We start from the raw sequence: 72,089 nt of genomic DNA, 5'->3' as shown, positions 1-72,089 counted from the left end.
AAAACAGACATTTGTAACACTAAAAAAACTAATCATCCATTTTCATCCAGAAACATCTAAACCCACTCTTAAACACGAGGTGCAAATATTTTCTTTAATCATCAAACCAAAAACTGAAAGTCACAAGTAAAAGAGGAAAAAGTTATAACCGGATGCTGTACAAATAGGAAGTATGTCACAATTCTTCAACGGGCATCCTGCCTATACCACCAATTGGTTTAAAGGTTTATTCAGATTGCCATTGCCCTCAAGTCCCATTTAGTGATGACATTTGCTCATGTCTACCCAAAAATACTGCATGTTTCAATATTTTATATACTTGCCTCTGTTTTCTTAAGCTTCTCTACACTACTTTCCTGTGAATGCTATTTTTCAAATTTTATTGGCCGGGCTAAACATGCTACCAATCTCCCGTTGGACAAGAAGGATGCTGCTTTGTTAGGTGAAATGATTTTTAAGCTTGCTTTAAAATCATCCTTCTTGGCAGCACCTTGTCCTGTGTAAACAGTGCTGCCAAAACAATGGTATTCTATGTGCACAAAACAATCGCATTAACGTTCGTTCTGTGCGCTAGTGGCTCAAATATGGCTGATTGGTAGTTATTAAAGCTGTGATCAGGTTGTGTAAATACAGCTCTTCTCTTCCAAGGAATTGTGGTAACTCCGTACCCTGGAGATCGTATTTGGCTAAAACTCATGTTTTATTGTAGCCATTCTAAAATCATCTAAAAAAAGAATTAAGGTGGGCTTAGATTACCCAATGTGACATCACTAAATGATCCACTGATCAGAATTATCAACTTGACTTTTTATTTTTTCTGGGCAGCTTATCTGAAAATCATGGACAGACAATCATTTTTACAGACACATTGGAAAACCATAATAAATATTATGATTATGAGTGATATACAGTGTTCCAAATTATTATGCAAATTGGATTTAAGTGTCCTAAAGATGTAATTTTTTGTTTTTCAAATAAACTCATAGATGGTATTGTGTATCAGGGCTCTTTGTATCACTGAAATCAATCTCAAACGCCTGTGATAATTAGTTTACAAGATGAGCTCAATTAAAGGAAAACTACTTAAGAATGATGTTCCACATTATTAAGCAGGGCACAGGTTTCAAGGAATTTAGGAAAGAAAAAGGATCTCTCTGCTGCTGAAAAGCATCAAATAGTGCAATGCCTTGGTCAAGAGATGAAAACATTAGATATTTCCCAAAAACTTAAACGTGATCATTGTACTGTTAAGAGATTTGTGGTTGATTCTGAGCACAGACATGTTTGTGCTGATAAAGGCAGAATGAGGAAGGTTTCTGCCAGGCAAGTTCATCGGATTAAGAGAGTGGCTGCTAAAAAGCCATTACAAACCAGCAAACAGATATTTAAAGCTGCTGGTGCCTCTGGAGTCCCTCGAGCCTCAAGGTGTAGGATCCTTCAAAGGCTTGCTGTGGTGCATAATCCTACTATTCGGCCACCCCTAAACAGTGTTCACAAGCAGAAATGGTTGCAGTGGGCCCAGACATACATGAAGACTAATTTTCAAACAGTCTTGTTTACTGATGAGTGTCGAGCAACCCTGGATGGTCCAGATGGATGGAGTTGTGGATGGTTGGTGGATGGCCACTATGTCCCAACAAGGCTGCGACGTCAGCAAGGAGGTGGAGGAGTCATGTTTTGGGCCGGAATCATGGGGAAACAGCTGGTAGGGCTCTTTAAGGTTCCTGAAGGTGTGAAAATGACCTCTGCAAAGTATATAGAGTTTCTGACTGACAGCTGTCTTCCATGGTATAAAAAGCAGAATCATGCCTTCAGGAACAAAATCATCTTCATGCATGACAATGCACCATCTCATGCTGCATGGTGCACCATCTCATGCACCATCTCATGCTACCTCTGAGTCTTTGACTGCTATGGGCATAAAAGGAGATAAACTCATGGTGTGGCCACCATCTTCCCCTGATCTCAACCCTATGGAGAACCTTTGGAGTATCATCAAGCAAAAGATCTATGAGGGTGGGAGGCAGTTCACATCAAGGCAGCAGCTCTGGGAGGCTATTCTGACTTCATGCAAAGAAATACAAGCAGAAACTCTCCAAAAACTCACAATTTCAATGGATGCAAGAATTGTGAAGGTGATATCAAAGAAGGGTTCCTATGTTAACATGTAACTTGGCCTGTTAGGAATGTTTTGAAGTTAAATAGCTTTTTTGTTCAGTGAATGTGACCTCCTAATGCTGCAAATTCCACAAATAAGCATTTTCAGTTCTTTAAAACAGATCAAATGTTTAGAAATTCTAATGTGCCTAATAATTTGGAACAGTGCAATTTGAGTTTTTATTCATTTTGGAGATTATACTGTTATCATTGAGAGGTTTCTTCAATAAAATTTGATGTATACTCTAACGAGTGATGACTTTTATTAGACTGACTGTCATTTGTACCGACTATTTAGGAAAATCAGAGAAAAATATCATTTGCTTAATAATTTGGAACACAGTGTACAAGGTGCTTCTCACTAAATTAGAATATCATTAGAGTTGAGCGACTTTTGGTTTTTTATGGTCGAGTTTCGTTTCGTGAAAGTCGGGTCGAGCAAGATCGGCCGATTATAGGGAAAAGTCGGGGTCGTCCCGAAACACGAAACCCAATGTAAGTCAATGGGGAATAAAAGTCGGCAGTGAGAGGAGGACAGGAAACACACCTACAATGCTCATTTGAATGCCAAAAGCATCAATTCTTCTTACTTAAGCTGGTCAACCTTAATTAACTTCTTAATACAAGTTACGCACTGAAAAATGGGGGTTATTTGGCTAAAGTTGTGGGGGGGTAGGGCTGGCTCCAGGTTTTCATGTGCCCTGGGCGAAAGAGCGCCCCTTTAACACATGCCACAACTCATCATGCTCCGATACGGCAGAGAAATAGCGGTATAGTACACTGAAAAATACTTCACTTTTTACATCTCATGACGAGGCCCATCTATTTCTCCATACAGAATCATTGGTCCCATATAATGTTTGAAACAGCATATGATGCGCTCCACATAATGCTACAGTATATGTTGGTCCCCATGGATGAAGCTCCACTGTCTTATGGGCCCAAATAATGCTCCAAACATAATGGGCCCCATTTCTAATGCTCTAGTGTATAATGGGCCCTGTAAATGCTGCTCCAGTGTCTGATGTCCACCTTTGGAATGTTCCAGTGTATGGTGGGCCCCATCTATCATTCTCCAGAGTATAGTGCTCCCCAAAAATTGCTGTCCCAACATTGAAAACAATCAAATAAGTCTCCTCGCTAGGGAATCCCTGTACTAGTCTGGACTCCTCGTCGTCCCCATCTTCCATCTCACTGCACAGTATTTCAACCTTGCAAGTGCTGTGATCCTGAGCAAGCAGGGGGGGCCCACTCGTTGGCGACGGCACTGGCACAGGGCCCCTGATAGTACGGTGGTGTGTCTGATGGCGGGTGGGCCGAACCTGCACTTTCATCTGCAGCTTCCTCTTTGTCACCGTGTAAGATGGAACTGTATATGGGAAGGGTAACCTGAGTTTCATCAGGGTCAGATTCAGGCCGGGTAGCGTGCGAGGGGAATGTAGTGGTCTGGGTCAATGTACCAGCAGATTCATCGAGCAGTGGCTGGACATCAGTGCACTTGTGTCGCCCCCAGGAGTACGGTCGCCACAGTGGCATTACCTTCCTCCTAGGGAGTGTGATGTCATGTTTGGGAGCAATGAAGGATCTCTCTAGCAGGTTAACTGATTGGGCGGCGTTATTCCCACGAGTCATGACCCTCCAAACAGCGTTCATGAAGGCAAAGTGTTTGTTTTACGTGGGCAGTATGGTTGCAAAGCTGAACCTTAAAGGAATGTCCAGAAGGGCACCACCAGGAGTGGAGCCTACGGCGTAATTTGACTCAACACGGGCAACCTCAACCATGCCAGCTACAGAACAGATGCACACATTGCAAGCTTAATTCCGTTAACGAACGAGACTCCGACATGCCCCGCGGTCCGAGTCAGGCTTACTAGAGGGACACGTGAGGCTCTGGCACATGAGATTGGCCAATAACTGGTGTGTCATGCCCTTACATGTCCGTGGCTGCATGTGCGCTACACTGAAAAGGCCAGCGTTTGTCGCTTACAGGTGCAGATAACCCGCTGAACAACATTAGTGATGGGGATCACTGATTACAATTATTACTCGCGAACGATGATTTCCCAGTAAGTGCAGGTCAACCGCAGTTCCGGAATTAGGCCTAACCGTCATTCCTGAAAAAATGAAAAACTTACGTGTGCAAACCACAGGTGCTGTAGCTTGCTTAACAGCTCGCCAGCCGTTCTCACGCCCAGTATGGATAACACGTGATTGCACAAAGGTGAGAAAGGGTACCGTATCCCCGGATAACATGTATCGATAGCGTACACATTCAAAAGATATGTCTATACATCAGGAGGCAGGCTCAGACAGTGTTAGGCCCAGTATGGCTTGCAAGTGATTGCACAAAGGTGAGAAAGGGTACCGTATCCCCGGATAACATGTATGGATAGCGTACACATTCAAAAGATATGTCTATACATCAGGAGGCAGGCTCAGACGGTGTTAGGCCCAGTATGGCTTGCACGTGATTGCACAAAGGTGAGAAAGGGTACCGTATCCCCGGATAACATCTATGGATAGTGTACATATTCAAAAGATATGTCTATACATCAGGAGGCAGGCTCAGACGGTGTTAGGCCCAGTATGGCTTGCACGTGATTGCACAAAGGTGAGAAAGGGTACCGTATCCCCGGATAACATCTATGGATAGTGTACATATTCAAAAGATATGTCTATACATCAGGAGGCAGGCTCAGACGGTGTTAGGCCCAGTATGGCTTGCAAGTGATTGCACAAAGGTGAGAAAGGGTACCGTATCCCCGGATAACATGTATGGATAGCGTACACATTCAAAAGATATGTCTATACATCAGGAGGCAGGCTCAGACGGTGTTAGGCCCAGTATGGCTTGCACGTGATTGCACAAAGGTGAGAAAGGGTACCGTATCCCCAGATAACATGTATGGATAGCGTACACATTCAAAAGATATGTCTATACATCAGGAGGCAGGCTCAGACGGTGTCAGGCACAGTATGGATTTGACGGCCCAGACTACACAGTGGAGGAGCAGGGAGAGGTAAAGATTACAAATGCTGGGGCCCTGCACAAGCAAGGGGGGCCCACTCGTGGGCGTCGGTACTGGCACTGGGCCCCTCATAGTACGGCGGTGTGTCTGACGGCGGGTGTGCACCACCACCGTCAGAGACACTTGATTGCACTATGAGGGACCCTGTGCCAGTGCCCGCACCCAAGAGTCGGCCTACCCACCTGTCCAGGGCAACGGCACTCACACGGTGTCGTGCGCTAGGTGGTGACCCCGGCCATGGGGGGGGAGGCAGCACAGTTAGGGAGTTTTAGAAAGTGGCATATGTTGATGTTGGACATTCAGCTGATGCAAAAGGTGAAATAGGTAAGTCCCAGGAAGAGGTGGACCAAAGCAAGCCATTTTTCTGTCACCCTATGTGTCATCAGGGGAAGGTGGGACAAAATCCTTGGAAACCCATGCATGGTTCATTTTAATGAAGGTTAGATCATCCACATTTTGGGTTGACAGACGGATCCTTTTTTCTGTCAGGATTGATCCAGCTGCACTGAAGACTCTTTCCGATAGCACACTTGCAGCTGGGCAAGCGAGCTCCTGTAAGGCATATTGTGCCAATTCAGGCCAGGTGTCCAGTTTAGCGGCCCAATAGTCAAAGGGGAATGACCTGTGTGGGAGAACATCGATATGGGAGGAAAAGTAGTTTGTAACCATAGTTTCGTACATGTCAAATGTGGACACATAGAACACAATACAGATGTGAAAAACAGACATTTGTAACACTAAAAAAACTAATCATCCATTTTCATCCAGAAACATCTAAACCCACTCTTAAACACGAGGTGCAAATATTTTCTTTAATCATCAAACCAAAAACTGAAAGTCACAAGTAAAAGAGGAAAAAGTTATAACCGGATGCTGTACAAATAGGAAGTATGTCACAATTCTTCAGCGGGCATCCTGCCTATACCACCAATTGGTTTAAAGGTTTATTCAGATTGCCATTGCCCTCAAGTCCCATTTAGTGATGACATTTGCTCATGTCTACCCAAAAATACTGCATGTTTCAATATTTTATATACTTGCCTCTGTTTTCTTAAGCTTCTCTACACTACTTTCCTGTGAATGCTATTTTTCAAATTTTATTGGCCGGGCTAAACATGCTACCAATCTCCCGTTGGACAAGAAGGATGCTGCTTTGTTAGGTGAAATGATTTTTAAGCTTGCTTTAAAATCATCCTTCTTGGCAGCACCTTGTCCTGTGTAAACAGTGCTGCCAAAACAATGGTATTCTATGTGCACAAAACAATCGCATTAACGTTCGTTCTGTGCGCTAGTGGCTCAAATATGGCTGATTGGTAGTTATTAAAGCTGTGATCAGGTTGTGTAAATACAGCTCTTCTCTTCCAAGGAATTGTGGTAACTCCGTACCCTGGAGATCGTATTTGGCTAAAACTCATGTTTTATTGTAGCCATTCTAAAATCATCTAAAAAAAGAATTAAGGTGGGCTTAGATTACCCAATGTGACATCACTAAATGATCCACTGATCAGAATTATCAACTTGACTTTTTATTTTTTCTGGGCAGCTTATCTGAAAATCATGGACAGACAATCATTTTTACAGACACATTGGAAAACCATAATAAATATTATGATTATGAGTGATATACAGTGTTCCAAATTATTATGCAAATTGGATTTAAGTGTCCTAAAGATGTAATTTTTTGTTTTTCAAATAAACTCATAGATGGTATTGTGTATCAGGGCTCTTTGTATCACTGAAATCAATCTCAAACGCCTGTGATAATTAGTTTACAAGATGAGCTCAATTAAAGGAAAACTACTTAAGAATGATGTTCCACATTATTAAGCAGGGCACAGGTTTCAAGGAATTTAGGAAAGAAAAAGGATCTCTCTGCTGCTGAAAAGCATCAAATAGTGCAATGCCTTGGTCAAGAGATGAAAACATTAGATATTTCCCAAAAACTTAAACGTGATCATTGTACTGTTAAGAGATTTGTGGTTGATTCTGAGCACAGACATGTTTGTGCTGATAAAGGCAGAATGAGGAAGGTTTCTGCCAGGCAAGTTCATCGGATTAAGAGAGTGGCTGCTAAAAAGCCATTACAAACCAGCAAACAGATATTTAAAGCTGCTGGTGCCTCTGGAGTCCCTCGAGCCTCAAGGTGTAGGATCCTTCAAAGGCTTGCTGTGGTGCATAATCCTACTATTCGGCCACCCCTAAACAGTGTTCACAAGCAGAAATGGTTGCAGTGGGCCCAGACATACATGAAGACTAATTTTCAAACAGTCTTGTTTACTGATGAGTGTCGAGCAACCCTGGATGGTCCAGATGGATGGAGTTGTGGATGGTTGGTGGATGGCCACTATGTCCCAACAAGGCTGCGACGTCAGCAAGGAGGTGGAGGAGTCATGTTTTGGGCCGGAATCATGGGGAAACAGCTGGTAGGGCTCTTTAAGGTTCCTGAAGGTGTGAAAATGACCTCTGCAAAGTATATAGAGTTTCTGACTGACAGCTGTCTTCCATGGTATAAAAAGCAGAATCATGCCTTCAGGAACAAAATCATCTTCATGCATGACAATGCACCATCTCATGCTGCATGGTGCACCATCTCATGCACCATCTCATGCTACCTCTGAGTCTTTGACTGCTATGGGCATAAAAGGAGATAAACTCATGGTGTGGCCACCATCTTCCCCTGATCTCAACCCTATGGAGAACCTTTGGAGTATCATCAAGCAAAAGATCTATGAGGGTGGGAGGCAGTTCACATCAAGGCAGCAGCTCTGGGAGGCTATTCTGACTTCATGCAAAGAAATACAAGCAGAAACTCTCCAAAAACTCACAATTTCAATGGATGCAAGAATTGTGAAGGTGATATCAAAGAAGGGTTCCTATGTTAACATGTAACTTGGCCTGTTAGGAATGTTTTGAAGTTAAATAGCTTTTTTGTTCAGTGAATGTGACCTCCTAATGCTGCAAATTCCACAAATAAGCATTTTCAGTTCTTTAAAACAGATCAAATGTTTAGAAATTCTAATGTGCCTAATAATTTGGAACAGTGCAATTTGAGTTTTTATTCATTTTGGAGATTATACTGTTATCATTGAGAGGTTTCTTCAATAAAATTTGATGTATACTCTAACGAGTGATGACTTTTATTAGACTGACTGTCATTTGTACCGACTATTTAGGAAAATCAGAGAAAAATATCATTTGCTTAATAATTTGGAACACAGTGTACAAGGTGCTTCTCACTAAATTAGAATATCATTAGAGTTGAGCGACTTTTGGTTTTTTATGGTCGAGTTTCGTTTCGTGAAAGTCGGGTCGAGCAAGATCGGCCGATTATAGGGAAAAGTCGGGGTCGTCCCGAAACACGAAACCCAATGTAAGTCAATGGGGAATAAAAGTCGGCAGTGAGAGGAGGACAGGAAACACACCTACAATGCTCATTTGAATGCCAAAAGCATCAATTCTTCTTACTTAAGCTGGTCAACCTTAATTAACTTCTTAATACAAGTTACGCACTGAAAAATGGGGGTTATTTGGCTAAAGTTGTGGGGGGGTAGGGCTGGCTCCAGGTTTTCATGTGCCCTGGGCGAAAGAGCGCCCCTTTAACACATGCCACAACTCATCATGCTCCGATACGGCAGAGAAATAGCGGTATAGTACACTGAAAAATACTTCACTTTTTACATCTCATGACGAGGCCCATCTATTTCTCCATACAGAATCATTGGTCCCATATAATGTTTGAAACAGCATATGATGCGCTCCACATAATGCTACAGTATATGTTGGTCCCCATGGATGAAGCTCCACTGTCTTATGGGCCCAAATAATGCTCCAAACATAATGGGCCCCATTTCTAATGCTCTAGTGTATAATGGGCCCTGTAAATGCTGCTCCAGTGTCTGATGTCCACCTTTGGAATGTTCCAGTGTATGGTGGGCCCCATCTATCATTCTCCAGAGTATAGTGCTCCCCAAAAATTGCTGTCCCAACATTGAAAACAATCAAATAAGTCTCCTCGCTAGGGAATCCCTGTACTAGTCTGGACTCCTCGTCGTCCCCATCTTCCATCTCACTGCACAGTATTTCAACCTTGCAAGTGCTGTGATCCTGAGCAAGCAGGGGGGGCCCACTCGTTGGCGACGGCACTGGCACAGGGCCCCTGATAGTACGGTGGTGTGTCTGATGGCGGGTGGGCCGAACCTGCACTTTCATCTGCAGCTTCCTCTTTGTCACCGTGTAAGATGGAACTGTATATGGGAAGGGTAACCTGAGTTTCATCAGGGTCAGATTCAGGCCGGGTAGCGTGCGAGGGGAATGTAGTGGTCTGGGTCAATGTACCAGCAGATTCATCGAGCAGTGGCTGGACATCAGTGCACTTGTGTCGCCCCCAGGAGTACGGTCGCCACAGTGGCATTACCTTCCTCCTAGGGAGTGTGATGTCATGTTTGGGAGCAATGAAGGATCTCTCTAGCAGGTTAACTGATTGGGCGGCGTTATTCCCACGAGTCATGACCCTCCAAACAGCATTCATGAAGGCAAAGTGTTTGTTTTACGTGGGCAGTATGGTTGCAAAGCTGAACCTTAAAGGAATGTCCAGAAGGGCACCACCAGGAGTGGAGCCTACGGCGTAATTTGACTCAACACGGGCAACCTCAACCATGCCAGCTACAGAACAGATGCACACATTGCAAGCTTAATTCCGTTAACGAACGAGACTCCGACATGCCCCGCGGTCCGAGTCCGGCTTACTAGAGGGACACGTGAGGCTCTGGCACATGAGATTGGCCAATAACTGGTGTGTCATGCCCTTACATGTCCGTGGCTGCATGTGCGCTACACTGAAAAGGCCAGCGTTTGTCGCTTACAGGTGCAGATAACCCGCTGAACAACATTAGTGATGGGGATCACTGATTACAATTATTACTCGCGAACGATGATTTCCCAGTAAGTGCAGGTCAACCGCAGTTCCGGAATTAGGCCTAACCGTCATTCCTGAAAAAATGAAAAACTTACGTGTGCAAACCACAGGTGCTGTAGCTTGCTTAACAGCTCGCCAGCCGTTCTCACGCCCAGTATGGATAACACGTGATTGCACAAAGGTGAGAAAGGGTACCGTATCCCCGGATAACATGTATCGATAGCGTACACATTCAAAAGATATGTCTATACATCAGGAGGCAGGCTCAGACAGTGTTAGGCCCAGTATGGCTTGCAAGTGATTGCACAAAGGTGAGAAAGGGTACCGTATCCCCGGATAACATGTATGGATAGCGTACACATTCAAAAGATATGTCTATACATCAGGAGGCAGGCTCAGACGGTGTTAGGCCCAGTATGGCTTGCAAGTGATTGCACAAAGGTGAGAAAGGGTACAGTATCCCCGGATAACATCTATGGATAGCGTACACATTCAAAAGATATGTCTATACATCAGGAGGCAGGCTCAGATGGTGTTAGGCCCAGTATGGCTTGCACGTGATTGCACAAAGGTGAGAAAGGGTACCGTATCCCCGGATAACATCTATGGATAGTGTACATACTCAAAAGATATGTCTATACATCAGGAGGCAGGCTCAGATGGTGTTAGGCCCAGTATGGCTTGCACGTGATTGCACAAAGGTGAGAAAGGGTACCGTAACCCCGGATAACATCTATGGATAGTGTACATATTCAAAAGATATGTCTATACATCAGGAGGCAGGCTCAGACGGTGTTAGGCCCAGTATGGCTTGCAAGTGATTGCACAAAGGTGAGAAAGGGTACCGTATCCCCGGATAACATGTATGGATAGCGTACACATTCAAAAGATATGTCTATACATCAGGAGGCAGGCTCAGATGGTGTTAGGCCCAGTATGGCTTGCACGTGATTGCACAAAGGTGAGAAAGGGTACCGTATCCCCAGATAACATGTATGGATAGCGTACACATTCAAAAGATATGTCTATACATCAGGAGGCAGGCTCAGACGTGTCAGGCACAGTATGGATTTGACGGCCCAGACTACACAGCGGAGGAGCAGGGAGAGGTAAAGATTACAAATGCTGGGGCCCTGCACAAGCAAGGGGGGCCCACTCGTGGGCGTCGGTACTGGCACTGGGCCCCTCATAGTACGGCGGTGTGTCTGACGGCGGGTGTGCACCACCACCGTCAGAGACACTTGATTGCACTATGAGGGACCCTGTGCCAGTGCCCGCACCCAAGAGTCGGCCTACCCACCTGTCCAGGGCAACGGCACTCACACGGTGTCGTGCGCTAGGTGGTGACCCCGGCCATGGGGGGGAGGCAGCACAGTTAGGGAGTTTTAGAAAGTGGCATATGTTGATGTTGGACATTCAGCTGATGCAAAAGGTGAAATAGGTCAAGACCCAGGAAGAGGTGGACCAAAGCAAGCCATTTTTCTGTCACCCTATGTGTCATCAGGGGAAGGTGGGACAAAATCCTTGGAAACCCATGCATGGTTCATTTTAATGAAGGTTAGATCATCCACATTTTGGGTTGACAGACGGGTCCTTTTTTCTGTCAGGATTGATCCAGCTGCACTGAAGACTCTTTCCGATAGCACACTTGCAGCTGGGCAAGCGAGCTCCTGTAAGGCATATTGTGCCAATTCAGGCCAGGTGTCCAGTTTAGCGGCCCAATAGTCAAAGGGGAATGACCTGTGTGGGAGAACATCGATATGGGAGGAAAAGTAGTTTGTAACCATAGTTGACAACTGCTGTCTCCTGTCACTTTCCATCGATGCTGTATTACCAGTTGTGTGAGCGGTACTTGAAAAATCAGTCCACAACATTGTCATGAAACCCCTGTCTCCAACGCCACTTCTGCTGTGTGCACCATGAACACCTCTGCCAAGCTGCCCCCGGCCCGTACGGCTCGTGTGAGAACCATCACCGCTGCTGTGTGCTGGGAATGCCTCAAGCAACCGATTTACCAGAGTTGCTTGTTTATTAGCCAATATAAGGTCAAGGTTCTCCTGTGGCATGATGTTTTGTAATTTGCCTTTATAGCGTGGATCCAGGATGCTGGCCAACCAGTAGTCGTCATCGTTCATCATTTTGGCAATGCGGGGGTCCCTTTTTAGGATCCGCAAGGCATAATCTGACATGTGGGCCAATGTTCCCGGTGTCAATGATGCACTGCGAGTGCTGGTTGGAGGAGCACTTTCTGGCAAATCCACATCCCTCCAGTCATGCACAAACCCTGTACCAGACCTTGCCACGCCAACATTTTCACTTGCCCCACGAGATGCATCCTCCTCCCCTAAGTAATCATCCCCATCATCATCCTCCTCCTCCTCTTCTTCCTCTAACTCGTCCAGGAGAGGTCCCTGAGCAGACAATGGCTGAATGTCATTAAGGATTCCCTCCACCTCTTCCTCCTCGTCAACATTGGCTGCAGACGCCTGCTCCTTAAGGTGCGTCAAAGTTTGCATGAGCAGACGCATAAGTGGGATGCTCATGCTTAGGATGGCGTCGTCTGCGCTTACCAGCCGTGTGCATTCCTCAAAACACTGAAGGACTTTACAGAGGTCTTTCAGCTTCGACCACTGAACACCTGTCAACTCCATGTCTGCTCTCAAAGTGCCTGGCCGTGTATCCTCCCACAAATGCATTATGGCCTGCCTCTGCTCGTACAGCTGCTCCACCATGTGCAGGGTGGAGTTCCACCTTGTTGCAATGTCGATAATGAGGCGGTGGTTGGGAAGGTGGAGCAATCGCTGCAGCTTCTGCATACGAACGGAGTGTACAGGCGACTGGCGGATGTGCGCGCACAGTCTTCGCACCTTATGGAGCAGGGCTGTTAACTCCGGATAATTTTTGAGGAAGCACTGCACCACCAGGTTCAAGGTGTGAGCCAAGCAAGGTATGTGGCTGAGTTTTGAAAGGGCTATGGCTGCCACAAAATTACGGCCGTTATCACTAACTACCTTGCCTGCCTCAAGATGTACACTGCTCAGCCATGACTCAGTTTGTCGCTTCAAGTACTCGGCCAGCACCTCGGCGGTGTGTCTGTCGCCCAAACACATCATCTGCAACACAGCCTGCTGACGCTTTCCACTAGCTGCTCGATAGGGGGACACCTCGTGTGCAACAGTGGCAGCTGCAGATGGAGTGCTCGTACGACTGCGCTCTGTGGACGAGCTTTCGCTTCTGGAGGAGGAGGAGGAGGAGGAGGGTGGAACGCCTACAGCCAACTGTTTCCTATACCGTGGGCTAGGCAGCACTGTCCCACCACCGCTGTCCCCTGTGGACCCTGCATCCACCACATTAACCCAGTGCGCAGTGATGGACATGTAACGGCCCTGGCCATGCCGACCGGACCATGCATCAGTTGTGAGGTGCACCTTTCCACTCACTGACTGCTTGAGTGCATGGACAATGCGGTCTTTCACATGATGGTGGAGGGCTGGGATGGCTTTGCGAGAGAAGAAGTGGCAACTGGGTAGGTCATAGCGTGGTACTGCATAGGCCATGAGTTTGCGGAAAGCTGCGCTTTCCACCAACCGATAGGGCATCATCTCAAACGAGATTAGTTTGGCAATGTGGGCGTTCAAACCCAGTGTACGCGGATGAGAGACTGAGTACTTTCTTGACCTACTCATAGTGTCTGGGAGGGTGAGCTGGACTTGAGAGCTGCATATGGTGGAAGTAGCGGTGGACAGGGCGGACTGAGAGAGGGTTGATGATGGTGATGGAGTTGGTGTTCTTTCTGATGGCCTAGATTAAGTATTTCGTTGATATAACAGAGGGATTCCTTGACTGCTGTGGCCTTGCAACGACACCTCAACATTTGCTGCTGTGCTAACCGGTGGGCTTACAGTGGGGGAAACAATGTAGCGTTGCTGACTACCTTCTTTGTGATCAGTTGCACATGTGGCACTTGAGGTTTGTTGTTGTGTCCACGCTTGCAAGTGCATGCTGGAACACTAGAACTACTGATGGAGTCATTTTGACTCCTTTCGTTTTTTATTTCTCTTCTGTGACTACATTTTTCAGAATTCCGGCTTGAAACTCGGTGACTTTTCCTCAAATATGATGTGAAAAAGGATTTTGTGAGAACAAATAATTTTGGTGAAAAATTTGCGCGTTTTTTTCAAAATTTACCAAGAACTACTGAAGGGAGTCATTTTGACTCCCTACTATATTTTGAGGTCCTTTTGTCACTAAATGTTGCTATAAAGTTTTGTGCATAATTTTTTCACTCTGTCTTATTTACCCTGATGTTCATATAGATGTAGTTCAATTTACATGTCAACTTTTCACATTTTCCTTGTGTTTTACCTGCTTGTATTACTGTGTAATACTGAACAAAATAGCTTGTTTACTCTAGGCTCTTATCTTATGCTAATGAAGGGTGGTGTTTTTCTAAGGTATTCTAAGTATTCTGGATAGTAACTTTACTTTCAGTTCAGCAGAAGAGACAAAGAGAACAGACGCAGACATAGGAGCTCTGAAGACTCATACAGGTATGAATTGTTATGAAATAGTTTAGCTGTCTGTCAACTGATTCAGCCCACCTACTTTTGAAGGTGGCAGAACAGTTATTATTTCTTTTAGTTTTCATTTCATTTCTATTTTATAGCAGGGAACTATATAGAATTATGGAATTTGTGAGGAATATGGAGAGAAGACGTTTGATAAAGCCTCAGGATATTCTGGCTACTTTGCAATCCATACCGGAGGATGAATCCGAATCCGAATTGCAGGAACATGTATTTGATTCTGACAGTGATGAAGATTTCATTCCTCAGAACATATCAAGTGAATCTGAAGACTCAGAAGGAACAAATCCAGAAGGTAAGTAGTTATGTGTATTTATTTGTTCTTCCACACACTGAGTTAGGGCCTGTGCACACTAGCAGAATTCTGGCTGAATAGCCATCTGGATATTCTTGCCGCAATACAGGCCGTACCTGCCCGCTCATGCCTGAAGCTCCGCTCCGAACCCCGGGCTGGAGCCGCTGTCAGGGACAGAGCAGCGCTTGCTTACGCGCTAAACAGCTAAAAAGCAAAGGAACAACCATCGTGGGAACACTGAACAAGATAAGGCGAGAAGTGCCTAAAGAAATAAAATCCATGAAAGAGGAATTGTACAACACTAAAGTGTTTAGAAATGAAGACAATTTTACACTTACAGTATATCAAGGAAAGCCCAACAAAAATGTTGTCATTTTGAGTTCCGTCCATCCAGATGTTGTTGTTGCGTCTGATTCCGCTAAAAAAACTCCATAAACGGTAAAGTTTTACAATGAAACAAAATATGGAGTAGATGTAGTGGATCAGATGGCACGAAAATATACCACACGAACATGCACAAGGAGATGGCCTGTTCATGCATTTGAAAATGCCTTAGACTTTGCGGGTATAAATGCATGGATAATATTCAAGGAGATTACCCACCAAAAAATGTCACGCAAGGCATTTTTGCAAACGCTTGTGAGAGAGTTGAGTGGTCCTTATGTCACAGATAGGGAAAAGGGTTCCACGTCCCAAGTTTCTACATGCTCAGAAGTGATGGTTCAAACAAAATTTTGCCAGATCAAAGAAAAGTGCAAGAAAAATAGATCTGTCGGCAATTGTAAGACTTGTGGTAAGTCTTTGTGTGGGCAATGTACTGCCATAAATCAAAGGCAATGCCTAAAATGCGAAACACCAAATGTTTAGAAGGTGAATTCTGCTCCATATTTTCATTTTTATGCTCCTCCACCTACATTTTCTCTGCTTTTTGTTCTTCAGTTGTTGTTTATATGTGTGCACTTGAATAAAAAATAATGTTTGAAAAACGTCTATTATAATTATTGTTATTTTCTGTAGAAAAATAAGAAAAGCAGAAAAAAAACAATCAAAAGCATTACTGTTGGATCTCACAATAATAATACATTACAAAAAATATAATTATTAATAAATAACCACAAATGAAACTCTAAAAATAAACGAAAACAAGCAAGGAGTCAAAATGACTCCTTTCAGTAGTTCTAGGCGGGGTCACGAGTCCAGTAGTACTAGTGTTAAATGTCTAAGCATGCAACTGGTATTCAAATTTTTCAGATTTTTCCCTCGGCTTAAAGTCTTTGCGTACTTCTTACAGATAACCTTGGCCTGATCATGAGGATTTTGTTCAAAAAAGTGCCACACTGCACTCTTCTTACTTTGGCAGACATTTTGCGGCCTAGCACGCTGTGATGTTTTGACCCTCTGGACAAGCTGTCCAGCAACTCTTTTGATTTTTGGAACCTGTCTTTGGAGTGCTCCGGGCCTGTCAGATAACAGCTGTTGCGATGTCTATGTCTGCTGTGGATGCTCCTCATCTGAGCTATTGGAAGCAGCACCCTCTTCCCCCAATGGATGCCAATCTGGGTCAACAACTGGGTCATCCATCACCTCCTCTTCAATGTCATGTGCACCTTCCTCTGTGTCACCGTGTATGGTGGTATAGTGTGCGGGAAGGGGCACCTGAGTCTCATCAGGGTCAGAATCTGGCTCTGTACACTGCGAGGACAATGTAGTGCTCTGAGTGAATGTACCAGCAGAATCATCCATCAGCGGCTGTGCATCAGTGCACTCCATGTCAGATTCATCTTGGCCTGGGTAATTCACCATTTCACTTGATAATCCAGGCATGGTATGTGAAAACAGCTCCATGGAGTAATCAGTAGTATGGCCTGCGTCATCCTTCAATCTTGGTTGGGGTGAAGGACACAAGGAAAGGTGTGGTTCATGAACATGAGCCTCCAATGACGACTCAGTGCCTTTACTTTTTACAACTTCAGAAGAGGAGGCGATAGAGCTGGAGGCTGAGTTAGCAATGTAAGACAAAACTTTTTCCTGATGCTCTGGCGTTAAAAGCGGTTTGCCAACTCCTAGAAAACTAAGCCTTCGAAGCCTTATGGAGCCAGACGATGACGCAGGCTCAACACCTCCTGCATTCGGTCCTATTTTGCTTTTGCCACTACCATCAGATCCACCACCAACACCATCATTACCAGCTGCCAACCCCCGCCCAATTCCACGGCCTCTTCCACCAGCCTTCCTCATTTTTGGTAGAAATGTAGACAAAATCCAACAAACTATATAGTAATGTAAAACAAGGTACAAGGTGTCTATAGGACAGGGGAGATTTAGATTTTCTGCAGACACTTGTGGACACTGGACACTTGGATTGTGTGAGGCCCACTGAATATCAGAGCGCTATGTCACAGGCTCGATGCAGCAGGTGTGAAAAAAGTGACTACAGGAAAAGGGAGATTTTGAATTTCTGCAGACACTTGTGGACACTGGACACTTGGATTGTGTGAGGCCCACTGAATATCACAGCACTATGTCACAGGCTCGATGGCACAGGTGTGAAAAAAAGTGACTACAGGATAAGGGAGGTTTTGAATTTCTGCAGACACTTGTGGACACTGTACACTTTTGGATTGTGTGAGGCCCACTGAATATCAGAGCGCTATGTCACAGGCTCGATGGCACAGGTGTGAAAAAAGTGACTACAGGATAAGGGAGATTTTGAATTTCTGCAGACACTTGTGGACACTGGACACTTTTGGATTGTGTGAGGCCCACTGAATATCAGAGCGCTATGTCACAGGCTTGATGGCACAGGTGTGAAAAAAGTGACTACAGGATAAGGGAGATTTTGAATTTCTGCAGACACTTGTGGACACTGGACACTTTTGGATTGTGTGAGGCCCGCTGAATATCAGAGCGCTATGTCACAGGCTCGATGGCACAGGTGTGAAAAAAGTGACTACAGGATAAGGGAGATTTTGAATTTCTGCAGACACTTGTGGACACTGGACACTTTTGGATTGTGTGAGGCCCACTGAATATCAGAGCGCTATGTCACAGGCTCGATGGCACAGGTGTGAAAAAAGTGACTACAGGATAAGGGAGATTTTGAATTTCTGCAGACACTTGTGGACACTGGACACTTTTGGATTGTGTGAGGCCCACTGAATATCACAGCGCTATGTCACAGGCTCGATGACACAGGTGTGAAAAAAGTGAATTGTAGAATTGGGCAGAATAGGAATCTCCCTAGAGTGTAGGTCTGTAAGAACGGAACAAGTCCTCCACTTATCCTTCCACAGTGACACACAGATAGCTTCACTGTGGCTGTGATAACAGCCGTTACATGGTACTGTGTGAGGAGCGTACACCGCTGTATGGTGTGAATAAATGCACGCTCAGTACCTTAGCAGGACAAAAAAAAAAATTGGGATTGCTTTTAAAAAAGCAGTTTGCAGAGCAGTGAGGAAACAGCAATGCAGCTGTCAGGAAGCCTTAGAAGGCAGCCTAACAACCAACACCGCTGATCCACCACAATATAGCCTCCCCTTGCACTGCACACACAGTGACTGGTGTGTTGCACAGGCAAAATCGCTAGCAGCAGAAGCAGTTTTTTTGTCTTCTTCCCTGCCTAACGCTCTCCCTACAGAATCAGCAACCTCTCCCTATGCTAAGATCGGCAGAAGTAAGATGGCGGTCGGCGTGCACGCCCTTTTATAACCCCTGTGACGCCCACCAAAGCAAGCCAATCACTTGCATGCCCTTCTGAAAGATGGTGGTGACCCCTGCCTATGTCATCACGTTGCCCACAGTGTCCGTGGATCCTGATTGGCTGAAAAAGAGCGCTAAACAAACTTTTGAAACGCGACTTTGGCGCGTAAGTCGCCGACCTCGTGGCCGACCTCATCCTAGGGTCGGGTTTCGTTTCATGAAACCCGACTTTGCCAAATGTCGGCGACTTTTGAAATTGTTTGACCCGTTTCGCTCAACTCTAAATATCATCAAAAAGTTAATTTATTTCCGCTCTTCAATACAAAAAGTGAAACTCATATATTACAGTATATATAGTCATTACAAACAGAGTGATCTATTTCAAGTGTTTATTTCTGTTAATGTTGATAATTATCGCTTAAAACCAGTGAAAACCCCAAAGTCATTGTGTTAGGCGTCGGGATTCTCCCGCTGCATGGGATGGATCTCAAGCTTTGTCTGGTGCTGTGGTCTCTCATTCAGGCTGAGCCGCTGGGATGACTTTTAAGCACGGACTTCAGTCCCAGCACCTTGCACAGGATCATGCTGCACATGTAGTTGTTGCTGGCTCTCCAGCTAAGCCTATAGTGACTACTGGTTTACACATGCAGCGTTGTACTCTGGAGCCTAAGTCCAGATATCATTCTACTGAGCATGTCCGGGATGTGGCACCTTCTCATTGGTGTTCGGACATCACCTGCTCTGGTTATGTGGCTGCTTCTGATTGGTCCACAGGCAAGGTCCTGTCTGTCTGGACTTGAGCTGTATGTATAAAAGGTCCTCTGAAGCGCACGCCTGTGCGCTAGTATCATGTGTGTTTGGTATGTTGGTGGCAACTTTACCACCCTGTGTGCACGTGTGCCGCTAATAGAACTGCAAGTGTTTGTCTAGACAGGCAGTGTAGGGTGAGAACTCCCGCTTGAACTTAGCACCTGCATCGGGCATCCTCAGGTGCGCATGCTAAAGCACGCCATGTGTAAGAGCAGGGTCAACCACCAGCTTAGTCTTCCCTAGGGGGTTAAGTTATAAGGACCCCAATTAGTATTTTCTATACGCCTGTGCAGTCTAACAAGGTATAGCCCTTTTTGCTTTGCTTCATAGTACCGCTCTGTGGTGTAGCAGAGCTTGTTACTTTGTGTTCTGTGCACACTGAGTGACATTTAATTCCGTGTGCTTTAAGTGATTTCTCGCAGCCTTGCTCGGCCATTGTGCTAGCTGCGGTTTATCCATCACCGCACGGTGGACCCCGGTTTGCAAAAGCACCTTATTATAATTTCTTATTTGGTGCATTCCGCCAATCCTAATACACTATCTCAGTAAATTAGAATACTTTATAACACCAGTTTGAAAAAGTGATTTTAAAATCCAAAATGTTGGCCTACTGACATATATGTTCAGTAAATGCACTCAATACTTGGTCAGGGCTTCTTTTGCATCAATTACTGCATCAATGTGGCGTGACATGGAGGCGATCAGCCTGTGGCACTGCTGAGGTGTTATGGAAGCCCAGGTTGCTTTAATAGCAGACTTCAGCTTGTCTGCATTGTTGGGTCTGGTGTCTCATATCTTCCTCTTGACAATTCCCCATAGATTCTCTATGAGGTTGTAGGGAAGTGGACTGACCTATGGACCTGTTTACAGCAGGAAGGTGAATACAAAATGTGCCGTAAAAGTACTTGACGTGAACTGGTGTAGATGTATGAGGGGAGACAGCTAGAGACAGTGAAAGATGGTAAAGTACTGGGTTTTGACCACTAGGGGGAGACCAAGAACAGCAGGAAAAGGAAACGGTGCAGGACTACGGTTTGGACACAAGATGGAGGCAGAGAGCAGTGAGAAAAGGGCTTAATAGCAGCTTAAGGCTAGGAAACTGCATAGTTATGGTGGGTGGAGTTACGGGGCTCTAGAGGGGAATAAATAGGCAGAGAGAGTTCCAGAAGGAAGCCAGTCCAGGAGGAGGAGTTCAGCAGAGCAGGAGACTGAAGGAGGAAGAGACAGAGAGGAAGAACTCCGGGATGGACTGGAAGGAGAAGCAGTCAGAGGGTGGCCCTGACAGGAGAGCCGCAGGACAGAGGAAGCCCGGGGGTACCAGATGGATGGGCTCGGACAGGTGAATTACTGTGGTGGTGGCCCTAAGGCAGTCACAAGAGCCACGAGGGACGTCACTGTAAAGTAGGAAGGTGAAAGGTACCCGGGCCTGTGCGTAGAAGCTGTCGTGCTGCTGTTGTGTTGTTGTGGTCGTCGGGAGGACGGCCAATAAAGAGGACCTGTTGAACGCACATTGGTTTCTGTCTCCAGTCTGTTCGCGGCGAAAGAAGGGACCACCCCCCAGTCGGAACATGTATCTACAGGGTTAAGTTCAGGTGAGTTTGCTGGCCAATCAAGCACAGTGATACTGTTGTTTTTAAACCAGGTATTAGTACTTTTGGCAGTGTGGAGAGGTGCCAAGTTCTGCTGGAGAATGAAATTTACATCTCGAAAAGGCTTGTCGGCAGAGGGAAGCATGAAGTGCTGTAAAAATTTCCTGGTAGATGGTTGCGCTGACTTTGGTCTTGATAAAGCACAGTGGACCTACACCAGCAGATGACATGGCTCCCCAAACCATCACTGATTGTGGAAACTTCACGCTAGACCTCAAGCAGCTTTTATTGTGTGCCTCTCCACTCTTCCTCCAGGGTCTGGGACCTTGATTTCAAAATTAAATGCAAAATTTACTTTCATCTGAAAACAACACCTTGGACCACTGAGCAACAGTCCAGTTCTTTTTCTCCTTGGCCCAGGTAAGATGCTTCTGGCATTGTCTAGTGGTCATGAGTGGCTTGACATAAGGAATGCTACACTTGTACCCCATGTCCTAGATACATCTGTTTGTGGTGGCTCCTGAAACAATGACTCCAGCAGCAGTCCATTTCTTGTGAATCTCCCCCACATTTTTGAATGGCCCTTTCTTACCAATCCTTTAAGGCTGCGGTTATCCCAGTTTCTTGTGTACCTTTTTCTACCACACTTTTTCCTTCCACTCAAGCACTCATCCACAACGACGGAGGTCACACTCCACATATGTGCTACTGCACACAGATCCCAGGGCAACATCCTGGCACCTTGTCTCATCGAGGTGCCATTACTAGTGTTGAGCATTCCTATACCGCAAGTATCGGGTATCGGCCGATATTAGCGGTATCGGAATTCCGATACTTAGTTCCGATACTTTTGTCATATCGGATTCCGGAATCGGAATCGGAATAGGAAGTTCCCATCATGCGATGAGCCTGCTTGCTTTGATTAAGCCAATGGGAATCCTCCGAAGTGTGGGCACATCCTGTTAGGCATGTAGGCATGTTAACTATTGGCATGGCTGTGATTGGCTGCCGAAATGATGTCATGATGCACTATAAAAGCCACCGCAGCCGCCATTTCTGGTCACTCTGCTGTGAATTCAGTTAGGGACAGGCTGCTGTAGAAGACTGTGAGGGACAGTTAGAAATAGCGATTCCACCAAACATCTAGTGCTTTACCCAGGCTACATAAACCACCACTGTAGCCTTCTTTGCCCTAGCAGCAGTGTTCACAGCTGTCTGCAAGGGCTGTGTGAGTGCAGCTCACGCTGTGGAGTGGGTCCTGCAGCCACGTCAGGCTGTAGGCCACCCAGTGTGATCACTGCTGCCTCATACATCTTTTATTTTTTGAGCTGCATTTTTTACATAATTTCAATCTAGTGTGCTTCCATCCGTATCCATATACGTTGGTTGCAAACACTAGTAGTAGACAGCGGAGCCTTTCTGCAGCCTTTCAGTGCTAGTGTCCACTTTGCTGCACTGTTCACGGCTGTCTGAGAGGTCTCTGACTGTGTGTGAGTGCAGCTCACGCTGAGTAGTGTGTCCTGCAGCTACGTCTGGCTGTAGGACGCTCAGCGTGCGTCAGTGCCTCACACATATTTTTATTTGAGTGCAGCTCATTTTTTCTTCTATTAGTGTGCATCCATCCGTCTCCATCTACGGTGGTTGCAAACACTATAAAGGAGTACACAGCGGAGCCTTTCTGCAGCCTGTCAGTGCCAGTGCCCACTTAGCTGCACTGTTGACGGCTGTCTGAGAGGCCTCTGACTGTGTGTGAGTGCAGCTCACGCTGAGTAGAGTGTCCTGCAGCTACGTCTGGTTGTAGGACGCTCAACGTGCGTCACTGCCTCACACATATTTGTCTTTGAGTGCAGCTCATTTTTTCTTCTCCTATTAGTGTGCATCCATCCGTATCCATCAACATTGGTTGGTTGCAAACACTATATAGGAGTAGATAGAGGAGCCTTTTTTTCTGGCTTGTGCCCTGCCGGCGCAGCCAGATTAGTATTACCCAATTTTTTTGGAGCCTCATCTTTTGCATTGTAGGTTACCTGCCTGCATTGTAATAGCTCCAAAAAGTTGGTGATACTATCAGTTTCAATTCTTTGTTCACATACTTTGAGTTTGTTTCCAACAAAGAAACCACAAAAAAAGTTCACCAAACACTACATTTTGAACTTGTGTAGGCCACATCAGCTCCTATTAAAGTCTAGTCCACACACACACACACTTCATAAAATTAGTGTTTCTTGTACCTGTAACCAGCTGTTCAGGAATAAGCACACTAAGGCCCCCCTTTGTACTTTTTTGCCTATCTTAAGCAGTCTTGCAAGATGAAGAAGGCAGGGAGTAAGGCGCGTGGGCGTGGGCGTGGAGTTTCAGCAGGGAGAGGACGTGGGGATTCTGCAGGGAGAGGACGTGGGGATTCTACAGGTAGAGGACGTGGGGATTCTGGGCCTGCTGCGGGCACCAGTGGATCAGCATCCCCCAGTTTTAGCAGGCAACAGTCCTTTATGCGCAGCTTTGTAGGACCTCAACGTACCCCACTGCTGCGGGAGGAACAAATTGAAGCCGTTTTCGGATGGATGGCAGCTAACGCATCGACTTCAATTACTTCCGCATCCTCTCAGGGTCAGAGCACCGAAGAGCAACCATCTGTCTCTTCACCACCTGCCAAAGTGCCCAGGCAGTCAGAGAGACATGGACAGGAGCCATCACAGTCTCTACTTCTGTTCTCGGAATCTGTTGGCTTGGAAAGAGGGGGCCAGCCAAGCAGCATTCCTGAATGTGAAGAAGAGGGAGTATGCAGTGATGCGCAACTTCTTTGACCCTCTGAATCTGAAGAGGCGAGTGGGCCAGTGCCTATGGTCAGCACACCTCAGTACGCATCAGATGATGACGAGACTCAGTTGCCACTTTCTGGTGCGTACGGTGCTGGCGAGACAACCCCAGAGAAGCAGCTGTTTGAAGAGGGGAGGGAAGATGATGAGGTCCTTGACCCATCATGGCGTGAGCAACAGGAAGGTGGTGGGAGCAGCTCGGAGGAAGAGATTCCCCTACCGGCCAAAACAGGAGGCAGAGGGAGGGGGAAGACTTGGTTGCCTGTACCCTCCACTTCGGCACCCGTTCGGAGCATTCCTCCTTCCAAAGGCAAACCGGGCGCTCACAAGAGTTGCAGTGCGTGGTCCTTTTTTGACACAGTTGCAGATGACATTTGCTTTGTCAAATTCAAGCTGTGTCATCAGAGAGTCAAAAGAGGGAGAAATGTCAGCAACCTCAATACCACAAATATGTGGAAACATGTGCGCACCAAGCACGAGTTGGAGTTGCAGAGACACCCTGAAGACGTAGGCCAACGTACAGCACCACCTACCACCTCTTCAGTTCGTGTTGGGCCCTCTTCCTCCAGCTCACACACTGCTGGTTCGGCTTCCTCACAGGATCGCCAAGGAAGAACCTCTGCCACTGTTGTCCGGAGACCCTGTCAGATTACACCCATAGCAGCACGTTCCCATCCATCACAGCCATCGGTAGCACAGGCATGGGATAAAAGGCGCCCTTACTCGGCAAACCATCCCCGAGCACAGTCTCTGAATGCTGGCATTGCCAAACTTCTGGCAGTTGAAATGCTGTCATTCAGGCTGGTGGACACTGACACCTTCCGGGACTTAATGGCATTGGCAGTCCCCCAATACAACGTGCCCAGCCGCTTTTATTTCAGCAGGCGAGCCGTCCCTGCCCTGCAGAAACATGTTGAGGGCAAAATAAAACATGCGCTACTAAACGCCGTTAGTAGCAAGGTCCACCTGACCACCGATGCGTGGACCAGTAACCATGGACAGGGACGATACCTTTCCCTCACTGCCCACTGGGTCAATGTTGTGGAGCCGGGTACGGATCTGGAGAGTGGCGCTGTACGTGTTCTTCCAACGCCACGGATTGCAGGACTCCAGTCTGTACACATAGACTCCTCCTCCTACTCAAGTTCCTCAGAAACAGCAGAGCAGGAGCCTGTTACGACCGATATGAGCACAGCCGTGGCCAAACGTCAACAGGCTGTACTCAAATTAATTTCTTTGGGGAATCGAAGCCACACAGCGCAGGAGCTCTGGAATGCTATCAAGCTGGAGAGCGATGTGTGGTTTGGGCCAGCGAATCTCCAGCCGGGCTTGGTAGTGTGTGACAATGGCCGAAATCTGGTGGCAGCTCTTGGCCTAGGCAACCTCACACACATCCCATGTCTGACACATGTTCTTAACTTGGTCGTGCAGAGCTTTCTGAGGGACTATCCGGATCTTGCTGCACTGTTGCACAAGGTCCGCATAGAGTGCGCTCACTTGCGACGTTCCAGCACGGCAAGATCGCGCCTCGCTGCTCTGCAGCGACGATTTGGCCTTCCGGAACATCGCATCATATGTGACCTACCCACCCGGTGGAATTCAACGTTACATATGTTGGAGCGGTTGTGTGAGCAGCAGGCAGCAGTCATGGAGTACCAGCTGCATCAGGCGCAAACAAGTCGCACTGTGCGCCGTTCACACTTCAGCACCATTGAGTGGGCCTCTATGAAGGACATCTGCCTCGTTTTGCGTGCCTTCGATGAATCCACGCGGATGGCGAGTGCAGATGATGCACTAGTCAGCATGACTGTCCCCCTTATCTGCCTGCTTCAACAAACACTGCAAGCACTAAGGGATGAGGTTTCAGAAGAGGTGGAGGATGAGGAGTCCCAAATGCCATCTGCTTCTGGACAGTCTGCGCTACGTGTTTCCTCACAAAGGCCTAGGCAGGGGACACTTTGTGAGGAGGATGAGGAGGAGTCGATGGAGGAGGAAGACATCTCTCCAGAGGAGGGAGGTACACAAACCTCTACTCAGTATGTACAGCGAGGGTGGGGTGATGCAGAGCAGGCCGAGGTCACGCCTCAAACAGGGGACAGCGGTTCTTTGGCAGTTGGGAGTCTGCAGCACATGGTTGATTTCATGCTGCAGTGCCTGAGAAACGACCGCCGCATCGCCCACATTCTCGTCTCGGCTGATTATTGTGTGTACACCCTCCTAGATCCTCGCTACCGGGACAGCGTACAAAGGCTCATACCAACGTTGAACCGGGAGCGTAAAATGCGGGAGTACGAAGAGTCACTGGTGCAGTCCATAATGTTTTCCATTCCACCCGACAGCATTGTTGCTAGTGCTTTACAAAGCAGCTCTGTGCGTCGAGGCAGTGGAGGAAACTCTGCACAAAGAGGGAGCAGAGGCAGCGCCGCAGCACAAGGCAAGACCACTATGGCCCAAATGTGGCAAAGTTTTGAGTGTCCACCACAATTGTCTACACCATCAGCGACGCCTCGAGTCAGCAGGAGGCAACGCTTCCGTCAGATGGTGTCAGACTACATGTCTTGCCCTGTCGCTGTACTCCCAGATGGCTCTTCCCCCTTCAAGTTTTGGGTCTCTAAGCTGGATACATGGCCAGAGCTTAGCCAGTATGCATTGGAGGTGCTGGCTTGCCCTGCTGCCAGTGTATTATCGGAACGTGTCTTTAGTGCCGCAGGTGGTGTACTAACAGACCGTCGCACGCGACTATCTTCCGATAATGTTGACCGGCTGACTTTTCTGAAAATGAACAAGGCCTGGATCTCCAAAGACTTTGCCATTCCTCTTACAGACTAAATTAGTGGTTGGCAACTGTATCCAGGTCTGCTGGTGTGTTCATTTTTCTACCACCTGAACTATAATCCCTTTGCTTCAACACAGCCAGTTGTCGCTCAGATGTGTCGTCTGCACAGAGAAACACACTAGCTCCTGTGTTAGTGGGGTTCAGTAATGCCAGCTGATCCCCTGCTGTGTGGACGGCAAAGTCACCAGCTCCATCAACATTCAAACCACTACTGATTTTTAACCGTGCCCAACTTAGGTCTCTGGCTCCACTGTCTCTACTATTTCCCCTGACCTCCAACCCCGCCATCTACATCTCTGAAGTGGCATCAGCACAATCTACACTTGTTCCTGTGTTCCTGTGGCTCAGTCCCATCAGTTTATCCCCTGATGTGTGTCCGGCAAGGTCTCCTGCTCTGTCCACATTCCCATAACCAGTAGTGGGAATGAGGACAGAGCTGGCGAACTTGCCGGACAAACATCAGGGGATCAACTGACGGGACTGAGCACCAGTAACACAGGAACAAGTGTAGATTGTGCTGACGCCACTTCAGAGATGTAGCTGGCGGGGTTGGAGGCCAGGGTAAATAGTAGAGACAGTGGAGCCAGAGGCCTAAGTGGAGCATGGTTAGAATCAGTAGTAGTCCACAACCTCCATAAAAACCGCTGCCCATTGGCCTCTGCATGCGGCATGCGTAATCCTGGGCTCCAACAGCTTCAGTTGGTGTTCAGAAGTGTCGTCTCCACAGAGCCAAACACATTCGTTAGAGTGTTAGTGGGGTTCAGCACTGCCAGCTGTTCCCCTGCTGTGGAGATGGCAAGTCTCCTGCTGCCTTCACCTGCCAAAATCCAGTAGGCCACAGCCTGCTCCTCGCCTAATCCTGGGCTCCAACAGCGTCAGTTGGTGTTCAGAAGTGTCGTCTCCACAGAGCCAAACACATTCGTTAGAGTGTTAGTGGGGTTCAGCACTGCCAGCTGTTCCCCTGCTGTGGAGATGGCAAGTCTCCTGCTGCCTTCACCTGCCAAAATCCAGTAGGCCCCAGCCTGCTCCTCGCCTAATCCTGGGCTCCAACAGCGTCAGTTGGTGTTCAGAAGTGTCGTCTCCACAGAGCCAAACACCTTCGTTAGAGTGTTAGTGGGGTTCAGCACTGCCAGCTGTTCCCCTGCTGTGGAGATGGCAAGTCTCCTGCTGCCTTCACCTGCCAAAATCCAGTAGGCCCCAGCCTGCTCCTCGCCTAATCCTGGGCTCCAACAGCGTCAGTTGGTGTTCAGAAGTGTCGTCTCCACAGAGCCAAACACATTCGTTAGAGTGTTAGTGGGGTTCAGCACTGCCAGCTGTTCCCCTGCTGTGGAGATGGCAAGTCTCCTGCTGCCTTCACCTGCCAAAATCCAGTAGGCCCCAGCCTGCTCCTCGCCTAATCCTGGGCTCCAACAGCGTCAGTTGGTGTTCAGAAGTGTCGTCTCCACAGAGCCAAACACCTTCGTTAGAGTGTTAGTGGGGTTCAGCACTGCCAGCTGTTCCCCTGCTGTGGAGATGGCAAGTCTCCTGCTGCCTTCACCTGCCAAAATCCAGTAGGCCCCAGCCTGCTCCTCGCCTAATCCTGGGCTCCAACAGCGTCAGTTGGTGTTCAGAAGTGTCGTCTCCACAGAGCCAAACACATTCGTTCGAGTGTTAGTGGGGTTCAGCACTGCCAGCTGTTCCCCTGCTGTGGAGATGGCAAGTCTCCTGCTGCCTTCACCTGCCAAAATCCAGTAGGCCCCAGCCTGCTCCTCGCCTAATCCTGGGCTCCAACAGCGTCAGTTGGTGTTCAGAAGTGTCGTCTCCACAGAGCCAAACACATTCGTTAGAGTGTTAGTGGGGTTCAGCACTGCCAGCTGTTCCCCTGCTGTGGAGATGGCAAGTCTCCTGCTGCCTTCACCTGCCAAAATCCAGTAGGCCACAGCCTGCTCCTCGCCTAATCCTGGGCTCCAACAGCGTCAGTTGGTGTTCAGAAGTGTCGTCTCCACAGAGCCAAACACCTTCGTTAGAGTGTTAGTGGGGTTCAGCACTGCCAGCTGTTCCCCTGCTGTGGAGATGGCAAGTCTCCTGCTGCCTTCACCTGCCAAAATCCAGTAGGCCACAGCCTGCTCCTCGCCTAATCCTGGGCTCCAACAGCGTCAGTTGGTGTTCAGAAGTGTCGTCTCCACAGAGCCAAACACATTCGTTCAAGTGTTAGTGGGGTTCATCATTGCCAGCTGATCCCCTGCTGTGGAGATGGCAGTCTCTCCTGCTGTCTCCGCATTACAAAGACAGTAGGCCTCTGCCTACACCCTCCTATTTCCTGGGCTTCAACACAGCCAGTTGTAGTTCGGAAGTGCCGTCCACACGGAAAGAGATACTTGCTCCCGTGTCTCAGTGGGGTTCAGTAATGTCAGCTGATGCCCTGCTGTGTGGATGGCAGTCTCTTCTGCTGTCACCTCATTCAAAATACAGTAGGCCTCTGCCTATACCCTCCTATTTCCTGGGCTTCAACACAGCCAGTTGTAGTTCGGAAGTGCCGTCCACACGGAAAGAGATACTTGCTCCCGTGTCTCAGTGGGGTTCAGTAACGTCAGCTGATCCCCTGCTGTGTGGATGGCAGTCTCTCCTGCTGTCACCTCATTCAAAATACAGTAGGCCTCTGCCTACACCCTCCTATTTCCTGGGCTTCAACACAGCCAGTTGTAGTTCGGAAGTGCCGTCCACACGGAAAGAGATACTTGCTCCCGTGTCTCAGTGGGGTTCAGTAACGTCAGCTGATCCCCTGCTGTGTGGATGGCAGTCTCTCCTGCTGTAAACTCATTCAAAATACAGTAGGCCTCTGCCTACACCCTCCTATTTCCTGGGCTTCAACACAGCCAGTTGTAGTTCGGAAGTGCCGTCCACACGGAAAGAGATACTTGCTCCCGTGTCTCAGTGGGGTTCAGTAACGTCAGCTGATCCCCTGCTGTGTGGATGGCAGTCTCTCCTGCTGTAAATTCATTCAAAATACAGTAGGCCTCTGCCTACACCCTCCTATTTCCTGGGCTTCAACACAGCCAGTTGTAGTTCGGAAGTGCCGTCCACACGGAAAGAGATACTTGCTCCCGTGTCTCAGTGGGGTTCAGTAATGTCAGCTGATCCCCTGCTGTGTGGATGGCAGTCTCTCCTGCTGTCACCTCATTCAAAATACAGTAGGCCTCTGCCTACACCCTCCTATTTCCTGAGCTTCAACACAGCCAGTTGTAGTTCGGAAGTGCCGTCCACACGGAAAGAGATACTTGCTCCCGTGTCTCAGTGGGGTTCAGTAACGTCAGCTGATCCCCTGCTGTGTGGATGGCAGTCTCTCCTGCTGTCACCTCATTCAAAATACAGTAGGCCTCTGCCTACACCCTCCTATTTCCTGGGCTTCAACACAGCCAGTTGTAGTTCGGAAGTGCCGTCCACACGGAAAGAGATACTTGCTCCCGTGTCTCAGTGGGGTTCAGTAATGTCAGCTGATCCCCTGCTGTGTGGATGGCAGTCTCTCCTGCTGTCACCTCATTCAAAATACAGTAGGCCTCTGCCTACACCCTCCTATTTCCTGGGCTTCAACACAGCCAGTTGTAGTTTGGAAGTGCCGTCCACACGGAAAGAGATACTTGCTCCCGTGTCTCAGTGGGGTTCAGTAATGTCAGCTGATCCCCTGCTGTGTGGATGGCAGTCTCTCCTGCTGTCACCTCATTCAAAATACAGTAGGCCTCTGCCTACACCCTCCTATTTCCTGGGCTTCAACACAGCCAGTTGTAGTTCGGAAGTGCCGTCCACACGGAAAGAGATACTTGCTCCCGTGTCTCAGTGGGGTTCAGTAATGTCAGCTGATCCCCTGCTGTGTGGATGGCAGTCTCTCCTGCTGTCACCTCATTCAAAATACAGTAGGCCTCTGCCTACACCCTCCTATTTCCTGGGCTTCAACACAGCCAGTTGTAGTTCTGAAGTGCCGTCCACACGGAAAGAGATACTTGCTCCCGTGTCTCAGTGGGGTTCAGTAATGTCAGCTGATCCCCTGCTGTGTGGATGGCAGTCTCTCCTGCTGTCACCTCATTCAAAATACAGTAGGCCTCTGCCTACACCCTCTTATTTCCTGGGCTTCAACACAGCCAGTTGTAGTTCGGAAGTGCCGTCCACACGGAAAGAGATACTTGCTCCCGTGTCTCAGTGGGGTTCAGTAACGTCAGCTGATCCCCTGCTGTGTGGATGGCAGTCTCTCCTGCTGTCACCTCATTCAAAATACAGTAGGCCTCTGCCTACACCCTCCTATTTCCTGGGCTTCAACACAGCCAGTTGTAGTTCGGAAGTGCCGTCCACACGGAAAGAGATACTTGCTCCCGTGTCTCAGTGGGGTTCAGTAATGTCAGCTGATCCCCTGCTGTGTGGATGGCAGTCTCTCCTGCTGTCACCTCATTCAAAATACAGTAGGCCTCTGCCTACACCCTCCTATTTCCTGGGCTTCAACACAGCCAGTTGTAGTTCGGAAGTGCCGTCCACACGGAAAGAGATACTTGCTCCCGTGTCTCAGTGGGGTTCAGTAATGTCAGCTGATCCCCTGCTGTGTGGATGGCAGTCTCTCCTGCTGTCACCTCATTCAAAATACAGTAGGCCTCTGCCTACACCCTCCTATTTCCTGGGCTTCAACACAGCCAGTTGTAGTTCGGAAGTGCCGTCCACACGGAAAGAGATACTTGCTCCCGTGTCTCAGTGGGGTTCAGTAACGTCAGCTGATCCCCTGCTGTGTGGATGGCAGTCTCTCCTGCTGTCACCTCATTCAAAATACAGTAGGCCTCTGCCTACACCCTCCTATTTCCTGGGCTTCAACACAGCCAGTTGTAGTTCGGAAGTGCCGTCCACACGGAAAGAGATACTTGCTCCCGTGTCTCAGTGGGGTTCAGTAATGTCAGCTGATCCCCTGCTGTGTGGATGGCAGTCTCTCCTGCTGTCACCTCATTCAAAATACAGTAGGCCTCTGCCTACACCCTCCTATTTCCTGGGCTTCAACACAGCCAGTTGTAGTTCGGAAGTGCCGTCCACACGGAAAGAGATACTTGCTCCCGTGTCTCAGTGGGGTTCAGTAATGTCAGCTGATCCCCTGCTGTGTGGATGGCAAAGTCTCCTGCTGCCTACACAGTCGTACCACTACTGATTTTTAACCGTGCTCCAATTAGGCCTGTGGCTCCACTGTCTCTCGTATTTCCCCTGTCCTCCAACCCTGCCAGTTACAGCTCCGAAGTGGCGTCTGCACAATCCACACTTGTTCCTGTGTTACAGGTGTTCAGTCCGGTCAGTTAATCCCCTGATGTGTGTCCGGCAATGTCGCCTGCTCTGTCCACATTCCCATGGGAATGTGGACAGAGCAGGCGACATTGCCGGACACACATCAGGGGATTAACTGACCGGACTGAACACCTGTAACACAGGAACAAGTGTGGATTGTGCAGACGCCACTTCGGAGCTGTAACTGGCGGGGTTGGAGGACAGGGGAAATACGAAAATCAGTGAAGCCACAGGCCTAAGTGGAGCTTGGTTCAAATTAGTAGTCTACAACCGATCTTAAAATTTCTTCAATGCAGCCTCAGCCTGCTCCGTGCTTGTCCCTGGGCTTCAACACAGCCAGTTGTTGCTCGGAAGTGCCGTCTTCACAGAGTAAAACACTAGCTCCTGTGTTTGTGGGGTTCAGTAACGTCAGCTGTTCCCCTGCTGTTTTGATGGCAATCTGTCCTGCTGCCTCCCAATTGACAGCACATTAGGCCTCAGCCTGCTAAGTGCTTGTCCTGGGCTCCAACATCGCCAGTTGCTGCTCATAACTGACTTTGGCACGGGTACTCCCTCCTGCCCAGCTTGGTTCCAGCCCTGCCTGCTGTTTCCGGGAAGTGTCAATGTCAGTTTGCCACCCCAAGTTGCCATGTCGTGTTGCGGTTGGGTTAGCCGAGGCTAGGGTGCCAGCAGTTTAGGTGCTTCCTATGTGGACTGCGGGTTCTGGTAAGAAAGGTTTGTTCCATAGTGCCAGTAGGACAAGCACCCCCTGTAGGACTGTGTGATTCGGTAACTGCGGCCAGCTTGCGGCATGCCAACTTTGCTTTTCAGGGGTAACTTCTGATACCCCTCCGGGTTCCAGCACCGTCAGCTGGTTCTCATCAGAGCCTTTGGCCTAGGTGCCTCCATCTCGGTATCCGAGTTCCGGCAACATCTGCTGGTCCTTGGTAGTGCTTTGTAGCACAGGTACCTCCTGCTTAGTAACCGGGTTCCAGCACCGTCAGCTGGTCCTCGGTTGTGCCATTGGCTCTTATTCCTTCTGCTGCCCCTCCGGGTGCCAGCACTGTCAGCTGGTCCTCGCTATTTCCATTTGCTCTTGCAGCTTATGCTACCCCTCCGGGTTCCAGCACCGTCAGCTGGTTCTCGTCAGAGCCTTTGGCCTAGGTGCCTCCATCTCGGTATCCGAGTTCCGGCAACGTCTGCTGGTCCTTGGTAGTGCTTTGTAGCACAGGTACCTCCTGCTTAGTAACCGGGTTCCAGCACCGTCAGCTGGTCCTCGGTTGTGCCATTGGCTCTTATTCCTTCTGCTGCCCCTCCGGGTGCCAGCACTGTCAGCTGGTCCTCGCTATTTCCATTTGCTCTTGCAGCTTATGCTACCCCTCCGGGTTCCAGCACCGTCAGTTGGTTCTCGTCAGAGCCTTTGGCCTAGGTGCCTCCATCTCGGTATCCGAGTTCCGGCAACGTCTGCTGGTCCTTGGTAGTGCTTTGTAGCACAGGTACCTCCTGCTTAGTAACCGGGTTCCAGCACCGTCAGCTGGTCCTCGGTAGTGCCATTGGCTCTTGTTCCTTCTGCTGCCCCTCCGGGTGCCAGTACCGTCAGCTGGTTCAAGAGGACAAAGAACAGGAAGACAACCACCAAGATGCAGAACAACAAGAGAGAGAAGACAAAGAAGCATAAAAAAAACAAAGCAGAAGAACATTAAGCATAAGACTAATACTCTGAGCAAATGATATTATCTTATTTATAAGCAGAAGAAGACTAAGCAGTGTATGGGGGTGAGTCCGTTCCTCCTCGTGGTGCCCCTGGAAAAGGCCTGCTGCTGCAGGCCAAACTGAACGCGGACAAATCCTGTTGTAAATCTTTTGTGACAGGCAGAACGGAAGGTGTAAACTTCTAACTTTTCTAGATAACAACTACAGGAATGCCTGACACAAACAAGAATATGATGAAGAAGAATAGGAAGAAGATGAAGAAGCTGAATATGTAGAATAATAATTGTTGAATAAGAAGAATATGAAGAATGTAAGAAAAGGAAGAAGAAGAAGAAGAAGAAGAAGAAGAAGAAGGTAAAAAAAGGAAGTAGAAGAAGAAGAAGAATGTAAAAAAAGGAATAAGAAGAAGAATGTAAAAAAAGGAAGTAGAAGAAGAAGAAGAAGAATGTAAAAAAAGGAAGTAGAAGAAGAAGAAGAAGAATGTAAAAAAAGGAAGTAGAAGAAGAAGAAGAAGAATGTAAAAAAAGGAAGTAGAAGAAGAAGAAGAAGAATGTAAAAAAAGGAAGTAGAAGAAGAAGAAGAAGAATGTAAAAAAAGGAAGTAGAAGAAGAAGAAGAAGAAAGAAGAAAGAAGAAGAAGACATACATGTCTGGCAAAATATAAATGAGGCTAAGATAGTCAATATCTTTGTAACTCCTAACATCTTTAAAAAAAAAGTTTAATTCCTGCTATTCCATTTGATTGGGCTAAACCTCTATGGCTTTAATGTCTCCTCCACCTCCCACAATACATTCTACATTATTCTTAGTTGTTTTTCTTCATGTAGAATTAACCTACAAGGAAAGAAAGGGTTTTTTTTAATTCCGATATTTTGGCCCCATTGACTTGCATTGGTTCCCGGTATCGGAATCGGCGATACCGATACTTTTTTTTAAGATCGGCCGATCCATTCCGATCCGATATTTTCAAGTATCGGCTGGTATCGCTCAACTCTAGCCATTACACAAGGCGGAATATAGAACCGTTCTCTGAACCAGTTCTGATGAAGGTCCAATCTGGGACCGAAAACTTTTAACATAATTGTCACCTGGATGTTAACTTTTTGATGATAATCTAATTTTGTGAGAAAAAAGCACCTGTTTGTCTACAGCCAATAATTCTGATATTAAGGCATCAGCTGCAATCACTGTAAGCTGTAAAATGACGATAATTACAGTCAGGACCTGTAAAAGTTTCTTTAGCTTCAAAAAAAATCATAAATGCCTTCAAATTTTTTTTACGAACAGGGCAAAAAAGTGCCCAATTTTTACAAATTGTTCTGGAATTTCTTGACATCCTTGCCACCTATGGGTAAATATTTAACAATATGCAATTAACAATCTGTAATAGATAGTTCAGTGCACATAGGCAACATGAGACCTGTACTGGACAATGTGCTGCCAAGAACGATAATCATTTGTAAAAACCAAAACATCACTTCACCCGATGGATGAGTAAAACGTTTGTTCACCGGGTGAAATGAACTTTTGAACACCAAATGACATTTACAGACTGTTGTAAAAAGAAAAGAGGATGCTACACAATGGTAAACATGGCACCAACTTTTTTGAGATGTATTTTTGCCATTGATTTCTAATTGAGTTAATTTTTTCAAATTAAATTGAAAAATGTTTAACTTTCAACTTTTGATCTGTATTCTGTTGTGAATAAAATACGGCTACAAGAAGTGGCCTAACTAGACTCTGATGGGCCTCAGTGCAAGATTTAGACAGGGTCCCCCTATATCATGAAAAAAATATATAAATACAGTTGTGTGAAAAAGTATTTGCCCCCTTCCTGATTTCCTATTCTTTTGCATGCTTGTCACACTTAAATGTTTCGGATCACCAAACAAATTTAAATATTAGACAAAGATAACACAAGTAAACACAAAACGCAGTTTTTAAATAAAGGTCTTTATTATTAAGGGAAAAAGAAATCCAAACCTACATTGCCCTGTGTGAAAAAGTCATTGCCCCTACTTAAAACATAAATTAACTGTGGTTTATCACATCTTAGGGAAGCTGAGTTTCAATTCCCTAGTCACCCTCAGGCCTGATCACTGCCACATCTGTTAACAATCAAGAAATCACTTAAATAGGACCTGCCTGACAAATACCTCAAAAGCTAGACATCATGCTGCAATCCAAAGAAATTCTGGAACAAATGATAAACAGTCTGGAAAGGTTTATAAAGCCATTTTTAAAGCTTTGGGACTCCTGCAAACCACCATTATCCACAAATGGCAAAAACATGGAACAGTGGTGAACCTTCCCAGGAGTGGCCGGCCAACCAAAATTACCCCTAAAGTGCAGCAATGACTCATCCAAGAGGTCACAAAAGACCCCACAACAACATCCAAAAAATTGCAGGCCTCACTTGCCTCTAATAATAAATAATAATTATAATAATAATAATTTTATTTATATAGTGCCAGCATATTATTCTACACTTTATATTTTAGAGGGGACTTGTACAGACAATAAAAGACATTGCAGAAAAACAATAATCGCATAATCAAATCAACAGATACCAAGAGGAGCTCAGTTAAGGTCAGTGTTCATGACTCCACCATAAGAAACAGACTGGGCACAAATTGCCTGCATGGCAAAGTTACAAGGCGAAAAGCACAGCTGGGCACTAAGAATATAAAGGCTCATCTCAGTTTTGCCTGAAAAAAAATCTCGATATTCCCCAAGACTTTTGGGAGAATACTCCCAAGGTGTCTTGGAAGTATTGTATGTCCCATTACATCTGGTTAGAAGTAACACAGCACTTCAGAAAAGCAACATCAAACCAACTGTAAAATATAGTGGTGGTAGTGTGATGTTCTGGGGCTGTTTTGCTGCTTTAGGACAAGGAAGACTTGCTGTGATAATTGGAACCATTTATTCTGCTATCCACCAAAAAATCCTGAAGGAGAATGTCCTGCCATCTGTTCGTGGCCTCAAGCTGAAGCGCACTGGGTTATGCAGCAGGACAATGATCCAAAACACAACAGCAAGTCCTCTTCTGAATGGCTTAAAAAAAAACAAAATTAAGACTTTGGAGTGGCCTAGTCAAAGACCGGACATTAATCTGATTGAGATGGTGGTTCACTTTAAAAAGGTGGTTCATGCTCGAAAAACAGCTCTGCAAAGATAAGTGGGCTAAAATTCTTACAGAGCGTTGTAAAAGACTCATTGTCAGTAACCGCAAACGCTTGATTGCTGTCGTTGCTCCTAAGGGTGGCTCAACCAGTTATTAGGTTTAGGGGGCAATAACTTTTTCACACAGGGCCTTGTAGGTTTGGATTTCTTTTTTCCTTAATAAAAAAGAACTTCATGTAAAAACTGCACTTTGTGTTTACTTCTGTTATCTTTGCCTAATATTGAAATTTGTTTGCTAATTTGATACATTTAAGTGTGACAAACATGCAAAATAATAAGAAATCAGGAAGGGGCAAACACTTTTTCACACAACTATATATATGAGGTGCGTTCATTTACCCCTTCCTGACATATGATGTACTATCCCGTCCATGTGCCCTGGGCCTTAAAGCCCATAGACGGGATAGTATGTCATAGCGATCAGCTGCGCTCACGGGGTAGGGCAGCTGATTGTGGCCAGGTGTCAGCTGATTATCACAGCTGACACCCGGCACTATGTGCCAGGAGTGGTCACGGACCACTCCCGGCATATTAACCCCTGGCACACTGCGTGCTTCCCTGAGACCCACGGAACAACACGATGTATTCCGAGGGCCTTCTCCCTGCAGGCCCCCGGATCCAAGATGGCCACGGGGTCTTTGAGGTCCTGCAGGGATGTGGCTTCTCAGCGCCTGCTGAGAGCAGGCGCTGAGAAGCTGGCTTCACTCCCTGTCAGATCGTTGATCTGACACAGTGCAGTGCAAAGTGTCAGATCAGCGATCTGACACTATATAGTAATGTCCCCTCTTGGGACAATGTAATAAAGTAAAAAAAAAAATTTGTAAAAATATTTTTTTAAAAAATTACTAAATAAATTTAAAACAAAAATTCCCTAATTATTTCTTTTTTTTGTAAATAAAAAAAACAATAAAAGTACATATATTTAGTATTGCTGCGTCCGTAACGACCTGCCCTATAAATCTGACCCACTAGTTAACCCCTTTAGTGAACCCCTTAAAAAAAAAAAACAAGGCAAAAAAACAATGCTTTACCATCATACCGCCGAACAAAAAGTGCAATAAAACGTGATCAAAAGACGGATGTAAATAATCATGGTACCGCTGAAAACGTCATCTTGTCCCACATAAAATGAGCCACCATGCAGCATCATCAGCAAAAAAATGAAAAAGTTATAGCTCACAGAATAAAGCGATGCAAAAATAATCATTTTTTTATATAAAATTGTTTTTATTTAATAAAAGTGCCAAAACATAAAAAAATATAATTGAGGTATCGCTGTAATCGTACTGTCCTGAAGAATAAAATAGCTTTATTAATTTTAAAGCACGCAGAATGGTGTAAACGCACTCCTAAAAAAAAATTCATGAATTGCTGGTTTTTGTTCATTCTGCGTCCAAAAAATCAGAATAAAAAGCGATCAAAAAAAGTAATGTGCTCGAAAATGGTACCAATAAAAATGTCAATTCATCCCACAAAAAATAAGACCTCACATGACTCACTGGGTCAAAATATGGAAAAGTTATAGCTCTCAAAATGTGATGATGCAAAAACTATTTTTTGCAATTAAAAGTCTTTTAGCGTGTGACAGCTGCCAAACAAAAACCCGCTATAAATAGTAACTCAAAACCCCTTTATCACCCTTTTAGTTAGGGAAAAATAATACAATTTTAAAAAAATTATTTATTTCCATTTTCCAAATTACAACCAATTCTGCATTGAAGAAGTCAAATGGTGCTCCTTCCCTTCCAAGCTCTGCCATGCGCCTAAGCAGTGGTTTACCCCAACATATGGGGTATCAGCCTACTCAGGACAAATTGCACACCAACTTTTGGGGTCCAATTTATACTGTTACCCTTGGGGCTCATTCTCACCCCCCCTGTATGCAAGGCTGGGCTCATTCTCATCCTCCCCCTTGTATGCATGGCTCGGGGCTCATCCTCTCCCCCCGTATGCATGGCTCCGGGCTCATCCTCTCCCCCCGTATGCATGGCTCTGGGCTCATCCTCCCCCCCTGTATGCATGGCTGGGCTCATTCTCATCCTCCCCCCCCTGTATGCATGGCTCCAGGCTCATCGTCCCCCCCGTATGCATGGCTCCGGGCTCATCTTCTCCCCCTTGTATGCATGGCTCCGGGCTCATCCTCTCCCCCCCACTGTATGCATAGCTCCGGGCTCATCCTCTCCCCCTTGTATGCATGGCTCTGGGCTCATCCTCTCCCCCCCTATATGCATGGCAGGGCTCATTCTCATCCTCCCCCCGTATGCATGGCTCCAGGCTCATCCTCTCCCTCCCTGTACGCATGGCTCCGGGCTCATCCTCTCTCCCCTGTACGCATGGCTCCGGACTCATCCTCTCCCCCCCGTACGCATGGCTCAGGGATCATCCTCTCCCCACTGCCCCCCCCTGTATGCATGGCTCTCTGGGCTCATCCTCCCCCTTTTCCCCCCCGCAGGCTCACCTGAGTCCTCTGAGTCATGTAGTCCCTGCACGTGACGTGCATGTTGTTATTTCCAGCGGCGCCAGCGCACCACTATGCTTCCTGACTGTGTGCGGTCATGTGGTACTGCTCATTAAGCTCATGAATATGGACGCCACGCCTACCACATGACCACGCACACTGTCAAGAAGCTTAGCGGCACCAGAGATGATCGGAGCAGCGGGCACCGCTGGAGGAGCCAGGAGGTGAGTATGATGTCATCGAGGGAGGGAGGAGGGGGGGAGGAGGGATGGACCGACCAGAGGGAAAAAAAAACATTGCTAATGTGCCGCTCCTCCGCAGAGTCCCACCTCAGGCACAGGCACACGAGTGACTAATGGGAAATACGGCCGATGGCCCCCCATAATCTTCCATATAGCATAAAAGCATCACATAGTCCTCCATATAACAAACTGCACAGCATATAGTTATCCATGTAGTATAATGCACAGTCCATAGTCAAATATAGTGTTATAATGAACAGCTTATAGCCCATCATAAAGTATAATGCACAGCCCATAGTCATCCATAAAATATAATGCACCCCTATAGTCATCCATGAAGTATAATGCACCTCCATTATAATCAATAAAGTATAATGCACAGCCCATAGTCATCCATAAAGTACAATGCACCCCATAGTAATCCCTGTACTATAATGCACCTCCATTATAATCAATAAAGTATAATGCACCCCATAGTCATAAATAAAGTATAATGTACATCCCATAGTCACCCATAAAGTATATTGCAAACCAATAGAGTTGAGCGACTTTTGGTTTTTTAGGGTCGCGTTTCGTTTCGTGAAACCCGACTTTTCCAAAAGTCGGGTCGAGCAAGATCGTCTGATTATAGGGAAAAGTCGGGGTCGTCCCGAAACACGAAACCCAATGTAAGTCAATGGGGAATAAAAGTCGGCAGTGAGAGGAGGACAGGAAACACACCTACAGTGCCCATTTGAATGCCAAAAGCATCAATTCTTCTTACTTAAGCTTGTCAACCTTAATTAACTTCATAATACAAGTTACGCACTCAAAAATGGGGGTTATTTGGCTAAAGTTGTGGGGGGGGGAGGGCTGGCTGCAGGTTTTCATGTGCCCTGGGCGAAAGAGCGCCCCTTTAACACATACCACAACTCATCATGCTCCGATACGGCAGATAAATAGCGGTATAGTACAATGAAAAATACCCCACTTTTTACATCTCATGACGAGGCCCATCTATTTCTCCATACAGAATCATTGGTCCCATATAATGTTTGAAACAGTATATGATGAGCTCCACATAATGCTACAGTATATGTTGGTCCCCATGGATGAAGCTCCACTGTCTTATGGGCCCAAATAATGCTCCAAACATAATGGGCCCCATTTCTAATGCTCTAGTGTGTAATGGGCCCTGTAAATGCTGCTCCAGTGTCTGATGTCCACCTTTGGAATGTTCCAGTGTATGGTGGGCCCCATCTATCATTCTCCAGAGTATAGTGCTCCCCAAAAATTGCTGTCCCAACATTGAAAACAATCAAATAAGTCTCCTCGCTAGGGAATCCCTGTACTTGTCTGGACAGGTGCTGTAGCTTGCTTAACAGCTCGCCAGCCGTTCTCACGCCCAGTATGGATTGCACGTGATTGCACAAAGGTTAGAAAGGGTACCGTATCCCCGGATAACATGTATGGATAGCGTACACATTCAAAATATATGTCTCAGGAGGCAGGCTCAGACGGTGTTAGGCCCAGTATGGATTGCACGTGATTGCACAAAGGTTAGAAAGGGTACCGTATCCCTGGATAACATGTATGGATAGCGTACACATTCAAAATATATGTCTCAGGAGGCAGGCTCAGACGGTGTCAGGCACAGTATGGATTGCACGTGATTGCACAAAGGTTAGAAAGGGTACCGTATCCCCGGATAACATGTATGGATAGCGTACACATTCAAAATATATGTCTCAGGAGGCAGGCTCAGACGGTGTTAGGCCCAGTATGGATTGCACGTGATTGCACAAAGGTTAGAAAGGGTACCGTATTCCTGGATAACATGTATGGATAGCGTACACATTCAAAATATATGTCTCAGGAGGCAGGCTCAGACGGTGTTAGGCCCAGTATGGATTGCACGTGATTGCACAAAGGTTAGAAAGGGTACCGTATCCCTGGATAACATGTATGGATAGCGTACACATTCCAAATATATGTCTCAGGAGGCAGGCTCAGACGGTGTCAGGCACAGTATGGATTGCACGTGATTGCACAAAGGTTAGAAAGGGTACCGTATCCCCGGATAACATGTATGGATAGCGTACACATTCAAAATATATGTATCAGGAGGCAGGCTCAGACGGTGTTAGGCCCAGTATGGATTGCACGTGATTGCACAAAGGTTAGAAAGGGTACCGTATCCCCGGATAACATGTATGGATAGCGTACACATTCAAAATATATGTCTCAGGAGGCAGGCTCAGACGGTGTTAGGCCCAGTATGGATTGCACGTGATTGCACAAAGGTTAGAAAGGGTACCGTATCCCTGGATAACATGTATGGATAGCGTACACATTCCAAATATATGTCTCAGGAGGCAGGCTCAGACGGTGTCAGGCACAGTATGGATTTGACGGCCCAGATTACACAGCGGAGGAGCAGGGAGAGGTAAAGATTGCAAATGCTGGGGCCCTGCCCAAGCAAGGGGGGCCCACTCGTGGGCGTCGGTACTGGCACTGGGCCCCTCATAGTACAGCGGTGTGTCTGACGGCGGGTGTGCACCACCACCGTCAGAGACACTTGATTGCACTATGAGGGACCCTGTGCCAGTGCCCGCGCCCAAGAGTCGGCCTACCCACCTGTCCAGGGCAACGGCACTCGCACGGTGTCGTGCGGTAGGTGGTGACCCCGGCCATGGGGGGGGAGGCAGCACAGTTAGGGAGTTTTAGAAAGTGGCATATGTTGATGTTGGACATTCAGCTGATGCAAAAGGCGAAATAGGTGAAGTACCAGGAAGAGGTGGACCAAAGCAAGCCATTTTTCTGTCACCCTATGTGTCATCAGGGGAAGGTGGGACAAAATCCTTGGAAACCCATGCGTGGTTCATTTTAATGAAGGTTAGATCATCCACATTTTGGGTTGACAGACGGGTCCTTTTTTCTGTCAGGATTGATCCAGCTGCACTGAAGACTCTTTCCGATAGCACACTTGCAGCTGGGCAAGCGAGCTCCTGTAAGGCATAATGGGCCAATTCAGGCCAGGTGTCCAGTTTAGCGGCCCAATAGTCAAAGGGGAATGACCTGTGTGGGAGAACATCGATATGGGAGGAAAAGTAGTTTGTAACCATAGTTGACAACTGCTGTCTCCTGTCACTTTCCATCGATGCAGTATTACCAGTTGTGTGAGCGGTATTTGAAAAATCAGTCCACAACATTGTCATGAAACCCCTGTCTCCAACGCCACTTCTGCTGTGTGCACCACGAACACCTCTGCCAAGCTGCCCCCGGCCCGTACGGCTCGTGTGAGAACCATCACCGCTGCTGTGTGCTGGGAATGCCTCAAGCAACCGATTTACCAGAGTTGCTTGTTTATTAGCCAATATTAGGTCAAGGTTCTCCTGTGGCATGATGTTTTGTAATTTGCCTTTATAGCGTGGATCCAGGATGCTGGCCAACCAGTAGTCGTCATCGTTCATCATTTTGGCAATGCGGGGGTCCCTTTTTAGGATCCGCAAGGCATAATCTGACATGTGGGCCAATGTTCCCGGTGTCAATGATGCACTGCGAGTGCTGGGTGGAGGAGCACTTTCTGGCAAATCCACATCCCTCCAGTCACGCACAAACCCTGTACCAGACCTTGCCACGCCAACATTTTCACTTGCCCCACGAGATGCATCCTCCTCCCCTAAGTAATCATCCCCATCATCCTCCTCCTCCTCCTCCTCTTCTTCCTCCACCTCGTCCAAGAGAGGTCCCTGAGCAGACAATGGCTGAATGTCATCAAGGATTCCCTCCTCCTCTTCCTCCTCATCAACATTGGCTGCAGACGCCTGCTCCTTAAGGTGCGTCAAAGTTTGCATGAGCAGACGCATAAGTGGGATGCTCATGCTTAGGATGGCGTCGTCTGCGCTTACCAGCCGTGTGCATTCCTCAAAACACTGAAGGACTTTACAAAGGTCTTTCAGCTTCGACCACTGCACGCCTGTCAACTCCATGTCTGCTCTCAAAGTGCCTGGCCGTGTATCCTCCCACAAATGCATTATGGCCTGCCTCTGCTCGCACAGCCGCTCCACCATGTGCAGGGTGGAGTTCCACCTTGTTGCAATGTCGATAATGAGGCGGTGGTTGGGAAGGTGGAGCAATCGCTGCAGCTTCTGCATACGAACGGAGTGTACAGGCGACCGGCGGATGTGCGCGCACAGTCTTCGCACCTTCTGGAGCAGGGCTGTTAACTCCGGATAATTTTTGAGGAAGCACTGCACCACCAGGTTCAAGGTGTGAGCCAAGCAAGGTATGTGGCTGAGTTTTGAAAGGGCTATGGCTGCCACAAAATTACGGCCGTTATCACTAACTACCTTGCCTGCCTCAAGATGTACACTGCCCAGCCATGACTCAGTTTGTCGCTTCAAGTACTCGGCCAGCACCTCGGCGGTGTCTGTCGCCCAAACACATCATCTGCAACACAGCCTGCTGACGCTTTCCACTAGCTGCTCGATAGGGGGACACATCGTGTGCAACAGTGGCAGCTGCAGATGGAGTGCTCGTACGACTGCGCTCTGTGGACGAGCTTTTGCTTCTGGAGGAGGAGGAGGAGGAGGAGGAGGGTCGAACGCCTACAGCCAACTGTTTCCTATACCGTGGGCTAGGCAGCACTGTCCCACCACCGCTGTCCCCTGTGGACCCTGCATCCACCACATTAACCCAGTGCGCAGTGATGGACACGTAACGGCCCTGGCCATGCCGACTGGACCATGCATCAGTTGTGAGGTGCACCTTTCCGCTCACTGACTGCTTGAGTGCATGGACAATGCGGTCTTTCACATGATGGTGGAGGGCTGGGATGGCTTTGCGAGAGAAGAAGTGGCGACTGGGTAGGTCATAGCGTGGTACTGCATAGGCCATGAGTTCGCGGAAAGCTGTGCTTTCCACCAACCGAAAGGGCATCATCTCAAACGAGATTAGTTTGGCAATGTGGGCGTTCAAACCCAGTGTACGCGGATGAGAGACTGAGTACTTTCTTGACCTACTCATAGTGTCTGGGAGGGTGAGCTGGACTTGAGAGCTTCATATGGTGGAAGTAGCGGTGGACAGGGCGGACTGAGAGAGGGTTGATGATGGTGATGGAGTTGGTGTTCTTTCTGATGGCCTAGAATCAGTCTTTCGTTGATATAACAGTGGGATTCCCTGACTGCTGTGGTCTTGCAACGACACCTCAACATTTGCTGCTGTGCTAACCAGTGGGCTTACAGTGGGGGAAACAATGTAGCGTTGCTGACTACCTTCGTTGTGATCAGTTGCACATGTGGCACTTGAGGTTTGGTGTTGTGTCCACGCTTGCAAGTGCATGCTGGTTAAATGTCTAAGCATGCAACTGGTATTCAAATTTTTCAGATTTTTCCCTCGGCTAAAGGTCTTTGCGCACTTCTTACAGATAACCTTGGCCTGATCATGAGGATTTTGTTCAAAAAAGTGCCACACTGCACTCTTCCTACTTTGGCAGACATTTTGCGGCCTAGCACGCTGTGATCTTTTGACCCTCTGGACAAGCTGTCCAGCAACTCTTTTGATGTTTGGAACCTGTCTTTGGAGTGCTCTGGGCCTGCCAGATAACAGCTGTTGCGATGTCGATGTCTGCTGTGGATGCTCCTCATCTGAGCTATTGGAAGCAGCACCCTCTTCCCCCAATGGATGCCAATCTGGGTCAACAACTGGGTCATCCATCACCTCCTCTTCTATGTCATGTGCACCTTTCTCTGTGTCACCGTGCATGGTGGTATAGTGTGCGGGAAGGGGCACCTGAGTCTCATCAGGGTCAAAATCTGGCTCTGTACACTGCGAGGACAATGTAGTGCTCTGAGTGAATGTACCAGCAGAATCATCCATCAGTGGCTGTGCATCAGTGCACTCCATGTCAGATTCATCTTGGCCTGGGTAATTCACCATTTCACTTGATAATCCAGGCATGGTATGTGAAAACAGCTCCATGGAGTAATCAGTAGTATGGCCTGCATCATTCTTCAATCTTGGTTGGGGTGAAGGACACAAGGAAAGGTGTGGTTCATGAACATGAGCCTCCAATGAAGACTCAGTGCTTTTACTTTTTACAACTGAAGAAGAGGAGGCGATAGAGCTGGAGGCTGAGTCAGCAATGTAAGACAAAACTTTTTCCTGATGCTCTGGCTTTAAAAGCGGTTTGCCAACTCCTAGAAAACTAAGCGTTCGAGGCCTTATGTAGCCAGACGATGACGCAGGGTCAGCACCTCCTGCATTCGGTCCTATTTTGCTCTTGCCACTACCATCAGATCCACCACCAACACCATCATTACCAGCTGCCATCCCCCGCCCAATTCCACGGCCTCTTCCACCAGCCTTCCTCATTTTTGGTAGAAATGTAGACAAAATCCAACAAACTATATAGTAATGTAAAACAAGGTACAAGGTGTCTATAGGACAGGGGAGATTTAGAATTTCTGCACACACTTGTGGACAGTGGACACTTTTGGATTGTGTGAGGCCCACTGATATCTGAGCGCTATGTGACAGGCTCGATGGCACAGCTGCCTGTGACCAAAGTGACGAGAGGATAATGGAGATTTTGAATCTCTGCGCACACTTTTGGACACTGGACACTTGTGGATTGTGTGAGGCCCACTGATATCTGAGCGCTATGTGACAGGCTCGATGGCACAGCTGCCTGTGACCAAAGTGACGAGAGGATAATGGAGATTTTGAATCTCTGCGCACACTTTTGGACACTGGACACTTGTGGATTGTGTGAGGCCCACTGATATCTGAGCGCTATGTGACACGCTCGATGGCACAGCTGCCTGTGACCAAAGTGACGAGAGGATAATGGAGATTTTGAATCTCTGCGCACACTTTTGGACACTGGACACTTGTGGATTGTGTGAGGCCCACTGATATCTGAGCGCTATGTGACAGGCTCGATGGCACAGCTGCCTGTGACCAAAGTGACGAGAGGATAATGGAGATTTTGAATCTCTGCGCACACTTTTGGACACTGGACACTTGTGGATTGTGTGAGGCCCACTGATATCTGAGCGCTATGTGACACGCTCGATGGCACAGCTGCCTGTGACCAAAGTGACGAGAGGATAATGGAGATTTTGAATCTCTGCGCACACTTTTGGACACTGGACACTTGTGGATTGTGTGAGGCCCACTGATATCTGAGCGCTATGTGACACGCTCGATGGCACAGCTGCCTGTGACCAAAGTGACGAGAGGATAATGGAGATTTTGAATCTCTGCGCACACTTTTGGACACTGGACACTTGTGGATTGTGTGAGGCCCACTGATATCTGAGCGCTATGTGACACGCTCGATGGCACAGCTGCCTGTGACCAAAGTGACGAGAGGATAATGGAGATTTTGAATCTCTGCGCACACTTTTGGACACTGGACACTTGTGGATTGTGTGAGGCCCACTGATATCTGAGCGCTATGTGACACGCTCGATGGCACAGCTGCCTGTGACCAAAGTGACGAGAGGATAATGGAGATTTTGAATCTCTGCGCACACTTTTGGACACTGGACACTTGTGGATTGTGTGAGGCCCACTGATATCTGAGCACTATGTGACACAATCGATGGCACAGCTGCCTGTGACCAAAGTGACGAGAGGATAATGGAGATTTTGAATCTCTGCGCACACTTTTGGACACTGGACACTTGTGGATTGTGTGAGGCCCACTGATATCTGAGCGCTATGTGACAGGCTCGATGGCACAGCTGTGACAAAAGTGACTAGAGGATAAGGGAGATTGGATTGCTTTTAAAAAAGCAGTTTGCGGAGCAGTGGGTAAACAGCAATGCCAGCATGTCAGGAAGCCTTAAAAGGCAGCCCAACAACCAACACCACTGATACACCACAATATAGCCTCCCCTTGCACTGCACACACAGTGACTTGTGTGTTGTGCAGGCCAAATCGCTAGCAGCAGAAGCAGTTTTTTTGTCTTCTTCCCTGCCTAACGCTCTCCCTACAGAATCAGCAGCAACCTCTCCCTATAATAAGATCGGCAGAAGTAAGATGGCGGTCGGCATGCACGCCCTTTTATACCCCCTGTGACGCCCACCAAAGCAAGCCAATCACTTGCATGCCCTTCTGAAAGATGGTGGTGACCCGTGCCTAGGTCATCACGTTGCCCACAGTGTCCGTGAATCCTGATTGGCTGAAAAAGAGCGCAAAACAAACTTTTGAAACGCGACTTTGGCGCGTAAGTCGCCGACCTCGTGACCGACCTCATCCTAGGGTCAGGTTTCGTCTCATGAAACCTGACTTTGCCAAAAGTCGGCGACTTTTGAATTTTTTCGACCCGTTTCGCTCAACTCTACAAACCAATAGTTATTAATAGAAAGAAAGGTGAACTGTACCAGAGCGAAAACTACGTTTCTTGCTTTAAAGCAGGTGGTCCTCTATTTAACTGAATGCTAGCAGCATATGCAACTGTCTTGTGGTGCTCAGCAATTAAAAAAAATATCACATTGTACACGCATAGAAGAAAGAAATTGTGGCACTCACTATGTTGCAGAAGATCTCAAAACAATCCTTTATTTCACCTTTAAGATGTAGCTTTTGAGGTTGGAAAGCGGTCTCGAGAGGAGTGCGGGGAGTGAAGGAATGGACGATGCGTATTACCGCTTCAATGGGTCCAGGACCGCCGTCGTCAATTCCTTCACTCCCCGCACTTCTTTCGAGACTGCTTTCCAATTTCAGATGCCTACAACTTAAAGGTGAAATAAAGGATTGTTTTGAGATCTTCTGCAACATGGTGATTGCCGCAATTTCTTTCTTCCAAGAGTAAACCAAAAGTTATCCATAAAGTATATTGCACCCCATAGTCATCCATGTAGTAATATCGTCTTGTGAAGCCGGAAGCTGATTTTGGTGTGCGGCGTGAGCGTATTACGTCACTGCCATGCACAGCGTCAAAGTGGACACATATCAAGTTGAAGTTTCTGTTAGCGTGAGCGGGCCCCTGACCTGCCGGGCCCGGACGAAGTGGCGAGCGCTGCAACCACGGTTCTGAAGTCCCTGGCTACAAGAGATTTCCAGATCATTGCATTTTTTGTTTCCTTTACATTTTACACAGCGCCCCAACATTTTTAGAACTGTTGTGCAGAAGTTAGCTGAGAGCTGCTTCCTGCCTGATGTATAGTCATCAATTTAATCAGCTCAGTTTTTAAAAGATCACAGGAATGAATGATTAGGATTGTCACCGATCTGGTACCGCTTTCGGAGAGTAAACTGAATTGCTCTAGAAGATTGCTTTAGCGTCTCCCATATTTGCTTATGGAGTGATTTTTGTTTATCTGATTTTGCAAGAACAAAGGCATAGTTTCGTATCATTAACTCTTTTTGTACATGCTGGCTCTTCTAGTGGAACTGGTTGGACTGGTGCACGTGGTTTTATTCACATTGACTATGATTTTATTAGCTTCTTCTCTAATGAGGGTCAGCTATAAATTGTTATATAAGAGATGAACCCATGCTGAGACATCCATTAATTAAACAATGGGTTACGTATTCCTTAGGATTAAAAATGGAAAACCTCCCCCTCATCATGTCCATAGGAATCAAAATTGCAGGTGATCATGAGAGGTATATGGTAAAACATTACATAGCATAATAATACCATTGCATAGCATGAGCCTTACAAGAGGTGAAAGTGAAAAAGTAGCACTGCCCTCCCTTCATTGTTCTCAGGCACAATGTCATGTATTTGGTAACACCAGTACAAGGTACAGCAGTTCACTGCAATTGAATAGGACTGACCTGTAGCATCAGGCACTGCTACTACCAAATAGGTAGGACTGAGACCGATAAACAATGAAGGAGGTGTGGTACTTACCCCCAGCATTGGGGCCCCTTCAGTCAACTGATCAATGTGGTTTCATAAATCAAACCTATCCAAGCATATCCCATCAATTTTGTAGTCTCTGAACACCCCTTAAATAAATATGAGCACACCTTGACTGGATTCACATGTTAGTTGTGTCCTGCCAATTGTTCCATGCCTGAGCCACATACATCTGCACCAATCCATCATCTGTAGCTAGACAGAAAAATGATGCAGTGAAGTACGAGATATAGGACATAGGGCGACACAGCTGATCCATCAAAACTGCTCCATGAAAGCATATAATCAGTTTTACTATCAGTTTCCGTCAGGTGTTTTTGCATGACAGTCAAGTCTATTTATTCTACAGGACTGTACTCCGCATCTCCTGGAGTCCCATTGAGTAGGGATACAATGGTGGTGCACATGTTTTTCTGCTCCATTCAGACTAAGTTCTGCTGGGACCCATTCTCATGATGGGTGGAGGTGGGTGAAGATCCCACAGTGATCAGTAAGTTATTACATAAACTACTGATAGGTGATAACTTTAAAACTTGATCCAAATAGTTTGTGTTAATTAACTTGTGCTTTGCACTTCATACACTTGCAGGGAATAAAACTTGCCTTACAACATAGATACAGTAGTACCAATCAACTAAAAGGCTTGTATAGCTGACGGCTATTACAGTACTTCTGATCCCCACCCCACCTCCCATAGATATGCAGCCGAGTGTACATGTATTCTTAATAGGTAGAGAGTATATGCTCCAGAAAGGCTCCTGTGAGAGAAATGGGTAGGTGGCATTTGCAAGATAGTTTCTTGCATTCTGAGAGAGATCTAATTTTCATATTTTTCTCCCATGGAGCATTGCCTTTAAGACAACATATTCCTGGTCTTTGAGAAGCCCTTGTTGACTCAAGAGCATCGCATTCAGCCAGTCAGACTTTGCTCCACGCTGATGATGGTCATTCACCCACAACAAGCTGTCAGTGGATGAGTTTCTAGCTTGGCATTTATTCCTGGTCATGTTGCAGGGCTCAAAAAAGGGCCCAACATGGACTTATGGGGTTATAGCTCTTATTACACACCTGTTCTGGATATCCTGGGCTCCGTTTCCTTCCTCTAAGTTCGCTGTCCTCTGGTGTGCTTTACATCAGGTTTTGCAGGTTACCCAGTGTGGATCAGTAACATCATCTCCCTGTGTCTTGGGATTGAGACTCTAGTCCTATGATTGTGTGTGCCACTGTGTTTTTGTGTTTGTGCTTGCATTCATTGCTGCTGTGTAACTCGTTATTTCTCCTGCTAATCTCGAGCTTCATGTGTTGCAAAGTCTTTGCAGCCAACATGCCATCCTGCTTGCTGCATCAACATTCAGGGTCCCTGTGTCCAGACTTAGGGGTACTTCACACTAAGCGAGATCGATAGCGATATCGCTGATGAGTCACCGATTTTGTGACGCAACAGCGATCTCGCCAGTGATCTCGCTGTGTGTGGCCCCCCGCCGGGTATCGCTGATCATGCAGGAATGTCTTGGGCCATTGTTTGATCGTTGGTCTCCCGCTGGCCAGCACGCACCAACGATCAGCGAGCGCGCGGTTAGTTACCTGCTGTGTACCTTCTATACCAGCGTGCTCGGAAGTTGGTATCCATGGTAAACAGCGGGTAACTAAGCGCTGCGTGGGCTTAGTTACCCGCTGTTTACCCTGGATACCAGCTCCCAGCGCGAGCACGCTGGTATCCAAGGTACACAGCGGGTAACTAAGCGCGCGGTGCTTACTTACCCGCTGTTTACCTTGGATACCAGCGTCCTCACTTGTCCTGATCGCTGGTGAGATCTGCCTGTTTGACAGCTCACCAGCAATCATGTAGCGACGCACCAGCGATCCTGACCAGGTCGTATCGTTGTCGGGATCGCTGGTGCGTCGTTTAGTGTAACGGGACCCTTAGACTTTATGGAACCACCTCACCAGGTGAGCATTAACACCTCTCCCCTAGTTGGTACTTGGAGATCGTTTTCTTTATTCTTGTGAGATAGCTAATTTGGAAACAAAGGATACACACCCATCTTCTTTACTCGTCATTAGAGTTGAGCGAAACGGGTCGAAAAAATTCAAAAGTCGCCGACTTTTGGCAAAGTCGGGTTTCATGAAACGAAACCCGACCCTAGGATGAGGTCGGCAACGAGGTCGGCGACTTACGCGCCAAAGTCGCGTTTCAAAAGTTTGTTTTGCGCTCTTTTTCAGCCAATCAGGATCCACGGACACTGTGGGCAACGTGATGACCTAGGCACGGGTCACCACCATCTTTCAGAAGGGCATGCAAGTGATTGGCTTGCTTTGGTGGGCGTCACAGGGGGTATAAAAGGGCGTGCACGCCGACCGCCATCTTACTTCTGCCGATCTTAGTATAGGGAGAGGTTGCTGCTGATTCTGTAGGGAGAGCGTTAGGCAGGGAAGAAGACAAAAAAACTGCTTCTGCTGCTAGCGATTTGGCCTGCACAACACACAAGTCACTGTGTGTGCAGTGTAAGGGGAGGCTATATTGTGGTGTATCAGTGGTGTTGGTTGTTGGGCTGCCTTTTAAGGCTTCCTGACACGCTGGCATTGCTGTTTACCCACTGCTCCGCAAACTGCTTTTTTAAAAGCAATCCAATCTCCCTTATCCTCTAGTCACTTTTGTCACAGCTGTGCCATCGAGCCTGTCACATAGCGCTCAGATATCAGTGGGCCTCACACAATCCACAAGTGTCCAGTGTCCAAAAGTGTGCGCAGAGATTCAAAATCTCCATTATCCTCTCATCACTTTGGTCACAGGCAGCTGTGCCATCGAGCCTGTCACATAGCGCTCAGATATCAGTGGGCCTCACACAATCCACAAGTGTCCAGTGTCCAAAAGTGTGAGCAGAGATTCAAAATCTCCATTATCCTCTCGTCACTTTGGTCACAGGCAGCTGTGCCATCGAGCGTGTCACATAGTGCTCAGATATCAGTGGGCCTCACACAATCCACAAGTGTCCAGTGTCCAAAAGTGTGAGCAGAGATTCAAAATCTCCATTATCCTCTCGTCACTTTGGTCACAGGCAGCTGTGCCATCGAGCGTGTCACATAGCGCTCAGATATCAGTGGGCCTCACACAATTCCCAAGTGTCCAGTGTCCAAAAGTGTGCGCAGAGATTCAAAATCTCCATTATCCTCTCGTCACTTTGGTCACAGGCAGCTGTGCCATCGAGCGTGTCACATAGAGCTCAGATATCAGTGGGCCTCACACAATTCGCAAGTGTCCAGTGTCCAAAAGTGTGCGCAGAGATTCAAAATCTCCATTATCCTCTCGTCACTTTGGTCACAGGCAGCTGTGCCATCGAGCGTGTCACATAGCGCTCAGATATCAGTGGGCCTCACACAATCCGCAAGTGTCCAGTGTCCAAAAGTGTGCGCAGAGATTCAAAATCTCCATTATCCTCTCGTCACTTTGGTCACAGGCAGCTGTGCCATCGAGCGTGTCACATAGCGCTCAGATATCAGTGGGCCTCACACAATCCACAAGTGTCCAGTGTCCAAAAGTGTGCGCAGAGATTCAAAATCTCCATTATCCTCTCGTCACTTTGGTCACAGGCAGCTGTGCCATCGAGCGTGTCACATAGCGCTCAGATATCAGTGGGCCTCACACAATCCACAAGTGTCCAGTGTCCAAAAGTGTGCGCAGAGATTCAAAATCTCCATTATCCTCTCGTCACTTTGGTCACAGGCAGCTGTGCCATCGAGCGTGTCACATAGCGCTCAGATATCAGTGGGCCTCACACAATCCACAAGTGTCCAGTGTCCAAAAGTGTGCGCAGAGATTCAAAATCTCCATTATCCTCTCGTCACTTTGGTCACAGGCAGCTGTGCCATCGAGCCTGTCACATAGCGCTCAGATATCAGTGGGCCTCACACAATCCACAAGTGTCCAGTGTCCAAAAGTGTGCGCAGAGATTCAAAATCTCCATTATCCTCTCGTCACTTTGGTCACAGGCAGCTGTGCCATCGAGCGTGTCACATAGCGCTCAGATATCAGTGGGCCTCACACAATCCACAAGTGTCCAGTGTCCAAAAGTGTGCGCAGAGATTCAAAATCTCCATTATCCTCTCGTCACTTTGGTCACAGGCAGCTGTGCCATCGAGCCTGTCACATAGCGCTCAGATATCAGTGGGCCTCACACAATCCACAAGTGTCCAGTGTCCAAAAGTGTGCGCAGAGATTCAAAATCTCCATTATCCTTTCGTCACTTTGGTCACAGGCAGCTGTGCCATCGAGCCTGTCACATAGCGCTCAGATATCAGTGGGCCTCACACAATCCAAAAGTTTCCACTGTCCACAAGTGTGTGCAGAAATTCTAAATCTCCCCTGTCCTATAGACACCTTGTACCTTGTTTTACATTACTATATAGTTTGTTGGATTTTGTCTACATTTCTACCAAAAATGAGGAAGGCTGGTGGAAGAAGCCATGGAATTGGGCGGGGGTTGGCAGCTGGTAATGATGGTGTTGGTGGTGGATCTGATGGTAGTGGCAAGAGCAAAATAGGACCGAAAGCAGGAGGTGCTGACCCTGCGTCATTGTCTGGCTACATAAGGCCTCGAACGCTTAGTTTTCTAGGAGTTGGCAAACTGCTTTTAAAGGCAGAGCATCAGGAAAAAGTTTTGTCTTACATTGCTGACTCAGCCTCCAGCTCTATCGCCTCCTCTTCTTCAGTTGTAAAAAGTAAAAGCACTGAGTCGTCATTGGAGGCTCATGTTCATGAACCACACCTTTCCTTGTGTCCTTCAACCCAACCAAGATTGAAGGATGACGCAGGCCATACTACTGATTACTCCATGGAGCTGTTTTCACATACCATGCCTGGATTATCAAGTGAAATGGTGAATTACCCAGGCCAAGATGAATCTGACATGGAGTGCACTGATGCACAGCCGCTGATGGATGATTCTGCTGGTACATTCACTCAGAGCACTACATTGTCCTCGCAGTGTACAGAGCCAGATTTTGACCCTGATGAGACTCAGGTGCCCCTTCCCGCACACTATACCACCATACACGGTGACACAGAGAAAGGTGCACATGACATAGAAGAGGAGGTGATGGATGACCCAGTTGTTGACCCAGATTGGCATCCATTGGGGGAAGAGGGTGCTGCTTCCAATAGCTCAGATGAGGAGCATCCACAGCAGACATCGACATCGACATACTCCATGGAGCTGTTTTCACATACCATGCCTGGATTATCAAGTGAAATGGTGAATTACCCAGGCCAAGATGAATCTGACATGGAGTGCACTGATGCACAGCCGCTAATGGATGATTCTGCTGGTACATTCACTCAGAGCACTACATTGTCCTCGCAGTGTACAGAGCCAGATTTTGACCCTGATGAGACTCAGGTGCCCCTTCCCGCACACTATACCACCATACACGGTGACACAGAGAAAGGTGCACATGACATAGAAGAGGAGGTGATGGATGACCCAGTTGTTGACCCAGATTGGCATCCATTGGGGGAAGAGGGTGCTGCTTCCAATAGCTCAGATGAGGAGCATCCACAGCAGACATCGACATCGCAACAGCTGTTATCTGGCAGGCCCGGAGCACTCCAAAGACAGGTTCCAAACATCAAAAGAGTTGCTGGACAGCTTGTCCAGAGGGTCAAAAGATCACAGCGTGCTAGGCCGCAAAATGTCTGCCAAAGTAGGAAGAGTGCAGTGTGGCACTTTTTTGAACAAAATCCTCATGATCAGGCCAAGGTTATCTGTAAGAAGTGTGCAAAGACCTTTAGCCGAGGGAAAAATCTGAAAAATTTGAATACCAGTTGCATGCTTAGACATTTAACCAGCATGCACTTGCAAGCGTGGACACAACACCAAACCTCAAGTGCCACATGTGCAACTGATCACAACGAAGGTAGTCAGCAACGCTACATTGTTTCCCCCACTGTAAGCCCACCGGTTAGCACAGCAGCAAATGTTGAGGTGTCATTGCAAGACCACAGCAGTCAGGGAATCCCACTGTTATATCAACGAAAGACTGATTCTAGGCCATCAGAAAGAACACCAACTCCATCACCATCATCAACCCTCTCTCAGTCCGCCCTGTCCACCGCTACTTCCACCATATGCAGCTCTCAAGTCCAGCTCACCCTCCCAGACACTATGAGTAGGTCAAGAAAGTACTCAGTCTCTCATCCGCGTACACTGGGTTTGAACGCCCACATTGCCAAACTAATCTCGTTTGAGATGATGCCCTTTCGGTTGGTGGAAAGCACAGCTTTCCGCGAACTCATGGCCTATGCAGTACCATGCTATGACCTACCCAGTCGCCACTTCTTCTCTCGCAAAGCCATCCCAGCCCTCCACCATCATGTGAAAGACCGCATTGTCCATGCACTCAAGCAGTCAGTGAGCGGAAAGGTGCACCTCACAACTGATGCATGGTCCAGTCGGCATGGCCAGGGCCGTTACGTGTCCATCACTGCGCACTGGGTTAATGTGGTGGATGCAGGGTCCACAGGGGACAGCGGTGGTGGGACAGTGCTGCCTAGCCCACGGTATAGGAAACAGTTGGCTGTAGGCGTTCGACCCTCCTCCTGCTCCTCCTCCTCCAGAAGCGAAAGCTCGTCCACAGAGCGCAGTCGTACGAGCACTCCATCTGCAGCTGCCACTGTTGCACACGATGTGTCCCCCTATCGAGCAGCTAGTGGAAAGCGTCAGCAGGCTGTGTTGCAGATGATGTGTTTGGGCGACAGACACACCGCCGAGGTGCTGGCCGAGTACTTGAAGCGACAAACTGAGTCATGGCTGGGCAGTGTACATCTTGAGGCAGGCAAGGTAGTTAGTGATAATGGCCGTAATTTTGTGGCAGCCATAGCCCTTTCAAAACTCAGCCACATACCTTGCTTGGCTCACACCTTGAACCTGGTGGTGCAGTGCTTCCTCAAAAATTATCCGGAGCTAACAGCCCTGCTCCAGAAGGTGCGAAGACTGTGCGCGCACATCCGCCGGTCGCCTGTACACTCCGTTCGTATGCAGAAGCTGCAGCGATTGCTCCACCTTCCCAACCACCGCCTCATTATCGACATTGCAACAAGGTGGAACTCCACCCTGCACATGGTGGAGCGGCTGTGCGAGCAGAGGCAGGCCATAATGCATTTGTGGGAGGATACACGGCCAGGCACTTTGAGAGCAGACATGGAGTTGACAGGCGCGCAGTGGTCGAAGCTGAAAGACCTTTGTAAAGTCCTTCATTGTTTTGAGGAATGCACACGGCTGGTAAGCGCAGACGACGCCATCCTAAGCATGAGCATCCCACTTATGCGTCTGCTCATGCAAACTTTGACGCACCTTAAGGAGCAGGCGTCTGCAGCCAATGTTGATGAGGAGGAAGAGGAGGAGGGAATCCTTGATGACAGTAAGCCATTGTCTGCTCAGGGACCTCTCCTGGACGAGGTGGAGGAAGAAGAGGAGGAGGAGGAGGATGATGGGGATGATTACTTAGGGGCATCTCGTGGGGCAAGTGAAAATGTTGGCGTGGCAAGGTCTGGTACAGGGTTTGTGCGTGACTGGAGTGATGTGGATTTGCCATAAAGTGCTCCTCCACCCAGCACTCGCAGTGCATCATTGACACCGGGAACATTGGCCCACATGTCAGATTATGCCTTGCGGATCCTAAAAAGGGACCCCCGCATTGCCAAAATGATGAACGATGACGACTACTGGTTGGCCAGCATCCTGGATCCACGCTATAAAGGCAAATAACAAAACATCATGCCACAGGAGAACCTTGACCTAATATTGGCTAATAAACAAGCAACTCTGGTAAATCGGTTGCTTGAGGCATTCCCAGCACACAGCAGCGGTGATGGTTCTCACACGAGCCGTACGGGCCGGGGGCAGCTTGGCAGAGGTGTTCATGGTGCACACAGCAGAAGTGGCGTTGGAGACAGGGGTTTCATGACAATGTTGTGGACTGATTTTTCAAATACCGCTCACACAACTGGTAATACTGCATCGATGGAAAGTGACAGGAGACAGCAGTTGTCAACTATGGTTACAAACTACTTTTCCTCCCATATCGATGTTCTCCCACACAGGTCATTCCCCTTTGACTATTGGGCCGCTAAACTGGACACCTGGCCTGAATTGGCCCAATATGCCTTACAGGAGCTCGCTTGCCCAGCTGCAAGTGTGCTATCGGAAAGAGTCTTCAGTGCAGCTGGATCAATCCTGACAGAAAAAAGGACCCGTCTGTCAACCCAAAATGTGGATGATCTAACCTTCATTAAAATGAACCACGCATGGCTTTCCAAGGATTTTGTCCCACCTTCCCCTGATGACACATAGGGTGACAGAAAAATGGCTTGCTTTGGTCCACCTCTTCCTGGTACTTCACCTTTTTTCGCCTTTTGCATCAGCTGAATGTCCAACATCAACATATGCCACTTTCTAAAACTCCCTAACTGTGCTGCCTCCCCCCCATGGCCGGGGTCACCACCTACCGCACGACACCGTGCGAGTGCCGTTGCCCTGGACAGGTGGGTAGGCCGACTCTTGGGCGCGGGCACTGGCACAGGGTCCCTCATAGTGCAATCAAGTGTCTCTGACGGTGGTGGTGCACACCCGCCGTCAGACACACCGCTGTACTATGAGGGGCCCAGTGCCAGTACCGACGCCCACGAGTGGGCCCCCCTTGCTTGGGCAGGGCCCCAGCATTTGCAATCTTTACCTCTCCCTGCTCCTCCGCTGTGTAATCTGGGCCGTCAAATCCATACTGTGCCTGACACCGTCTGAGCCTGCCTCCTGAGACATATATTTTGAATGTGTACGCTATCCATACATGTTATCCGGGGATACGGTACCCTTTCTAACCTTTGTGCAATCACGTGCAGTCCATACTGGGCCTAACACCGTCTGAGCCTGCCTCCTGAGACATATATTTTGAATGTGTACGCTATCCATACATGTTATCCGGGGATACGGTACCCTTTCTAACCTTTGTGCAATCACGTGCAATCCATACTGGGCCTAACACCGTCTGAGCCTGCCTCCTGAGACATATATTTTGAATGTGTACGCTATCCATACATGTTATCCGGGGATACGGTACCCTTTCTAACCTTTGTGCAATCACGTGCAATCCATACTGTGCCTGACACCGTCTGAGCCTGCCTCCTGAGACATATATTTTGAATGTGTACGCTATCCATACATGTTATCCAGGGATACGGTACCCTTTCTAACCTTTGTGCAATCACGTGCAATCCATACTGGGCCTAACACCGTCTGAGCCTGCCTCCTGAGACATATATTTTGAATGTGTACGCTATCCATACATGTTATCCGGGGATACGGTACCCTTTCTAACCTTTGTGCAATCACGTGCAATCCATACTGTGCCTGACACCGTCTGAGCCTGCCTCCTGAGACATATATTTTGAATGTGTATGCTATCCTTACATGTTATCCAGGAATACGGTACCCTTTCTAACCTTTGTGCAATCACGTGCAATCCATACTGGGCCTGACACCGTCTGAGCCTGCCTCCTGAGACATATATTTTGAATGTGTGCGCTATCCATACATGTTATCCAGGGATACGGTACCCTTTCTAACCTTTGTGCAATCACGTGCTATCCATACTGTGCCTGACACCGTCTGAGCCTGCCTCCTGAGACATATATTTTGAATGTGTACGCTATCCATACATGTTATCCAGGGATACGGTACCCTTTCTAACCTTTGTGCAATCACGTGCAATCCATACTGGGCCTAACACCGTCTGAGCCTGCCTCCTGAGACATATATTTTGAATGTGTACGCTATCCATACATGTTATCCGGGGATACGGTACCCTTTCTAACCTTTGTGCAATCACGTGCAATCCATACTGTGCCTGACACCGTCTGAGCCTGCCTCCTGAGACATATATTTTGAATGTGTATGCTATCCTTACATGTTATCCAGGAATACGGTACCCTTTCTAACCTTTGTGCAATCACGTGCAATCCATACTGGGCCTGACACCGTCTGAGCCTGCCTCCTGAGACATATATTTTGAATGTGTGCGCTATCCATACATGTTATCCAGGGATACGGTACCCTTTCTAACCTTTGTGCAATCACGTGCAATCCATACTGGGCGTGAGAACGGCTGGCGAGCTGTTAAGCAAGCTACAGCACCTGTCCAGACAAGTACAGGGATTCCCTAGCGAGGAGACTTATTTGATTGTTTTCAATGTTGGGACAGCAATTTTTGGGGAGCACTATACTCTGGAGAATGATAGATGGGGCCCACCATACACTGGAGCATTCCAAAGGTGGACATCAGACACTGGAGCAGCATTTACAGGGCCCATTATACACTAGAGCATTAGAAATGGGGCCCATTATGTTTGGAGCATTATTTGGGCCCATAAGACAGTGGAGCTTCATCCATGGGGACCAACATATACTGTAGCATTATGTGGAGCTCATCATATACTGTTTCAAACATTATATGGGACCAATGATTCTGTATGGAGAAATAGATGGGCCTCGTCATGAGATGTAATAAGTGAGGTATTTTTCATTGTACTATACCGCTATTTATCTGCCGTATCGGAGCATGATGAGTTGTGGTATGTGTTAAAGGGGCGCTCTTTCGCCCAGGGCACATGAAAACCTGCAGCCAGCCCTCCCCCCCACAACTTTAGCCAAATAACCCCCATTTTTCAGTGCGTAACTTGTATTATGAAGTTAATTAAGGTTGACAAGCTTAAGTAAGAAGAATTGATGTTTTTGGCATTCAAATGGGCACTGTAGGTGTGTTTCCTGTCCTCCTCTCACTGCCGACTTTTATTCCCCATTGACTTACATTGGGTTTCGTGTTTCGGGACGACCCCGACTTTTCCCTATAATCGGACGATCTTGCTCGACCCGACTTTTGGAAAAGTCGGGTTTCACGAAACGAAACGCGACCCTAAAAAACCAAAAGTCGCTCAACTCTACTCGTCATCATTGTTGGGGTTGATTTGCGACATCCCTTATACATATTAGTTTTTCAATCAATCCTGCCAAAACCTGTGTGTTTTGTCCAGTGTTCATCTAAAAAGTATGAAGGGTTGCGGGAGTTGCAGTCACATCGGGACCCTGAAGACCCAAAAGGTTCCTTTAACTTATATGGACACTTTTAAAAATCCTTGATGATTGGGGCCATTTTGGAGCCTTTGCATTGGAGCTCATATTCTTCAAGTTACGCCACTGTCATATGGGCATCTTCAAAGACTTTGATATTTGTCTTTAAGAAATTAGCCGTGATATGGAATTTACGAGTGTGAAACACGGCATCTCAAAGCAAGTGTGCGTGAGGCTGTGATGAAATACTGACACTTTACCAATGTGTAGTTATGTCAGAATTTATGTCTCCCTTCCTTATCATACACGGATACATGCAATTTATATAAAAGATCAAATGGTTTTATTAACACAGTGAAGATTAAGACAATTATGAGTGAGTTGACATTTACAAGCCTGAAGTAGATGGAATGAATCATTTTCCCATAGATTCTTGCAGTGTGATATGCCGTCACCTCTTATGCACTTTCCAGGTTTATGAGTTCAGGTCTATGAGTAATGTTAAATAAAGCCGGGATATCTCCATATCTAGAAACACTTAATGCCATTAGTGGAACAGTGAGTGGTACAGAGTGATATCACTAATGTCCTAGGTAATAAAATCCATGTGCCATTATTATAAAATGGAAAAATATTATAATGTCCGCCATCATGGCACAAATCAGGAAACCTTTACCGCATACTCTAATGGGGGGCTGATGTAATTAATATTGTAAGGTAGCGCTTGTCTCTAAGGTTGGGGACACTCGCTTGGCAGCCAATAAATCACATCCACAACAGGTTTCTTAACATAACTCCAACAGCCCATGCGGTTTATTAGGCATCATAAACCAGGAACAGCAAGAGAAAGTTCATATAAACAGCATAGCATCCATGACAGAGCTTCACTCTGCTTATCCTGTGGAAACACAGATTGTGCAATGTCCAGCACACAGGCTCTCTAGTCTCAGAGTTATATCCCCTGTCCTGGTTTACCTTATGGCTGCTTCTCAGTGCAGACATTCATTCGCTCCAGGGAACTCTCACACACACGTCTCACGTGTACAGGAAGGCAGACCCATCTTCCTTCAGTCGGTCTCACATCAGCCCAGACAAGACCTTTCATACAGACCAACCGGGTCCCAGCATTCACTCATGTGACCTACCCTGGCCACCTTATATGGTCCGTAGCCATGCCCACCGGGTCACATGGCTATGACCTCATCACAGGTCCTACAAGCATTCATACATTCTTTAGTATGGCGTTCTAGACACACCCCTGGGTGGATTTGTAGGTAGCTGGTTCCGCCCATCTCTCCAGCTACCTAAAGACTTCTCCCTGACACATTGGAACGAAAGATCAGCTCTGCTGATCAGCACATAAGCAAGCCTTCATCTCAAGGCCACCCAACTTGAGATACATTACAATCATTCAGCATCCTACTCCTATCAGGACACTGGAAATGCTTATACACCTGTCCTGGGTACCTACACAGCACCCCTTAGCAGACACAGTGGTCACTACACCACAATATTTATATCAATATTGTGATACAGGTTTGTTATGTTTTGTGGCTTGGATTGTCCAACATTGACTAGGTTGCATCAGGGAAAGCAAAAGTTATGACCATGATGGTATTTGAAGGATATGAAATAGATAGGTGAAAGGAGAATAGTTCAGAAAACATAATGTGAAGCATAAAATCTGAAATCTGTAAAACTAAAGGATGTTTTTAAGGTTTTGCTGTGATGTAAGCTCCTGATAGGTGCAAATATATGGCTTAGGCCATGTTCATATGTTCAGTAATTGGTCAGTATTTTATAATAGTATTTGTAAGCCAAAACCAGAGTTGGACAGTCAGAGGAAAAGTATAATAGAGACACGTCACCACTTCTGTATTTATCACCCACTCCTGGTTTTGGCTTACAAATACTGAGGGAAAAAATTTGCCCAAATACTGACTGTGTGAACGTGGCCTAACACAGAGGAGAGCTTGGAAGACAGTTTAAAGCCATGTTCACATGTTCAATATTTGGTCAGTATTTTACCTCAGTATGTATAAGCCAAAGCCAGGAGTGGTGATAAATACAGAAGTGGTGACGTGTTTCTATTTCCTCTGATTGTTCCTCTCCTGGTTACGGCTTACAAATACTGAGGTAAAATACTGACCAAATACTGAACATGGATTTAAATTGTCTTCCAAGCTCTCCTCTGTCTAAGGCCTCGTACACGTTCAATATTTGGTCAGTATTTTACCACAGTATTTGTAAGGCAAAACCAGGAGAGGAACAGTCAGAGGAAAAGTATAATAGAGACACATCACCTCTTCTGGATTTATCACCCACTCCTGGTTTTGGCTGATAAAGACTGATGTAAAATGCTGACTAAAATACTCAACGTGTGAATGTGGCCTAAGGCAGCTGAAAAAAGTACACTACCAGTGATGTAAGTCACACTCAGAAAATCAGTAAATTTCTTCTGCCACAGAAGAGTCGACTCAAAAAATCAATGAAAAGTAAGCAGAATGCATAAAGCGCTGCGGGGTATAGCCGCTTCCACAGTTTCTCATTTGTGTCCACCATAACCCATCATTACTGCACACATTAAAACAGTTCATTTACGGCTTATGGTTTCTTTGTAAGCATGGCTGTTAGTGGTACAGTAACAGAAAAAGACGAGTTTAAGACAGCATGGCCATTAATTCACGGTTATTGACAAAGTTACTGATGCATAGGTAATTGAGGCTGCTGATTCCAAAACAATCTTTCTCTCTTCCCAGCTGCAGCAAATTACTGTAAATCCCTGTAAATCTCTAACAACTGAATTAACCTGTTTCTCTTCGGTTGGTTCCCACAGCACTCAGTCCTGAGCGGTAAAAATCATTGATCCTTTTGAGATTAAATTTAAAACTTTGTAACAAATAATATTGGAACACCACCAGGACATTAAAGGGATTTTTACAGGACATAAACATTGATGGCCTATTCTTAGGCTAGGTAATAAATACCAGATTGGTGGTATGACACCCGGCATTCCTAATGATTAGCAACTACCCGCGGGGGCCAAATGGGTTCAATTGGGGGAGAACAGCGCAGCTCTGTCAACTGCATGGTGGTCACAACTGGGTACTGCAGATCCAGCCTTATTCATTTAGAAGGGGGAGGTGCAGTATCCATCATGTAATGGTGCTGCACAGCCTATCAATCACATGGTCTCTGGCCTGCTTTTAAAAGTAAAAGCATAAAACATACACTGCTGCCTGTGGTTTGGTCAGCATGAATCTGCTGTCAGGTTCATTTTTATACTATGAATGTCATGTTCTGATACATCCCAAAGGGCACTCTATTCTCTATTCCATTGGGAATCATGCAAGTCTCTCACAAGTGGGTGTGAGCCCTTAGACCCTCCATCAAATGTGTCTCACCTAGCCAACAAGACTCCTTTGCACAGATGAGGGGCAAGAACCCTGAAACAGATGTCTGCGAATGAAGGTATTTTCCTTTGAAGAAGATTCTGGTTTGGCTTTAAATGATAAGTAATGTAGCAAAGTTGATTAAATGGTCAACGACAACTTCAAGGTTTCTACCTCCAAAGGGTGGCACTGGATATGTTTTTCTCTTACCTCTGCGAGGAGATCATTGACCTAATTTGTATCTTGCCATTTTCCACCATTAGGAAGTGTATTCAGCATGCTTTAAAAGTTTTCTCTGGTGTAATTTGTTTGGAATTTATTATTAAGGAGCGACATTTTATAAATATGGAGTGGTAGAGTAGGCACAAATGACACCAATTTTTATAAATGTTGACCAATATGTTTAAACTATGAGCCACCATATTGATTCTGAAACAAAGACAGATTACTAGTTTTTTATACCTTTTTATTTCAATCCTAAAATATATTATTTTTAATAATTTAAAATAAATGCCCCTCATATCCCCCACTCTTTGTGAGTGAAAAGAATAATATATAATTTAAGTAAATTAAAATTTTCGTGATTCTTCAAAAACTAGAGTTTTTTTTATCTCCATTTCCTATAACAGAAAGCTTGGCATATTATTTCCATTTGTTTCAAAGAGGAAAATTCCTTGGAAACCTATATGTATTGTGAGAATCATGTGGGAATAGTGGATGAGGGCAGGTATATCTCGCCCAGATTCCTTTCCTATGTGGCCTAGTCTGGTCAGTATCGCACCTGCTTACTAATGGATAATGGGAGGTGGATATAAAAGGATGCCAGGTGGTTGTGTGAGTGTCTCGGCCTGGGAACACAGAGAGCCTGTCTGTGTGAGAGACACACACGTGAGTGGAAGCAGTGCCCACTGCAACTGTGGTTTGGCTGGATGGGAGAAGCCCACCAGTTGGTAGTTAGGTTGTCCATTGTTTAGTTAGTGCCGGACAGGCAAGGATTTGTTTTATGTTTTATTTCCTTTTGCATTGCTTTCACCGTTAATAAACCTGACCCAGGGTCAGTTATACACGAATCCCCGCTAAGCGCCTGAGTTTCATGCTGAATGCACGTGACCTTTGACCCCAGCAAAGGCGATCCCGGAGTGTTTTATCACATTGTGGTGGAGAACGCGGGCATCACGTTGCAAGCATGAGCATGGAGGACGTGGTGAAAGCGCTGGTACAGTCCACCGCCGTCCAGCAAGAAGCAAATCGGGTGATGATGGCCCAGCTGAAGGAGTTGGTGGACATGACAGCTACCGATCGTTCGCTTCTCCAGCAGGTGACGCAGCGCTTGGCAAGCTTACCTGAGCTTAACCTGGAAGCCGAGTCGAGAGTGATTCACGTGAGTCGGTACTGGCAGAAAATGACGCCTGATGATGACGTCATAGAATCATAGAATCATAGAATCGTAGAGTTGGAAGGGACCTCCTGGGCCATCTGGTCCAACCCCCTGCTCAAAGCAGGATTCGCTAAATCATCCCAGTCAGATGTCTGTCCAGCCTCTGTTTGAAGACTTCCATTGAAGGAGAACTCACCACTTCTCGTGGCAGCCTGTTCCACTCATTGATCACTCTAACTGTCAAAAAGTTTTTTCTAATATCTAATCTGTGTCTCCTCCCATTCAGTTTCATCCCATTGCTTCTAGTCTTTCCTTGTGCAAATGAGAATAAAGTTGATCCTTCTACAATGTGACAGCCCTTTAGATATTTGTAGACAGCAATTAAGTCTCCTCTCAGTCTTCTCTTTTGCAAACTAAACATTCCCAAATCCTGCAACCTTTCCTCATAAGACAGGGTTTGCAGACCGGTCACCATTCTGGTCGCTCTTTTCTGAACTTGCTCCAGTTTGTTGATGTCTTTTTTAAAATGTGGTGCCCAAAACTGGACACAATATTCCAGATGAGGTCTGACCAAAGAGGAGTAGAGGGAAATAATGACTTCACGTGATCTAGACTGTATGCTTCTGTTAATACATCCTAGAATTGCATTTGCCTTTTTTGCTGCTGCATCACACTGTTGACTCATATTCAGTCTGTGATCTATTAGTATACCCAAGTCGAGGCATACCTGACCACGTTTGAACGGACGGCGGTGCGAGAAAAATGGCCGAAGGCACGATGGGCCGGCCTGATTGCCCCGTTTCTTTCCGGTGAGGCCCAAAAGGCGTATTATGACCTGGAACCTGAAGCTGCGCAGGACTTTGACAAATTGAAAGCCGAGATCTTGGCCCGGCTGGGAGTGACGACCGCTGTCCGGGCACAGAGAGTGCATCAATGGACTTATCAGCCGGATAAACCACCGCGGTCCCAGATGTTCGACCTGATCCACGTGACGAAGAAGTGGCTACAACCCGAGGTGTTGACAGTGCCAGAGATAATCCAGAGAGTCGTCCTGGACAAGTACCTGAGAGCTCTACCGCCAGCCCTGAGGAAGTGGGTAAGCCATGGAAATCCTACGACGGCAGATCAACTGGTGGATCTGGTTGAACGTTACTCCGTGGCAGAAGGACTCCGAGACGACGCTACCCCACCTCGTTCTTCATCGTCTCCACGTGGAACAGGTAAGACTGTTCCAGGGAGTAGGGGAGATGGAAAAATCCCTAAGACAGTGGGGGAGGAAAACGGGAATGCCCGCACTGCGAGGCCGAGAGTAACGAACTATGGTCTAAGCAAGGGGCCCGTTAGGTGTTTCCGCTGCCAAGAGATGGGACATATTGCTGCGAACTGTCCGGTCACTACTGAACCCATGCAGTGCGACGTCACAGACTCTAAAAACCGCATGTCTATGGTTGCACGGGTAGTGAGTGTGAATGCCGGTCAAAAGGATGTGGAAAAACACTTGTGTGATTTAACTGTTGATGGCAAAAATGTGGTGGCATTGTTAGACTCGGGAAGTGTGGTGACTCTGGTGAAGGCCAGTCTGGTGCCAGGCCCGACTGGGCCATCAGACAAATTTTCTGTAACGTGTGTACATGGAGACACCTGTTCGTACCTCACCACAGTCATATGCATTACAACTTCCTATGGGTCTGTGCAACATAAAGTGGGACTCGTCCCGGCGTTATTGCATGATGTTATCCTGGGCCGGGATTTTCCCCACTTCTGGCAATTGTGGGAGAATCAGTTGATGCCCTCGGGTAATAGTGTACATGATTCTTCTCCCAGGGAGCGTGTGGGTCCCGAACCCCTGGAAGAGGTCTCCCTGGAAGACTCGGGGGAAGAGTCTGCGGGAAATGACCTGCAGTTCCCGTTTTCAGTCATGGCGGGTGATAATGAGGAGACCGGGGAAGAGGAGGAGGCTGACAGCCGTCCACCTCCCCGTTTGCCGGATTTAGAAGTTCAGAAAGATGACTTCCAAAGCGAGCAAATAAAGGATCCTACCCTTTCTCAGGCTAGGACAAATGTGAAAGTGATAAATGGGGTGCCCGTAGAACCTGGCTCTAGGCTGGCATATCCTTACATGGTTCTGGAGAATGAATTACTCTATCAGATAGAGAAAAAGGGGGAAGATACGGTGCAACTATTAGTCGTGCCAAAACCCTACCGGCGGCAGGTCCTGGACCTGGCCCACGGACATGTGATGGGAGGTAACCTGGGAGTCCAGAAAACCACCGAAAGGATATTACACTGTTTTGTTTGGCCAGGCATGCATCACGATATTCGTGTATATTGCGAGTCTTGTCCTGACTGCCAAGCCTCTGCACCTAAGCCCCATTTCTGTAGCCCTTTGGTACCCCTACCTATTATTGAAGTCCCGTTTGAGAGGATTGGGATGGATTTAGTTGGGCCCCTTCCACGGTCTGCACGTGGACACCAACATATCCTGGTCATCTTGGATTATGCCACTCGTTACCCGGAGGCCATCCCTTTGCGTAACACGGCCACCAAGACGATTGCCAAGGAGCTGGTGCATGTGTTTAGTCGGGTCGGTATACCAAAACAGATACTCACTGACCAGGGGACCCCCTTTATGTCCAGGATAATGAAGGAGCTCTGCCGATTGTTACAAATCGAACCGTTACGCACATCTGTGTATCACCCTCAAACAGACGGGTTGGTCGAACGGTTCAATAAAACTCTGAAGCAGATGCTGAGAAAGGTGATAGACAAGGATGGGAAGAACTGGGACTATTTACTTCCGTATTTGCTTTTTGCCATCAGGGAAGTACCCCAGTCTTCCACGGGATTCTCGCCTTTCGAGTTATTGTACGCCCGACGACCTCGCGGACTGTTAGACGTTGCAAAAGAAACCTGGGAGGGTCAGGTCACTCCATTTAAAACAGTGATAGATCACGTCACACAAATGCAGGACCGTATTGCGGCTGTTATGCCTATCGTCAAAGAACACATGATACAGGCTCAAGGAGCCCAAAAAAGAATCTATGATAGGGGCACCAAGATCCGTACGTTTGCACCCGGAGATAGGGTGTTGATCCTGGTCCCCACGGTGGACAGTAAGTTCCTGGCAAAGTGGCAGGGCCCCTTTGAGATCAAGGAAAGAGTTGGTGAAGTAAACTACAAAGAATACCAGGCAGGTAAACGGAAACCTGAGCAGATTTATCATGTAAATCTGATAAAGCCCTGGAAGGATCGGTCTGCCTTGTCAGCGGAGCTGGCCCGTCCTGTCTGCTCGCATACCGTACCGGAGGTACGGGTTGCAGAGACTCTCTCGGAGTGGCAAAAGACGGAAGTCAGGCAGTTTCTACTTCACAACCAAAAGTTTTTCTCAGAAAAACCTGGGCAGATTATGCTAATGAAACATGACATCGTAACGGAACCTGGTGTCACAGTTCACGTAAAGCCCTACCGAATCCCGGAAGCGCGCCGTGAAGCCGTTTCTCGAGAAGTGAAGGCAATGTTAGAGTTAGGAGTCATTGAGGAATCGCACAGTGCGTGGTCCAGCCCGATTGTGCTAATTCCTAAACCGGACGGCACCATCCGGTTCTGCAATGACTTCAGGAAACTGAATGCGGTCTCAAAATTTGATGCCTACCCTATGCCCCGGGTCGATGAGTTAATAGATCGGTTAGGAAAAGCCCGGTATATTACGACCCTAGACCTAACAAAGGGGTATTGGCAGATCCCTCTGGCGGAGGCTGCCAGAGAAAAGACGGCATTTGCTACCCCAGAAGGTCTATTTCAGTATGTGTATATGCCGTTTGGACTGCACGGAGCACCAGCGACCTTCCAGAGACTGATGGATCGAGTCCTGAGGCCACATAGGCGGTACGCTTCGGCCTATTTGGACGACATTGTCATTTACAGCTTGGACTGGGAGACTCATCTCCAGAAAGTACAAGCTGTGATTGACGACCTGTGGGAGGCAGGTCTAACCGCGAACCCCAAGAAATGTCACATCGGGCTAGAAGAAGCCCGGTATTTGGGGTATGTAATTGGGAGGGGTGTTGTTAAACCCCAGGTTGATAAGATTCAGGCGGTTCAGGACTGGCCACAACCTGTCAACAAGAAGCAGGTGCAAGCCTTCCTGGGGATCGCCGGTTATTATCGCCGGTTCATACCCAATTTTGCAGCCATCGCTACCCCCCTGACGGATCTTACAAAAGGGAAAGACTCCGTCATGATTAAATGGAGTTTAGCGGCTGAAGAAGCCTTCCATAGCCTAAAACGGGCACTTTGCTCTCAGCCCGTACTGGTGACTCCAAACTGTTTTATGTTTTATTTCCTTTTGCATTGCTTTCACCGTTAATAAACCTGACCCAGGGTCAGTTATACACGAATCCCCGCTCTGCGCCTGAGTTTCATGCTGAATGCACGTGACCTTTGACCCCAGCAAAGGCGATCCCGGAGTGTTTTATCACAGTATGATTAAATTAGGGTCCAGCAATATATAGGGCACTGAGAATGGAAGTCTTAGGGCTCATACTCACATGCGAGAAACTCAGGCGAGTCTCGCACGTCAACACCCGGCGCTGCTGCCGGCACTCGGATCGGAGCATTCAGCTGTAGGGTCTAGCAGGTTCACAGGATGCAGTGACGAGACACTAGACGGATGGTGGTTTGGGAAATAACTTTTATCAAACTGTAGCTGATGGCTCGGCTGAACAAACATAAATTAATGACAAAACAAACAGTCCACGCAGGGACTCAACAATCTTATCAAGACTATATTGCAACTTAGCCTTCCAGGGGGCTGCCGGTTTCATGAGCATGGCCGCGTAGAGGTCACTGAGGCGGCTGTCCTGACGCCTGGCTACTCCAGAAAGGAATGGGGCTCCACAGGCCCTAAGGAAAGCGATGTCGGTGGGGCGCAACAGGTCCTGAAGAAAGCGATGCTGATGGGGCGCAACAGGCCCTGAAGAAAGCGATGCCGATGGGGTGCAACAGGCCCTGAAGAAAGCGATGCCGGTGGGGCGCAACAGGCCCTGAAGAAAGTGATGCCGGTGGGGCGCAACAGGCCCTGAAGAAAACGATGCCGGTGGGGCGCAACAGGCCCTGAAGAAAGCGATGCTGGTGGGGCGCAACAGGCCCTGAAGAAAGCGATGCCGGTGGGGCGCAACAGGCCCTGAAGAAAACGATGCCGGTGGCGCGCGGTGATGACGCAGTTCCGCAGATGACCTGTAGCCGTCCTTTATCAAGGAGTCTCTCCCAAAGCCGGGGTAGCGGGCCTTTTAACCTCGCCTATGACGAGGTGGCGTATCTTCAGGCCAGTGATGGCAAGTTCGCCATGGTGGGAGAAGGCTGGGAGGAAGTGTACAAGCCTCTGTGGCCTGGTTACATGTACTGACGGCCACAACCTGAGGTAAAGATCCTCCCCCACAAAGGCGGGGGGCAGCGGGGATGATGCTCTGAGAATGGGGGTGGGGAGCAGTCTCCGGTAACAGTCTCTCACGTCTCTCTTGTCGGTAAATGCGCAGTTTTCTCCTCACAGGCTCCAGTTGGTCTCCCTGCCAGTCACCCTGCTTCCTGCCTTCACTCTGGCTCTCTTCCAACCGCCACCTCAGCGCGCCCCCTGCTCTTTTTTTCCTAGCCCCGCCCCCTGTTGCCCTGACAACTTCAGTCGCATGTCTCTCTTTGTAATCCCCCTGATGTAGTTCCTTCAATAACCCTGATGGCGGTCCCCTTGATTCTGGCCCAGTCACTATATGGGGGTCCTCCTCCCCACACAGCTCCACGTATTTCTATGCAGCTGAACGCTCTGCTCCCGAGTGCCGGCGGCAGTGCAGGGTATTGACGTGCGAGACTCGGCCGAGTTTCTCGCATGTGAGTATGAGCCCTTCTATATACTGCTCATAAAAATAAAGGGAACACTAAAACATAGGATGCTATGTTATAGTGTTCCCTTTATTTTTTTGAGCAGTATATATTGTGGCAAACCAAAGTAGATGTGTCTCCAAGCACACACACTCTGCGAACTGATATCATCTCCATATTGAAACTTTTTTCCAGGTACCCACATATTGTCTCCCAAAATCTAAACTGCTTGGGAAATCTCCAGATACAACTAGACCAACCTGCCTCACTCCTTAGACATTTGGGGCAATTACTAAACTTTCTTCCCAATATTAAAGGAAATGTGTTACTTTTTTTCAATTTTGGCAATGTTTTTATTTCTATAGAGCAATCTTTACTAAAACAAATAAAATTAGTAATCTTGCAATTTCCACACTTGTCACTGGGGCTTGTTTGTTCTCATACTCCCTTTGTTTTTCAGGAAGATTTTACAGTAGTCTCTTTGTCATCAGAGGCAGGATGACAATGACAGATAACACATTTATAGGCAGCTGATAACACAGTATCCACCAATTACAAAATGCAGTGTCACACCTGAGCCTGCTCCCTCACCCTTCATAACATTTGCACACGCACATTAGGTGGTTCTGTACAAAAAATAGGGTAAGAGCCTGTTCATTGCTGCTAATACCCCATTCCTTCACATCTCCTGCAGTCTCTCTCACCAGTGGTCACCACTCACCTGAATAAAATATTTAACCTCTCTCTTTCTTCAGGTATATTTCCCTCCTCATTTAAACATGCCATCATAACCCCTTTACTTAAAAAGCCATCCTTGGACCAGAACTGCACTGCTAACTACAGACCTGTCTCTAACCTTTCCTTCATCTC

The sequence above is a fragment of the Dendrobates tinctorius genome, unplaced genomic scaffold (genome assembly GCF_039654945.1).
Source record: "Dendrobates tinctorius isolate UK_male_01 unplaced genomic scaffold, ASM3965494v1 ptg000083l, whole genome shotgun sequence".
Lineage (NCBI taxonomy): Eukaryota > Metazoa > Chordata > Amphibia > Anura > Dendrobatidae > Dendrobates > Dendrobates tinctorius.
Note: the sequence above shows the minus strand (reverse complement) of the source record.